General features: G+C 37.3%; 7 protein-coding genes, 1 long non-coding RNA gene and 1 other non-coding gene across 9 annotated transcripts; 8 read left to right on the forward strand and 1 right to left on the reverse strand.

Moving 5' to 3' along the window:
- The first annotated feature begins 9560 nt into the window (after positions 1-9560).
- LOC117317781 (nicotinamide N-methyltransferase-like) lies at positions 9561-13898 on the forward strand. The gene is made up of 3 exons (XM_033872712.1): positions 9561-9697; positions 9944-10145; positions 13377-13898. Exons 1-3 carry the CDS (start codon positions 9577-9579, stop codon positions 13792-13794), a joined length of 741 nt encoding a protein of 246 aa, XP_033728603.1. The 5' UTR covers positions 9561-9576; the 3' UTR covers positions 13795-13898.
- A 1458-nt stretch (positions 13899-15356) lies between these two features.
- On the reverse strand, positions 15357-15444 carry Trnam-cau. Its single transcript is given in 2 exon segments — positions 15357-15392; positions 15408-15444. It is a non-coding gene; the product is annotated as a tRNA-Met (tRNA).
- Positions 15445-19495: 4051 nt separating this feature from the next.
- LOC117317782 lies at positions 19496-20262 on the forward strand. Its single transcript, XR_004530246.1, has 2 exons — positions 19496-19690; positions 20169-20262. It is a non-coding gene; the product is annotated as an uncharacterized LOC117317782 (long non-coding RNA).
- A 1852-nt stretch (positions 20263-22114) lies between these two features.
- LOC117317449 lies at positions 22115-23449 on the forward strand. Its single transcript, XM_033872260.1, has one exon. The coding sequence runs from the start codon at positions 22115-22117 to the stop codon at positions 23447-23449; it is 1335 nt and encodes a 444-aa protein (XP_033728151.1).
- Positions 23450-23516: 67 nt separating this feature from the next.
- Positions 23517-24827, forward strand: LOC117317451. Its single transcript, XM_033872261.1, has one exon. It carries the CDS (start codon positions 23517-23519, stop codon positions 24825-24827), a length of 1311 nt encoding a protein of 436 aa, XP_033728152.1.
- A 291-nt stretch (positions 24828-25118) lies between these two features.
- On the forward strand, positions 25119-26351 carry LOC117317452. The gene has a single exon (XM_033872262.1). The coding sequence runs from the start codon at positions 25119-25121 to the stop codon at positions 26349-26351; it is 1233 nt and encodes a 410-aa protein (XP_033728153.1).
- Positions 26352-29897: 3546 nt separating this feature from the next.
- On the forward strand, positions 29898-31349 carry LOC117317453. Its single transcript, XM_033872263.1, has one exon. It carries the CDS (start codon positions 29898-29900, stop codon positions 31347-31349), a length of 1452 nt encoding a protein of 483 aa, XP_033728154.1.
- A 77-nt stretch (positions 31350-31426) lies between these two features.
- Positions 31427-33907, forward strand: LOC117317454. Its single transcript, XM_033872265.1, has one exon. The coding sequence runs from the start codon at positions 31427-31429 to the stop codon at positions 33905-33907; it is 2481 nt and encodes an 826-aa protein (XP_033728156.1).
- Positions 33908-45241: 11334 nt separating this feature from the next.
- Positions 45242-47646, forward strand: LOC117317783 (nicotinamide N-methyltransferase-like). Its single transcript, XM_033872713.1, has 3 exons — positions 45242-45380; positions 45567-45768; positions 47150-47646. Exons 1-3 carry the CDS (start codon positions 45260-45262, stop codon positions 47565-47567), a joined length of 741 nt encoding a protein of 246 aa, XP_033728604.1. The 5' UTR covers positions 45242-45259; the 3' UTR covers positions 47568-47646.
- Positions 47647-72089: the final 24443 nt, after the last annotated feature.

Consider the following 72089-nt stretch of genomic DNA (forward strand, 5'->3'; position numbering starts at 1 on the left):
TAACGCGTAAAGCTTTAACGCGTTAAAGCATAACGCGGTAAATGTAAACATTTAACGCGTTAAATGTAGATGTCATTTAACGCGTTAAAGACAGTATCTTAACGCGTTAAACTTGATCAGATTAACCAATCAGTTGTACCCATGCATCAGCAGGGAAGCGAGAAAATGGAGGCTTCAAGAAGGGAGGTTCGCTCGGTGGTACAAGAATGCCTTGGGGCTGTGGACGATGTTATCAGTGGACAAGTATAAACTATTTGACAATGGTTATTTGTCCAAAAAATGAAGAGTCAACGTATGACTACGCATGAATCCCAATGTCGGCGTTGGGTTTGTTTTGGTCTGAAGATGTTTTTTATTATTATTAAAGAATGAAGTGTAGTAAGGGGCGATAACGGAGTTATCGTTCCTTACGGAACGTAATGTATTACGAGCTAATTCGCCTATTTTGCCGGATATAATAGCGATTTGAGGACAGAAAAATTGGCTCATACAATTCGGTTGATACTTTGAACGATTGTAAAACTCGGCTCGATCTAGGTCTGGATGTATCTGGTATTCCTGTGGGAAATCGTATTTATGAGATATTTTGGGTCAAACATGCCAAAATCGTCATTTTGACCGGTAGCTTCTGTTTAACCGGTCCTTAAAAATCAGCGCTTTAATGAAAAATTCTGAAACTCAAAACATAACAAGTAGAGAGGATTCTAAAGAAAATGGAATCTTTAGTTTTTCTATATCTTTAATAGAACGGCCACAATAGGGTTTTGAAAAAGGGTCGTATTTTATCGAGAGTTGGCGGATGTTACGTCACCAGTGACGTAACCAAGTATGTGTGGAATGTAGTGTATTGAAGGACGGAACGTTATGTACATGCGGCTAATTCAGACCACTTTGCCGGAGCTAACTGAAAAGCGACTCTATACATTTTGATAAAACTTTCCACACTTATAAAACTCGGTGTGATCTACATGTATGTCCAGGCATATCCCGTATATCTGGGAATAATCTAGTTATGGAGATATTTTGGGTACAAACACGCCAAAATCGACACTTTGACTGCTGGTTTAAGTTATTTTTCTCTGTCGTGTCCGTGATGCAACAGTTTCCGCTTAGGTCACACGGGTACTGCACTGGGGAACCCCCGCCTGGGGAATTCCCGCCTTTTTACACCAGAATCCTACGTCATTCTATTTTCAGTAACAGTGTGTATTTGTGATTTTCTAAATCTCAACACACTACTATTTATCCTCGTATCATATATAAAGTACCCGTTTCATGTGTTACATGTATTTACTCGGGGAAAGCAGCTACAAACCAGAGAAACGCATTCTCCAAAGGGACTTGGATCAGGTGAAACACAAGCTGATTGGCCGGTCGTGTTGCGCAAGTCGTTAACACACTTTTGGGTGTAGATTTGACCTCTACCCCTGACCCGGATGTATACAATCGGTATTTGTTGACATATGTTGACAGATATCTCCTGATAATGTCCAACATTCTGTGTTGAACTTTTATATTTTGTTTCTCAGATGTTGGTCTTGACCAGGTGAAATAGAAAGTTGTAAATGCAATTTTGGGAATTTATTATGAATTTTAATATTACAATGAAACATATAGCGAAGCTAATTGTGAACTCGGTCCCAATATATGATGTTATAACCAGAAGTGATGTTTAGGATTTTGTGTACACTTGTGGAATTGTTTTTTTAGTATTAATACTCAAGAGGTATTTTAAACTTAGTAATAGAAATACTTTATTAATTTTAAAATATAATGAATGGCAGTATAAGCAACGAAATTCATTAATTATTTAATATTCTACCATGTTTGCTATGCAACAACAGTTTTGATTGGTTAAAAACCATGATTATTTTCCAGTAATACACGCACGTGTCAATAATAGACATTTGTGAGTCACGGCTGTTACAATGTTATGTATCTAATATTCACCCAATAAGTAATACGGTTACTGTAGCCGAGTGGACTAATGGTTAGACTTCTTCAATTTTTTATCAAGACGCGAGTTCGAATCCTACGAAGGCCTATTTTTTTTTATCCTTTTTTTTTTAATTTTCAAAATCAATGCCATATGATAGATGTTTTTGATTGTAGTACTGTAGTGCCTGTAAAGAAATACAAATGTATATATTTTATCAACAAAATAATGCAATACTCAAGAAATAAATTACAAGGTTTTTCCGGGGTTTCTTTGCCGTTTTTCTATATAGATCTCAGAACTAAACAGTACATGGTAGGGGTTTCTTTACCGTTTTTCTATATAGATCTCAGAACTAAACAGTACATGGTAGAATAGAAATAATCAACTTTGACCTGCGGCCTTCGTTATTAATTTAATTGCAAAATATCCTCGTCCTCGTTGTATATCCTGCAACAATACACGAATCATCGTTAATTATTTCTTAACTATCGTGGTAATGAGATCTCAGGATTCCGATGGATAAATTGACGATAGAATATTATAAAGAATGAAGTGTGGTAACGGAACGTATTCATTTTCGAAGATTTTAGTTATTGTCCAATTGCAATGAAATTTAAATTTGGTATGTAGGTACATCATGGGACACTGGTTACTCTTGTATAACCTCACTTAACAATAATCATATTTTACCGAAAAGGTCGCCATTTTCTAGCCTCTGATTGGTCCAAATCCTTTAGATATTGTTTGATTTCAATGAAATAGGGGTATTATGGGACAGCAAATTAAACTTAATGGGTTTCATTTTCTTGGCAACAACACAGTTTTACTTATTTTTTTAACGTCCTATAAAATGCCAGGATTATTTAAGGACGTGCTTGGTTTTCGTGGTGGAGGAAAGCTGGAGTACCCGGAGAAAAACCACCGACCTAGAGTCAGAACAAGGTATCTGCCCCTTGTTTGTTTCGAACTCACAACCCAGAGGTGAAGGGCTAGTGATAAAGTGTCGGGACACCTTAACCACTCGGCTACGGCGGCCCACAACACAAGGTCTTATCTTATTGGTCGAAATGTAGATAGAGAGCGATTTTGATGAAAACTGCTGGAACAGAGTTATCGCCCCTCACTACACTTCATTCTTTCTGTGACATCCTTCAGGTGTCGCCCCACTAGTATTGCAAACAGTTTAATGACAGAATATTACAGTACGCGTTGACAGAATATCAACACGTCAAAAAGAACGTTGATATCTCTGAAAACCGATTTAAACAGAGACCGTATCAAAATAATCAATTGTGCAATGAATCAACATTTTCTTTTCCCTATTTCACTGTGCTTCATTCTTTTGGTCATTTGTGTATTCATGAAGGTCTGTAAGATACATTGTTGTACATTACTGTAACTGGTACATTCTGATGACGTCACATTGTTTACTGACGTTCCGAGTTGTGTCTTCACTCGCCGACACGAAGGTGGCATAATGTTCAGTGATATGGTAGTTTTTTCATCTTTGAACATTGATGAGATAATACAGAACATCTCACAATATACCATGTTATAAATGCAGTTTACAGAAAACGAGATGTAGAGACTGTATTTATCACTCCAACATCCATCAGCCTACTACAAGTATTTGTCGATAGTTCGTCTATCTGGTCGGCTGCCATGGCTACATTTATGACAGTCAATAAATATTCCTACAACTGGCAAATATAAACACACGATTAGAATTTAAATATAAAAGTAAACAGTAGTAAATTATTTAAAAAAATAACAACAATAATTACGATAGCAATAGCTGACGGTAGAGTCAATTCTCTCCAGAAAGCTGGCTCTGGCAGCAATACTGTTAGTCCTTTAAATACATAGAAGATATATATGAAACAGGGAATTCGATTGGTCTGTTATTTAAATCATTTTAATGCGTTAAAACAAAAGCTACGACTTTTAACGCGTTAAACGAATGAAGCCGTTTATCACGTTAAATGCTAGCTAAGTAACAAATTTAACGCGTTAAAATTCCATGAAAACATTTAACTCGTTAAAGCTTTACGCGTTAAGTTAACGCGTTAAATGTTATGTTTAACGCGTTAAATGTGTTTAACGCGTTAAAGCTTAACGCGTTAAATGTATCTCGTTTTTGACATGAACGGCCTTTCATAGAATACAAACGTAAACCAGCAATGAAGTTTCACCTAACTCTCGTTGGAATGGTAAGTGATAGAAACACGTAATTTGTTCGTATTAATCTATCACATTTTATCATTTTTCGGATAGAATTAAATACTTTTGTTTGAAAATAAGGGAAAGGTTTTTATGGTATCTTTTATTATCCAGTGTTCTCCATATAGTAACGCAGTAACGTAATTTTCGGAATGAGCGATATCGTTTTATCTGGCTTACCATGTGAAATATTGTGGCATTGTTACCAAGCTGACACGAAATACATGTAACTGGAGTAAAACGATGATTCCTACCTCTATAGACAGTGTAGTCGACCAACAGTAACATGCCTTAGAATCCTTATTCAATGCGACATAACTATAACATTACATAATATAAATATGGACGCTGACTTATTTTTCTTGTAAAACTTATTAATACTAGTAGTAATTCAGCGGACATGCCTCTGCATTAGGGTATAATGAACAAGGTAAATTAAATTAACAACAAATATTCACATAATGTCAATATAGAAATTTTATCAAAAACAGTCCAAGCCATCCCAAAACAGAATGCAGTTCAATATTTAGATACCATGTTTTTGATTAAATCGATTTCATCTAATGATAACATTAACACAGAAATAATTTTCCTACCAGTTATTTCGAACCAATTGAAGTAATATGACCTAATGGTTATCAAGCTGTCGTGTCGAGGTAAATTTCAGTGATACCACATGTACACTATACAAGCGTATGCCTGTGACCCATAATTACCGCCTTCATATGACTTGAGCTGGTCGACATAATCAGACGCGATTTTGTTTCGATGACACGGCAGCAGAATATGTACTAAAATAAAACTAATTTTATCATGACAAACCCGTTATAGATACATTGTTTTATTTTTCTTCTTCACTTTGTAATATACAATACTAGACAATGTTGCAAGTCCTTTTTACAGCTTAACGGTGAGCTACACACACTGTGTAAACAATAGTTATAGTAAACAGGAATACCATTTAAGAAACAAAAGTAATGCTTGATGTTGTGTTGCCATCGCCTGCTCCAATTCGTATCAAGTGGGCGGGGCTTGTTTTGTTTTCATCGTAAAATGAAAGACAGACGAACCAGAATGCAGGTTATAATCGGGTTGGTGTTGTTTGTATTCTTCTATTTATAGAATGGTATGTCAGTGTTTTCCAAGTGATGGCTTGAAAGTCAAGCCGACTTTATAGTGTATCTCAAAGCATACTGCAGAAGTCGCCGAGACAGCCTTATCTTCACTCTCCCAAAATAATGAGAATAATGTTAAGTAGGAGTAGCCATTGTTATTGTGACAGACTCCTTTATGTGTTTTGAGAGACTGCAGTAGGTTCGTTAAATGATCTTATCCGTTCATTAGGTCGTTACACAATATCAATCCAAATCAATCGTACTGATAAGTGCTAGTATATGTGAATAATACATTTAATGATGAGGCTGTCTTTTAATGTGTAATGAATGTGAGCATCAGCGATAGCAAGTGCTGATTGTTATTTACGACAAAAACAAAAAAGGAATGTCGCCAGTTCAATGTTAACGAAATCTCAATTTTGTTAATTAATGTTCTGTTTGATAAGTATATAAAAAGCAAACCAAGCATACACTGCATGAAAAATTGAAAATGCACACGTATGAAAACTGGAGTAGACATAACGGGAAATATTATATAGCAAAATATTCATTTGGTCGCGACAATACAATTACATCCCTTCGCATCCCAATATTCATTACTAATGCTCGAGTTTTCAATACACATTTTGATGTCGTAACCGACTTTTGCCATTAGAGTTTTTACTTCCGTTATAGTAAATGACTCTGCAGTAATTTCCTACCTGACAATATGTTGATCCCAAGTCGCCTACAATAATAATGAAACCACCCTCATTAAGTAGACTGGATACATTCTCAACGTACTGTTTGTACCCAGCAACATCAGATGCCACAGCGTCGAAGCAATAGCTCGCAATTATGATATCAAATTTACCGCAATCATAATCACATCCGAGAGGCTGTTCTAACATCACATTTATGGGTAAAATTCCTTTAACGCTTCCTCTCACTTCGTTTTCCCTCTGCTCAGTTGTGATCCTCGAAAAAGAAAATTACGAATTTTCAAAATAAAAAAAAAAAGCAAAAAAAGCTAGCAAACAAATAAATAAAAAGCAAAATAATACAGAGAGAGAAACATCAAGATCGTTTTAGAAAATAGCTATGGATAAAAAGAACAGACTGGTAAAAAATTCAATTCCCATTTTTGATATTGCAATTAGTAATTGTAATTACTGAAGAGTAAAGTGTTCGGTCAAATCTAATACGATATATATTATTTGAGAATGTATACATACTTGCGGCCTTCTAGACTAATGACGTAGTCAATGCTCATCTTTGGGTGACCAATTTCGCCCTTTCGCCATTTTTCTAGGTATTCGAGGTTCTGTGGAACATAATCGGACAAGAAGATTTCTTCCACGTGAATACTGGCTGTGATCACAGAGTGGACAGTCGAACCTGTACCAACATCCAGGAGGCGTTTATAACGGATATTGTCTGGGGATAATAAAGTAGCTTATATAATAACAGTTCTTTTCAAGTCGATCAATAAACATAGAACATCAAAACCATGTATAGAGTACACTTTAATACTTATTCTTATAACTAAATGGGAACACATTTGATGGTATAGGTCCGGCAGCAAAGTTATTTTTCATATAACATTTAGTAACATGCCTTCGCCACATATCCCATTGAATTAGGACGAGCATGTTTGATTAATTTGATTTAAATATGTATTCCCGAACAATTATTTAGTATTACTAGTGTTTTAAATAATTCAACCTCAACATTAGTTGGTTTTTTAAACAAAATATATTATAAACATAGAAATATTAAATATTCCATTGAACTAGGACGAGCATATCTGATTAATTCGATTTCAAGATTGTTTGTTTTATTATTACTAGTCTCAGATTTTTTTACTCTCCACGAGCTGCTCCTACGGCCAGTTTTTATTATTATTTTCAAATATCACTTAAAAATAATATTGCTAATTATTACTAGTTCTTGTGCATCTATAGAACATTTGAGTATACATCCCTGTGAGGAATGTTTTTTTAGTTCTGTTCCGTGATTGAGACATACCAGAGTCTAAAATGGCAGTTGGCACTCCTGCTTAGCGTTCAGTTATGTATCACTATCTTAAGTCGACTTCAAATTCGCGCTATCACAAAACACATACACTACATGCATGTATCTCGCACACAAGGAAGCCACCTTAAATGACTTACGCTGTTGACAAGACCTTACATACCAAACTAAAGCAATCAGGATATTTACGATTCCCTGAATAACAAAACAGCTTATAATGTAGATTCTCATTCGGCGTTTTCTGTTTTATACAGTTCTGTGTACAATATGTGGATGTTGGAATTTAAACTTACTTACAAAGTAAGAAATAAACAGATGTTTCGAATGATTATATATACTCCCCATACTGGAAAAGTAGAATACACTAAAATAGAGGGATGAGGGATGTTGCCATGCCTTTAATTTTTTTCTTTTTTTTCTTTCTTTTTTTCACTGTTGTTGAATTTCGTTAGTGATACGATTGATATGTGACAGATGTGTTTTTATTTCCGTAATTAACGATATATACCAAAGAACAAGCTGTTAAAATTCAAATTGATTTTAATATAATGACTAATGGTACATTGTTTTCTTTATATACATAATCGATGAATATCTTTATTTCAAAATGAATATTTCTGCATTTGATTATTATATCGTAAATTATAGATAAATAAAGAGTAACATGCAGAAAAAAAAGTCTATAGTGATGCCGAAGGGCTTTTGATTATCCTAACTTAAATCGCTACGGCCATCTGTGAATCCGTATATAACGGTTGAACGACGAATCCTTGTGGAGCTGGCATCCGTACTTCGATAAGAGCAAGCAGAACCAAGGTAAATATAACATCAGTCTTGAAAAATGACGTAAATTGGGATTCTGAAGGTGTTGATAGAGGGATCGTAAGGTCAGAGGAGAAAGTGGCTCCCCGGCTTTGATAGGATTTCAGGATTTGCTTTTTTTCCTAGTCATTACTGCAAACTCTGTTTGTTTGTTGTTTTTTATCTAACTTGTTTTTAATTGATTAATATAACGTTATCTCTTTGCTGTTTCCGACCTTTTTCATTTTTATGCAATATTATTTCTGTATAAAATAATGCTTTTTCATCCTTCCTAAGATGTTTTTCAAGCTAAGGGTACCATTTGTCCGTAATAGAAGCTAGATGGAAGTAAATTCAATATGATTTGAAGGAACAGGGATATTCCTTGAATAAGGGTAATATATTGTCTTATCTGGCTGACTAGAACAAGATCTCTATTCGAAGAGTGTTTCAGCTTGTCACCATGATAGCGTGCTCAATCGCCCGTCATCTTGCTTGAGGTTTTGCTTGCCACACTACATGCATCACTGCCGAGTCCTAGAAGAACGAAACGGCTGTATGATGCAGTTTAATACATTCTGACTCTTCTAATTCACCTTAATTTGTTTTGTAATGTGATAATAGCTTTGTGCTTTGTTTACTATGTTTTAATATCGTCATATCAACAGACAGGGTCATTTTGAAGCGAGGTAACCTTGTAGTAGTTGCTGACTAGGCCGACCTCACTAAAAAAAACATTGAGGTCCGTCGCATACCATCCAGAGCAATGATAATATTGTTAATGCTTAACGTTTTTGTTTGATGTCAATTTACTTTGTTAGGCCCTATATGACCAAAGATGGGCCGTTAAACCTCTTATCAATCAATCAATTGTACAATCTTTCAAGGTTGCAGGTGGTTGATACCGTGGTGTACTTTTCAGTTCTCGACGTTTATCGTAAGCTGCTTGTTACGCATTAATTCAATTGAATAGTGGCACAGTCCAGAATATGCACATGTACTCTCAACGTTCTAATTAAATCAATATTGAAAAGTATTTTGTCACCCCATCCACCGTTTGTCATTTCTTTTGGTTGCCTTCGATGATCAACACTTTAACGTTACTGACGGGTCCCAGAACGTCGAAACAGCTGTAGGATACCAGTTTTACTCATTTTACTCATCTGGCTCTTAATTCGTTTGGAAATATAGTGAAAGCTTCCGTCGTGTGCGTCTTTCGTACCACTCTTAAATATACAGTTATATACATGTATAACAGAGCACGTAGTGTGTCTTTTACATCCTCTGATTACGTTACACCCCACGAACGTGTAACGTCGTAATCAGAAGCTCTTACATTGGAAAGGGAAGCGTTTATAGAGTATGTTCTTAAGGGAAACTAATATCAGAATAAAATATCTGAGAGAAAGAATAGTTCGACAGTAAAGTTCATAATCTAATCTGAATGCATTTCTCCATTATTGCAGCTGCAGTACAATTTTATTATCTATGGCGAGTGTGATGGAAACTGAAGACTACGCAAATTTTGATCCCTACTGGTACATTGAAAACACCGTAAATGATGACATGAAAAAGGACCTCGACAGTTTCCATAGAATTTTTGAAGAGTGTAAGTTTGTATTTCATATAACTTCATGAATCTTTTTTCAACCTCCGATGGACTAGATTTCTTAAACTATCCTCAAGTTGATAAACGATGACTGGATTATTTTTCGTCAATTCGAAATTTAAGATGTTTTGATTGGTATAGTTTAACTTCCTATCAAACGCAATGATTAAGATGCTCTTTGTTTATCTTTTGTTAATTGAACTGACAATACCAATTTATTAATATTGTTTATTGTTTTACTGATAGGCAAGATCCAAGGTAAACGCCTCCTAGATGTAGGTACTGGTCCGACCATCCACTCTGTGATCACTGCCAGTAATCACGTGGATGAAATCTTCCTGTCCGATTATGCACCGCAGAACCTTCAATATCTAGAGAAATGGCGAAAAGGAGAGATAGCTTATTCAAAGGTGTTGTTTGACTACGTCATCAACCTAGAGGGCCGTTCGTAAGTGAAGCTCCATATTTAATGATGTTTTACCTAAATTTATACCATGCCAGACACACACTAGACTCAACTCTTCATTATCAAAAAACTAATACTCACATACATGTATTTTATAAGTAATCTTCTATCTTAAGTCGATTGAATTGATATCAAAGAAAACGTTCTCGATAAAATACTGAAACTTTACAATAATATTATATGTTAAACCTTCTATGTTCGATTTAGTCAGACACTTGTTTCTTTGGGTGGGGCTATAAACGCCACAAAATTAGCAATAAGAGGCAACTACAAATAAAATAATCATTTTTTGCGACATAATATTTTTCACACCACTCTCGGCATAAAAACGTTAAAAAGAATTTAAGAATGGTGCCCAATCATGTAAAATACATATATTAATACATACGTGATTTGCAACATTCGCCTAGTAAGATATACATGTAAATGCAATCAAATTGATTGAATTTGGCTTCCAAATATATTTTTCGATAATATAGATTACGCATTACATTTTATAGTAAAAGTATGTATACATGTAAGCCAGTTGATAGTACAACTAATTTGATTCAAAACACCAAAGGAATATACAAATTGGTCGCACAAATTTTAAATTAAAATTTTAAATAATAAAGGATTCTTTAATATGGAGTACTCAACATTGATATTATGACAACACTCATAGGATAAAATTAACGTATAATGTGGAAAGATACCAAGGTGACCCTCACAGTTTGCTGCCAGTATAATATGTTAATAGTACTTCAGTCTTGCGAAACAGGTAAAATATAACGGATGCATTGCAGTATTAGTATCAACAGCAGGTCAAGTAAAGTCAAACCAGAATGACCTGTCGCTTTCGCATTCTCGTGGAATATTCAAAGTGGGTAGTTCCATTTGTGCACAGGTGTGTTAACAAAACATATTGATTAGGAATACTACTGTGTCCAGCAGGGTGCTGTTTTGGACCATTCGTTTTTTGTTACAATTTTATATTGAAAACACAGCATGGTTTACACATATTCAAGTAACTATGTGATTAATTGTTCACATGTTAACAGTTTTGTCGCTAAATCTAGACCAGCATAAATACGAATGATGCAGCTGATGATAAGGTTTGTTACATTATAAACAACAAACAGATATACATATATATATACAAAAAACCTAATTCCTCTAATTGACTATAGACTCGTCTGTAATCAATATGCTAATCAAGTTCAACACGACAGGTCATTCTGGTTGGACGATATCAACGGCAAAACCTTTAGATACATGTAGATGTATGTGCTTTACCTCTTTAAAATTCGATTACCTATAATGTTGCATTAAAACGTAACATATGTATTGATATGATGCCATAGCAATAAAACATAAATACATATAAAGCAAATAACTCCGTAACAACCTCTAACATTGTAAACAAGGCAACGTGTATATCACAAACTACAGTTTAAGTCCAATATTGAACCAGATAGGTCGCAATTAGTAAATAACAGCCAGTTTGGACATGTAGCGTGTCGATATTGTCTTGTTCATCCAACACAAGTTTAAATAGTCTTTTCGACTACCAAGATGCCAAGGGAGGCGTTATTTAAGATCAGACATTACGCCTACTGATCCAGATATGATCCCGTTTCTGCTGGAAAATGTTTTTGCGCGTGTCATGAAATTTACCTCAATTCTAAATGTTTTCACTATCAATGTCAACAATCTGACCAACATTCCAACTTTCGTCGTATTCTGTCGCAGCATAATTTTCATTTTCGAATTTCCCTATGTTTGGAAAAGAATGATCACTTTCATTGAGAATATCAGATATTGCATCCGTTGATTTGACAAGTTCCCTTCCGTGCTATGCAGAATTTTTAGTTTCTGGATTAGCTTCCATTTCAACACTGTATTCAAACAACTGTACTAAGAACTGCAAAACTCGCCACGAAGACATTTGTTACAATAGCACGATGTTTCTCTCGCCATCAACGTATGCGAGTTTGCTGTCATAGCGATTGCATGCCATTTCAATGTACCTTTGAATGGTTTTTCTTTGATTTTGTCGATACTTTAATTCCTGTTTGGCTTTAGTGTCAACTTTGGAAACATCCATGGACCTCACGCCGTTTTGGCTCGACTGTACTGTTCAGTTGTAAAATTCTGCAGCATCCTGTATCGCAACATGACTTAGCTTGATCGGTTCATCTGTCATGCTCTTTTCAGTTCCTCCTAAGTCATTATAGGGGCCCTTGTTATGACCAACCTCAAAGTAATCAAGATGGTTTCATCGCCATATAGATTCACGTAGTTGGCAACGATGTAAAATCTATACCGATTGCGGTATTGGCTTGAAGGAGAATCAGTACAGTAATGAACCTTCATCAGAGTAGGTTTGATCAGCTCAAGTTCCGGCATTGCTTTGTATAAAAATGCACAAATACTGCTAGCAGTATGTAACATTTCATCGCTCACAACTACAAACTCTTAAAGTTACCCTACATCTTTGTAGAAGGCTATACTAGGATGCAGAGTAACTATTGATTGATTCCGGTAAGCGGTAAGAACGTCATCTAGAGACCGACAACCTAGGACTATTTAGTTGTCATGTTTTGAGAAATTGAAATATATGCGACTCGTAAGGCATTTTTAGAGCAGTATGGTCATGTTAACAGTTTTTACATAACATGTTATATATTAACGTCTTGAAAGGTGACGTCATAAAAACAAGAGCCGGTATGAATTGAAACGTAGATGACCGTTAAGAATAGAATGGGTTAATCCGTAATTTTTGATGAATAAGAATAATATAATATGAATAGTTTTTAATATGCTTTCTAAAAAAACCTACATTACAGGAATCCGTAATTATATATTTGAATTCGACAAAAGGAAGACATTTGAACAGAAAATATATATTCGTATGAACATCTGTTGATAGGGCGTTAAACATACTAAAACCTTGTTCTTTATGTATCCCTCCCACCGTCATACATTTGTATTTACCTTAGCGCACGCCCATGTGATAAGGCCTTTTTGGTGTTAATGCACTATATATGAAAGGAACCGCTAGTAACCCAATAATTCATGGACACCGTCCCTTGAATGTTCCTATAGTTAACAAAGATAATATAATGCATAGAAGCGTAGTATTCCTTGGATTCCAATTCATCTGATTTTTGTATCAATATTTTTCATTATAAACATTTTTATAATCCCAACTGTATTTTTCGTTTTAAAAAGGATGACTACTGAGCAGAGAGAAAACGAAGTCAGAGAAAAAGTCAAAGGAATTTTACCCATAGATGTGACGTTAGAAAAGCCTCTGGGATGTGATTATGATGGCGCCAAATTTGATGTCATTGTATCGACCCATTGCTTGGATGAAGCGGTGGATCATGTTGCTGAACTAGTACAGACCATGAAAAACGTATCAGGCTTGCTAAATGAGGGTGGGTTTATCATAATTTCATGCGACTTTGGAGCAACTTTTTATCGGGTAGGGGAGTACAAATATACTGGAGTGTCATTCACAATCGAAGAAGTAAAATCAGCAGTGGTACAAGCCGGCTTTGACATCAAATTATATATTGAAATCCCTTATAATGCTAATGAAAACTGGGATGCTGAGGGTTATTATTATCTTGTCGCGACAAAATGATGCTTTTTACTGAAATATATTATGATTTGTTCCAGGTTACATTCCTCTCAATCAAATAATCATTTTCACCTATTAAGAATGAGGTTATTAAAGAGTTAATTATATTGATTGTTTGCGTTATGAAGTAGTTAAACAATCGATAAATTATTACTACCAATAGCAAGATGCTGACTAGTCTTAATCCTTGATTGCCAACTTCTTGACATTTTCAAAGGGGAGTTTTCAGATCTCCCCATTTCAATCCTCAAAACAGTATATTTGAAAATCGTTAGACCAACTAAAACGTTAAAACTATAAACTCGACACTATAGCTACGCTCTATCAAACGGAGGTTTGGTTTGGTTTATTTTGTTTAACGTCCTATTAACAGCTAAGGTAATTTAAGGACGGCCTCCCGTGCGTGCGACATGCATGCGTGTGGTGAGTGCGTATGTGTGTTTTGGGAGGCTGCGGTATTTTCGTGTTAAGTCTCCTTGTGATAGGCCGGAACTTTTGCCGATTTATAGTGCTACCTCACTGAAGCATACTGCCGAAGACACCCAGCAGCACACCACACCCGGTCACATTATACTGACAACGGGCGAACCAGTCGTCCCACTCCAAATATGCTGAGCGCTAAGCAGGAGTAGCAACTACCATTTTTAAAGACTCTGGTATGTCTCGGCTAGGGGACAGAACCCAAAGCCTTCCTCACAGTGGCGAACGCTCAACTAAAGGCCAAAAGTGAGGCATTGTCAAGGGTGACATTAGGAAGAAGAAAGTTGTTCAGAAAGAAGAGAAAAGATAAGATCCCAAATTTAGTCGCCTCTTACGATCATGCAATGGGGTCAGCAGGTACAATTCTTACGCCCTACCTGCAGGGCAGATCAAACGGAGGCCAACACGAGCAAACCGCCAATGACCACAACGGTAATCATTACCAAACCAAGCAACCTTTTTATTTTGACGTAGATTCATTGCTTCATTATCGAGGTCATGATAATTAATCCTGAAATGCTATCAATTTATAGTTGATACAAAACATTTGATGCGTTTATTGAAGCAATCACACAATGTATGTTCAATCAAGTTAGATGTGATTATAATTTGCAATTATATCAACATCACTGGTCAGTCGAGAATTCAGGTAGAGCGAGTCGGGGACTCGGGTATTTCCTCAGAAAGTCCAGGGAAATCCTGTAAAACGACACCGCCTTTTGGGGTGTCCTATTTGGCTTCCTCTAGCAAATATGATAAAAAAAATCTTTAAAATTAAAAATAGATCTTGCATTACATATCCATAAATGTAAGGTGCCTAGTACGTTAAACATTAAATGGTTTGGCATGTTTCCTACATTTGATTTTCTGGGATAAAAACCCACATTTATTAAAATTGCTGCACTTTTTTTAGATTCGACCAACGGAAGATATCATTAACAATATCTCAGAAATATTCAGTAAACTGCATTGATCAAATTCTCGAATTGGAAGTGTATAATTTCTTTGTCGGCTTAAAAGGCTATAAGGTAAGTTTTAATTTGGGGAAAAGAATGAGAAATATTTGAAATTGCCTTAAAAAGAAATGCCCCGGGTGAGGATCGAACTCACGACCTTCAGATCGCTCTGTCTATGATTATGAGACTGACGCGCTACCTACTGCGCTACCGAGGCACATGAAATGTGTTTTTGTTTCCATGGTGATAATATATGCTTTCTTGTTTTAGAATAATCATATTTAAGATTGATTTTTTTTTCAACAAACATTTTTAAAACATTTTTTTTCTTTTATTTTGCGGAACTACTTTCATATTTACAAAACAACCCTGTTATGTAGTTTATCCCATCATGCCTTTCGCTGCGCCCCTACCGTGACGTGATCATCAAACAAAAAAACCCACAATGATATGTTAGGTGATATACTGCAATGATGTAAAACATGTTATATGACAACTAACACATTTCCTTGGACACTCCAGTCTTGATACCAGGTTAACCAGTCGGAGTTGACTTTATAGTTTAATGACCTCTTCACCACAGCATACATGTATTAGCTTTAGAAGAATGATTCATGCTTGGCTAATAAATAAAAACAGGTTTTTTTTTTACTTATTCAATACAAGATGGTAATTATTATTTGACATATTTCCTTAAATTTGACCTGATAGCTTTTATTTTACAATGACATATTATCCCTTTATTTTGCATCGTGAAGCAGCATTCTGTTAAGCCCCACCTTGCTTGACATTATCAGCAGATACGGAAATCTTACACATGGACACACGTTTTTGTGCACAAAAAAATGTTTATACAGCAGAGTGCAGAAGATGATCAATTTCCAACTTTAAGAACCATGTATATAACTCCTTGGCTGTTGAATTCATCTCATTGGAATCGCTTCCTTCACGAGATTATTAAATCCGACACTAAATCGGAAACGTTTCGGTCGTATTTTTTTTTAAATTGCAGTTAAAGTACAAGGAAGTTCAATTGTTCTCTACTGACGGATCAAAGGACGATCACGGGATAGCTACAGCCATGGTAACAAAAGATGCTGCTTTGGATTTTGGCTTCCAAATGGTGTGCATTTTTTTTTCTGTAGAAGCCCTTCAAAACTTATTAAACCTAAAATACGTAAGAACTAGGAAACTGCCAAAATCAAGTATCATTTCTGACTCATTATCTTTCCTACAAAGCTTAAACAACCGGTAGTTCAATTATTCAGTACATATTTTAAGAATTAAAACAAAAAATAAATGCCACAGAGGCAAAGTAATTAATCAAACAATTGCAAACAAAACAAACAATACGATATCAAACCTACCATCGGGTGTCATTGTTGTTATTAGACAAAAACGCCGAGACGAGGTGGTCCTCGCCTGTCTTTAAATGGATCATTTTTATATTACACATTCTTTATCTACTGAAGCGGGGGTATCAGCGTCGGTGCACAGCATTTGACAAATCTTTTACAATGAACCACATTTCACATGACTACATCGGCCTACAACTAACAAGAGATATTTTTACCAGAACATACCAAATACAAGATCTCTGTTACTGTCAGTCTAACCAAAATTTTAGATTTCCTGAAACCTGTTGGCCTATTCAAGAAGATTAAGCGAACCATTGTCATTTGCTTTTGACAGTGTGTGAGCTTGCTAATATCCTGGTCATTGTAGTGTCTTTATTTGGGACCAACCCATAAACAAAACACATCATTCTTTAGAAACAATGCGTAAAAATATCGTTTTCTATTGTATTTTGTTTTTACTTTTTTTGTAAATATTATAGGGCTAAGAGTGTAAATACCATATTGCCTAAAAACGGATCTTTCTGACAATTAAGATGAACATTACAATGATTTGGTCATACAATATGAACAAAATCTAACGGCGAATCAGGCATAGATGCCGAGTTTTACAGTTCGCCCAACTTTACGAAGGATCCACAGTTATTTATGAAACAAACAATCCGATAAATGTTGTAATATTTTAACTATTTTTGAGTTAGTCTTTGTACTTTTTTTTAGTCCATGCAGATTATTCTTATAAATAAAAGTGATTTGGTAGCTGCAAACTGGCTAGCCATCTTCAAAAGACTACTCCCTAACGGGTACACGACAATGTTGGTAAAAACAACCAAATTCATACAAGTATGGCTAGTTTTCATTCTGTAGCGGGCGCGGGAGCTATTAACGATTAACACATCAAAGTCTTTTTTTCGATATAATATGCTAAAAGACGACCCTGTTTGTGTTCGTTTTAATGTGTCATAAGAATATCACCAAATTGATTGTATTGTTTGGATAAAAGAGAGTGAAAGAAATAGTGCTACAGTCAGTAATCTTTCTTTGTATTTTTCTTTTCATTCATTTCTTTTTTCTTCTTCGTTTTTTAATTAACGGCCTATCAACAATATAGATATTAGCGAGATTATAAGAAATGAAATAAAGTAATCGGTAAATAAGCTATCATTACAGACATTTATGACACACGGGATGTAGAAGGTCATTAACCATTGTCAGGACATGGAGTCACTTTTAACTCATAGTAATCAAGGTTATTTATTTCAGCATAGATGGGTATTTTTAGTCATTGGAGTATGACAACAAAATTGATTCTTACAAAAGTTTGTAAACACACATTTGTTCATACCCCTACGAAACTAAAAAAATAATTGACATCGACGCTTATAATTTATTTTTGTTATTGATTTTCAAAATCGAAGAATGTTTTATGTACAATTAAACTGATCTTATAAGGGATTCTTTTTCACAAATTTATACGCAACGTCAATGGCCGTATTGTGACGTCACATTTTTCGCGCCATTTGTGGATCTCAAACAATTAGATAGCCGCATTCCGCGTACAAACAATGGAAAATTAATTATAAACGGGGGAAGGGTTGAGCATTCACAGACAATTCAAATTCTACAACAACTAACATAGTTTTATGCATAATCGGTTTCTTCAAAATAAGAAGTATATATTGGAATATTATCTCTTAGTTTGAAATTGTCTGGGTAGCTTGTGGTAAAACTTGTGGTGAATCCCATATAAACGAATCATAGTCCAGTTTTTTAATTGAATTAGTTGTATTTATTTTAGACGTTTAATAACAGTGAAGTTTTAAAACGAATTATATCTTAATATGTATTTAAAGCATAGCCTAATGCTTGGTTTGTATGGCTTACACATTAATTACAACAAACCGACAAGAAATGTTTAAAATATTTTGTACAAATAATTCACGGATCTCGTTAAGATATAAATACATTGTAAATTTCCAATCGATAGCACCGAACCGATGCAGTCTTTATATTGTTATCTCACAGAAGTATACTGCCAAAAACACCCAGCAGGTGGGTGTTAAGCAGAAGTATCAACTACCGAAACGCTGTAATGTCTAGGCAAGGGGGCCGAACCAAAAGCAGGACGAAAGAGGAATTTTGTCCTTGAGGCAAGGACAAACTTTGTTTTCAAATCCGGACTTATTTGAGGTCATTTAAGAACGCCCTATACCTCAAATAAGGGACTTTAGTGTTGATGATAGGAGGAGACCAGAGACAGAATTCGAAATAGAAAATAAAACGTATGATCAAAAGAACCGCGTAACTTGTTAGTAAGAAATGGGGGTTTTACGGTTTTAACGTATTTAGCTGTAATTAAACTTCTTACATTCTTAACGGCTCATCACAACTGAATAGGATATTGGTGGGAAAATGGGGATTTGAATTGGTATGAAACGAAACATAACATCAAACAAACGAAAGATGGAAAAAAATTATTCGCTTCAAGACAAGGAAACGTTTCGTAACGTGGTGGCTTTTAATTATTTTATGATTTGAGACATGGAAACCGCTCATTCCTCTTAATCATCTCGACGTTTAAAATACTTATCTCTATTTCTGTAATTGAATAATTTAAGTTCACAGTGTGATGGATTAAGACTAACAAAATTTTGATAATGGTTTATATATGCAATGAAAATAGACGTTTATATTTATGTATTCATATCTAACTACACTTATCAATAAGTAACTTAATTAGTAAGCTATGGAGCATGTTTCTAAATTTGTCAAAGCAGTCATTACTATAAAGTCTTTCGTGCCACATCTTACTTTACTGCAAACTTGTAATATTCAAACGGTATTTGTTTTACTTTGTTTTGCTTTAAGGATTAAACGTCCAAGAAATAGCCAGGGTCGTATGAGGACGGGTGTTACGGCCTAAATGTTAGTTTTATGTTGAATTTATTGTTTAGTTTCATTTGTGGTAGTTTTGTTAAGATTCCGGAAAATACGGTTATCCGGTTTCCGGTTTTAGTATAGACGAATATTATGGGATAGCGTTATCCAAGCGCAGCACATGTTTTGAGTATGAGAAGATTCGTTCGGACTATCGTAGGATACGATACGGTAACTAATTACTGTTGAATGATTTGAATATGATTTATGCTTGTTTAGGAATCCATGTCATCATGTTATAATGTCATTTTGGATAATTCGGCCAATATATAAATATGTCAGTGAACCGTGGACAGACGACAAGTCCCTCGTGCATTCTAGTCTATCACTTGATTTCTGCTGTATTTGTATGCTATGATATGATTGATACATTGCTGTTTCATTGCTGTTTAACTCGCTTAAATGTGTAAGAGTAATAGTATCGTAATAGTATTGTATTTTGCTATATTTATCAGGTTCGGTTAAATTCATTCTGGGCCGAAACGTCCTAGTCTTGTCAAGTCATGTGTATTGTATACTGAATAGTAGAGGGCGAGTTGTCTCGATCTCATCTATAGATCAAACTCGTCATGTGTTATAGATAATAAGGCATAATAGTAACTGTTGCTTAGTTAATTAGTCTAATAAGTACTGTTTCTTTTCGTTACAGTCAATCTATCTACGTAGAACTATCACTGAGTCAATACACCTGTACTATACTTGTATGTAGTTGATGTCAAAGATAATAAACACAGATGAAGCCATGAAGATGGAATTGACCTCATTTATTATTTACGATAGCCAGAGCGATTTCGAGGCGTATTCGACGCCTACATTCATTGACGTATCATCCCAGATGTAAGAGGTATGATCTTCAAGCTTTTAAGTGATACAGATCTGGAACAAGATGGCTACTAGAGACAGAGAAGCTGTAGAAGGTTACATGTATGACTTAAATTCAGATTCTGGACGGGCCAGAAAATTTAGTGAGAAAGGCATGCAGTACAATATGGAACAGCTTGACAAAAAATACAAGTCTCTATGTAGGTCAGAAAGATATTTAAAAGAAATAGCCACTGAAGATGACGAACCTTTGGATATTGTGCGTAAAAAATACAGTATGTGGATGAGTGAGTTCGAAAAATATTTGGAACTATATGACATTTTACTGCCCCAAATCTCTTTCCAAGAGCATGATGAGTTTGTTAAAAGGTTCAATGAGAATTATGATTCTGCGAAACAATTCAAAGGTTGGATTGAGGACTACATTTCTTCGCGGAGTGCTATGACATTGAGTAAGAACACTTTATCTGTAGCCGAAGAGTTGAGTGTGGCTGGCGAGAAAATAGACCAAGGCATTATAAAGAAAACTGATCCAGAAGCCGAGGATAATGTATCCGTTTCCAGTACTGCCAGTTCATACGCGTCTCTGAAACGTATCAAAGAAGAACAGGTTAGGGTAGAATTAGAGACAAGGAAACTAGCGTTATCAAAGAAACATGAAATTGAGTTAGCTAAGTTGTCGCTAAAGCTCAAAGAGGAAGAGCTGGAACTTGATACCGGTATAGCTGTCGCTCAAGCGAGAAGCGGAGTACTCGACAAGTACGACTCAAATGAAAATCTTAATGCTTCAGTTGACCAGGCTCTTGCGTTCGAGCAACCGCGATTTACCTCCCCTAAGCCGCGACCATTGCCTGTACGATTTACAGATGAAAGTGTTTGTGCAAGTCCCCCTCCAGTCCTATATGATAGACCTAGACCGCATACGACTGGTGTAGCAGAAGTGTCATCGAGAACACTACCTGAACAATATGTTGATTCGTCCCATTCACAAACCGTAGTTCAGTCGGTAGTTCAACATTTAAGAAAACCTGTGGCAGAGGTAAAGAAGTTTAGTGGAGATCCTCTAGAATATCGCAGATTTATTCGTCAATTTAACTCGAAGGTTGTAATCAACACTGATGATGACGATGAAAGGATGAACTACCTTGAACAACTTACATTCGGAGATGCACATAAAGTGGTGTCGGGATTCAGCCATCTTAATGGCGACAAGGCTTATAAGGCAGCCATGAGTCAGCTGGAGGATCGCTATGGCGATGAGGAAGTTATAGCGACAGCTTTCATCAAGAAAGCATTAGACTGGCCCACCATTCGTCCTGGAGACCCGAAGGCACTCGATGACTTCTCTTTGTTTCTTGTAGAGTGTGATAATGCAGTTGGCACAGAATCAAATGGCGTTCTTGACTACTCGGACAATATTAAGAAATTAATGCTCAAACTACCCTTCTATCTGCATGATAAATGGAGGAACCAAGTATACAAGTACAAGGAAGCAAAGAGGAAGGTTCGGTTCCAAGACTTGATGAAGTTTGTGAAGGCAGAGGCTAAGAAAGTCAACGACCCTACTATGGAAGTAATGCCACTGGGACTTCAAGACCAAAGACTCAGACAAAGATTGCACGTTCCAGCAATGCAGTTCCCGAGATTGTTACAGATTCTATACCCAAGAGCACCAGTGAAACCGTACCTCCTCCAGCCCCGAATTATAAGTGTTTCTTCTGTGACTCTACTTCCCATTCTCTGGATTCTTGCAAAAAGATAACTGCCAAACCTATGAACGAAAGAGTCAACTTCATTAAAGAAAAGGGATTATGCTTTGGCTGTCTCAAGAAAGGCCACTTGTCGAAGAGATGCCGTAATCGTTCCAAGTGCGGCATATGCAAAAAAAGTCATCCATCTATCTTACACAACGAAGAAAGCTCGTCAGTTGTTAGTGTATCGAATGCCAGTACTGGTTATGCTATCGCAAAAGAAGATCAAAAGGGGGATGTGTCTTGTGCCATGGCGATAGTCCCAGTTAGAATTCGCTTGCGTGATAAACCTCATAGTATAGAGACATACGCATTCTTGGATACAGGTAGTAGCGCTTCGTTTTGCACCGAGACAGTTATGAAACAGCTTGGAGCTAGAGGTAAGAAGACACAGCTTACACTGAGTACAATGGGTGAGCCATTTATCATGAACACATTTTCCATCAGTGGACTGCAAGTAAGTGACATTAACTCGGAAAATGCTATTGATCTTCCGCGAGTGTTCACGAAGGAAAAAATGCCTGTGTCTAGGAAGCACATCCCAACACAAGCAGAGGTGTCAAGGTGGGAACACTTAGCAAAGGTTTCACTAGCTGAGCCTAACTGTGAGATAGGTTTGATGATTGGCAGCAACGTACCAGATGCCTACTCGCCTATTGAGATACTTGCAGGCCCTTGTGGATCACCACATGCCACAAGAACTAAGCTTGGATGGGTGGTCTGGAATGTTCTTCGAGAAAGCGGTACTATACAAGTCAACAGAGTTCACATTCAGGATGAGTCTGGAGAAGACATCGAAGACATGGTTAAGAGATCTATGAACCCTGATTTCCCTGAGCGTCTTATTGACGATAGAAAAGAAAACTCGAGGGAGGACAAACAATTTTTGGATATGGCTGAAAACTCTATTTATAAGGATGGAGAACATTACTGCGTTTCGTTGCCATTTCGTAACAAGGTCACTATTTTGCCTGATAACTCGGTAATGGCTAAACGGAGATTACGCAGCATTGAGAACAGGTTCAAGGCAGATCCCAAGTTCAAAGAAGATTACACTACCTTCATGGAAAAACTGTTGGAGAAAGGTCATGCGGAACCAGCACCTGTGGGATTTGACAAAGGAAAGGTCTGGTACATTCCTCATCATGGTGTATACCACAAGAAAAAGAACAAGATTCGAGTGGTGTTTGATTGCTCTGCGCGATATCAAGGTGTCTCCCTTAACGACAACTTACTCCAGGGACCTGACCTTACAAACAATCTTCTTGGTGTGTTGATGCGATTCCGGGAGGAACCAGTGGCTGTCATTGGAGACATTGAAGCGATGTTCTATCAGGTGAAAGGTCCCAGTAAATGAAAGAGACTATCTGCGATTTTACTGGTGGCCCAACGGGAATACTGCGAATGAGCCAAGGAGCTACAGGATGACGGTTCACCTGTTTGGAGCCTCATCATCTCCCAGTGTTTGCAACTTTGCTCTTCAGAAAACTGCAGAGGACAGTCAAAAACGGTTTCCCCAAGAAGTTCAGGACACACTGAAAAGAAATATGTATGTCGATGACTGTCTGACCTCCGTTGCTACAGAGAAGAAGGCGATTAGTCTTATACATGATGTGACTCAAATGTGTAAATCCGGAGGATTCCGACTTACCAAATGGACGAGTAACAGTGATGTGGTTGTGGAATCTATTCCAGAGGGTGATCGTGCCCAAGAAGTCAAGTTGTGGAGTCTGGATAGTAAGCCACCTATCGAAAGAGCTCTCGGAGTTTATTGGTTCATGGAGAATGACTCCCTTGGATTCCAAATTCAGATGAAAGACAAGCCCGTTACTAGAAGAGGTATTCTATCAGTAACCAGCTCAGTGTACGATCCTTTAGGAATTGCATCCCCGTTTGTTCTTAAGGCCAAGTCAATTCTGCAAAGACTTTGTAGGGATGGTAAGGGATGGGATGAGGAGATCACAGGAAAAGATCTGAAGGACTGGACCGATTGGCTGCTTCAGCTACCTGAACTAGAGCATGTTACCATTGATCGGTGTTACAAAGGGAAAAACCTCGGCAAGGTAACCTCCTGTCAACTTCATGGTTTCGCAGATGCAAGTGACATTGGATATGGAATGGTATTCTATCTTCGACTCGTTGATGTCACTGGAAAGATCCACTGCTCGTTCTTGTTCGGGAAGGCGAGAGTCGCACCACTGAAGGCAGTGACTATACCCCGGATGGAACTTACAGCTGCCTCTTCTCTAGTGAAGTTGGTCAGGATGGTGACAGAACAGCTGAATTACAACATAGATCGATTCTTCTTTTGGACTGACAGCACTTCAGTCTTAAGGTATATCGCAAACAAGAATTTGCGCTTCCACACGTTCGTAGCTAACCGCATTGCTCTTATCCACGAAGCTACGTCGGAAGATGACTGGTATTACATCAACACTAAGGAGAATCCAGCTGATGTTGCATCAAGAGGAACGAGCATTTCGAAGTTGCCTGACTCGTGGACTCGTGGACCAATGTTCCTCTGGAAATCCGAACGTGAATGGCCCGTTGTGGAAAAGGATGTTAAGATCACGGATAAAGAGAATGATCCTGAAATAAGGACGACTGCGTGCGCTACATCAGTTGTTTTAGACACAAACAGTGGTGTCGAAAATCTTTTCGACTATTACTCCAACTTTAATAAGCTTAGGAGAGCTACTGGATGGCTTATGAGAGCTATGGACAACCTGCAGTGAGCTGTTGAGAGGAGCCGGCAGATAAAACAGGACATCAGCAGTTCAGAATCTGATCCTGTGAAACGCGACCAGAAAATAAAGTTAGCATTGTCGAAAGAGAGACAGGATAGACTTCTCAAAGGACAGAAAAACCTTCGTACAGCGTGCCTGTCTGTGGATATTCTGGAACGGGCTGAAGCCGCGTTGATTAAGTATGAGCAACGAAAGTACTTCGCAGCCGAAAGCAAGATCCTTCACAAGGACAATGGTGTTCAGTCGCGAAAACTCAAGAAGACTTCGAAATTATTCAAGATGGACCCCTTTGTTAAAGATGGTGTCATTCACGTAGGAGGTCGTCTTGAAAGAGCTGAAATTTCGTATGATGCAAAACACCCCGTGGTGTTGCCTAGGGAATCTGTCGTATCGAGACTCGTTGTGGATGATGCCCACAGATCATGTGGTCACTTAGGAAAAAACACTGTTCTTGCATTCATTCGAGAAAACTATTGGATTGTTGGTGCTCGCACTCTGGTGAAATCTATTCTTTCCAAATGTGTGACTTGTAGGAAATACAGAGCTCCATGTGTTGAGCAAAAGATGGCAAACTTACCCGCAGAGCGACTCGCAGCTGATCAGCCTCCTTTCAGCAGAACTGGGATGGACTTCTTCGGACCCTTTGAACTGAAACGTGGAAGGAGTGTGGTAAAGCGATATGGGGTATTGTTTACCTGTCTTGTGACTCGTGCGGTCCATTTAGAAGTTGCTGCGTCGCTCGATACAGATTCTTGCATCAACTCCATTCGACGATTTATCGCTCGCAGAGGAAAACCTGTATTTATTAGATCGGATAACGGAACCAACCTTGTCGGTGCTCAACGAGAAATGAAGGAAAATATTCAGAAATGGAACACAGACAAAATTCGTGATAACATGTTGCAGAGTAGCATTCAGTGGGAATTCAATCCTCCCTCTGGTTCTCACTTCGGCGGAGTCTGGGAAAGACTCATTAGGTCTGTGAGACAGGTGTTGTACTCTGTTATGCATGAGCAGAATGCGAAACTGGATGACGAAGGACTTCAGACACTCTTTTGTGAGGTAGAGGCTATCTTAAATGGACGCCCGTTAACTGAAGCATCGGATAACGTAACTGACCTACGGGTTTTGACCCCAAACCATCTGCTATTGCTTCAGCCTGGAGAGTATTTCCCACCTGGAACATTCGTCGCCACGGATAACTATGCCAGAAGGAGGTGGAGACAGATACAGTACCTTTCAGATATTTTCTGGAATAGGTGGACCAAGGAATACTTACCGCTTCTGCAAGGACGCCAGAAATGGATGAAGAAACGACGCAATATGCAGACTGGAGATCTTGTGCTGATCGCTGATAGTACACCTAGGCATGCGTGGATAACCGGTAGGATTCAGGAAGTTGTGAAAGACAAACATGACTTAGTGCGATTCGTGAAAGTTAAGATCCCTTCCAATGTGTTAACGCGTCCAGTAACAAAACTTGTGCTCTTGCTCGAGTCAGACATTGAGTAATGGATACGGTGAACGCTCGAGTGAAAGGACAATTCGAACTAAAATATCAGATGTACTTTTGTAATTGTGATTATTTTATGATTAAGCATAATGATTTAATTGATGTGTTTGATGGTTATTAGGCCGTTTTTGCGAATTGATAATCTCGGTTGAAGCCTCGATTAAGGGGCCGGTATGTTACGGCCTAAATGTTAGTTTTATGTTGAATTTATTGTTTAGTTTCATTTGTGGTAATTTTGTTAAGATTCCGGAAAATACGGTTATCCGGTTTCCGGTTTTAGTATAGACGAATATTATGGGATAGCGTTATCCAAGCGCAGCACATGTTTTGAGTATGAGAAGATTCGTTCGGACTATCGTAGGATACGATACGGTAACTAATTACTGTTGAATGATTTGAATATGATTTATGCTTGTTTAGGAATTCATGTCATCATGCTATAATGTCATTTTGGATAATTCGGCCAATATATAAATATGTCAGTGAACCGTGGACAGACGACAAGTCCCTCGTGCATTCTAGTCTATCACTTGATTTCTGCTGTATTTGTATGCTATGATATGATTGATACATTGCTGTTTCATTGCTGTTTAACTCGCTATAAATGTGTAAGAGTAATAGTATCGTAATAGTATTGTATTTTGCTATATTTATCGGGTTCGGTTAAATTCATTCTGGGCCGAAACGTCCTTGTTACGGCCTAAATGTTAGTTTTATGTTGAATTTATTGTTTAGTTTCGTTTGTGGTAATTTTGTTAAGATTCCGGAAAATACGGTTATCCGGTTTCCGGTTTTAGTATAGACGAATATTATGGGATAGCGTTATCCAAGCGCAGCACATGTTTTGAGTATGAGAAGATTCGTTCGGACTATCGTAGGATACGATACGGTAACTAATTACTGTTGAATGATTTGAATAAGATTTATGCTTGTTTAGTAATTCATGTCATCATGTTATAATGTCATTTTGGATAATTCGGCCAATATATAAATATGTCGGTGAACCGTGGACAGACGACAAGTCCCTCGTGCATTCTAGTCTATCACTTGATTTCTGCTGTATTTGTATGCTATCATATGATTGATACATTGCTGTTTCATTGCTGTTTAACTCGCTATAAATGTGTAAGAGTAATAGTATCGTAATAGTATTGTATTTTGCTATATTTATCAGGTTCGGTTAAATTCAATCTGGGCCGAAACGTCCTAGTCTTGTCAAGTCATGTGTATTGTATACTGAATAGTAGAGGGCGAGTTGTCTCGATCTCATCTACAGATCAAACTCGTCATGTGTTATAGATGATAAGGCATAATAGTAACTGTTGCTTAGTTAATTAGTCTAATAAGTACTGTTTCTTTTCGTTACAGTCAAGCTATCTACGTAGAACTATCACTGAGTCAATACACCTGTACTATACTTGTATGTAGTTGATGTCAAAGATAATAAACACAGATGAAGCCAGGAAGATGGAATTGACCTCATTCATTATTACGATAGCCAGAACGATTTCGAGGCGTATTCGACGCCTACATTCATTGACGTATCGTCCCAGATGTAAGAGGTATGATCTTCAAGCTTTTAAGTGATACAGATCTGGAACAAGATGGCTACTAGAGACAGAGAAGCTGTAGAAGGTTACATGTATGACTTAAATTCAGATTCTGGACGGGCCAGAAAATTTAGTGAGAAAGGCATGCAGTACAATATGGAACAGCTTGACAAAAAATACAAGTCTCTATGTAGGTCAGAAAGATATTTAAAAGAAATAGCCACTGAAGATGACGAACCTTTGGATATTGTGCGTAAAAAATACAGTATGTGGATGAGTGAGTTCGAAAAATATTTGGAACTGTATGACATTTTGCTGCCCCAAGTCTCTTCCCATGAGCATGATGAGTTTGTTCAAAGGTTCAATGAGAATTATGATTCTGCGAAACAATTCAAAGGTTGGATTGAGGACTACATTTCTTCGCGGAGTGCTATGACATTGAGTAAGAACACTTTATCTGTAGCCGAAGAGTTGAGTGTGTCTGGTGAGAAAATAGGCCAAGGCATTTTAAAGAAAACTGATCCAGAAGCCGATGATAATGTATCCGTTTCCAGTACTGCCAGTTCTTACGCGTCTTTGAAACGTATCAAAGAAGAACAGGTTAGGGTAGAATTAGAGACAAGGAAACTAGCATTATCAAAGAAACATGAACTTGAGTTAGCTAAGTTGTCGCTAAAGCTCAAAGAGGAAGAACTGGAACTTGATACCGGTATAGCTGTCGCTCAAGCGAGAAGTGGAGTACTCGACAAGTACGACTCAAATGAAAATCTGAATGCTTCAGTTGACCAGGCTCTTGCGTTCGAGCAACCTCGATTTACCTCCCCTAAGCCGCGACCATTGCCTGTACGATTTACAGATGAAAGTGTTTGTGCAAGTCCCCCTCCAGTCCTATATGATAGACCTAGACCGCATATGACTGGTGTAGCAGAAGTGTCATCGAGAACACTACCTGAACAATATGTTGATTCGTCCCATTCACAAACCGTAGTTCAGTCGGTAGTTCAACATTTAAGAAAACCTGTGGCAGAGGTAAAGAAGTTTAGTGGAGATCCTCTAGAATATCGCAGATTTATTCGTCAATTTCACGCGAAAGTTGTAATCAACACTGATGATGACGATGAAAGGATGAACTACCTTGAACAACTTACATTCGGAGATGCACATAAAGTGGTGTCAGGATTCAGCCATCTGAACGGCGACAAGGCTTATAAGGCAGCCATGAGTCAGCTGGAGGATCGCTATGGCGATGAGGAAGTTATAGCGACAGCTTTCATCAAGAAAGCATTAGACTGGCCCACCATTCGTCCTGGAGACCCGAAGGCACTCGATGACTTCTCTTTGTTTCTTGTAGAGTGTGATAATGCAGTTGGCACAGAATCAAATGGCGTTCTTGACTACTCGGACAATATTAAGAAATTAATGCTCAAACTACCCTTCTATCTGCATGATAAATGGAGGAACCAAGTATATAAGTACAAGGAAGCAAAGAGGAAGGTTCGGTTCAAGGACTTAGTGAAGTTTGTGAAGGACAGAGGCTAAGAAAATCAACGACCCTACGTATGGAAGTATTGCCACTGGGACTTCAAGACCAAAGACTCCGCAAAAGATTGCACGTTCCAGCAATGCAGTTCCAGAGATTGTTACAGATTCTATACCTAAGAGCACCAGTGACACCGTACCTCCTCCAGCCCCGAATTATAAGTGTTTCTTCTGTGACTCTACTTCCCATTCTCTGGATTACTTGCAAAAAGATAACTACCAAACCTATGAACGAAAGAGTCAACTTCATTAAAGAAAAGGGATTATGCTTTGGCTGTCTCAAGAAAGGCCACATTGTCGAAGAGATGCCGTAATCGTTCCAAGTGCGGCATATGCAAAAAAAGTCATCCATCTATCTTACACAACGAAGAAAGCTCGTCATTTGTTAGTGTATCGAATGCCAGTACTGGTTATGCTATCGCAAAAGAAGATCAAAAGGGGGATGTGTCTTGTGCCATGGCGATAGTCCCAGTTAGAATTCGCTTGCGTGATAAACCTCATAGTATAGAGACATACGCATTCTTGGATACAGGTAGTAGCGCTTCGTTTTGCACCGAGACAGTTATGAAACAGCTTGGAGCTAGAGGTAAGAAGACACAGCTTACACTGAGTACAATGGGTGAGCCATTTATCATGAACACATTTTCCATCAGTGGACTGCAAGTAAGTGACATTGACTCGGAAAATGCTATTGATCTTCCGCGAGTGTTCACGAAGGAGAAAATGCCCGTGTCTAAGAAGCACATCCCAACACAAGCAGAGGTGTCAAGGTGGGAACACTTAGCAAAGGTTTCACTAGCTGAGCCTAACTGTGAGATAGGTTTGATGATTGGCAGCAACGTACCAGATGCCTACTCGCCTATTGAGATACTTGCAGGCCCTAGTGGATCACCACATGCTACAAGAACTAAGCTTGGATGGGTGGTCTGGAATGTTCTTCGAGAAAGCGGTACTATACAAGTCAACAGAGTTCACATTCAGGATGAGTCTGGAGAAGACATCGAAGACATGGTTAAGAGATCTATGAACCCCGATTTCCCTGAGCGTCTTATTGACGATAGAAAAGAAAACTCCAGGGAGGACAAACAATTTTTGGATATGGCTGAAAACTCTATTTATAAGGATGGAGAACATTACTGCGTTTCGTTGCCATTTCGTAACAAGGTCACTATTTTGCCTGATAACTCGGTAATGGCTAAACGGAGATTACGCAGCATTGAGAACAGGTTCAAGGCAGATCCCAAGTTCAAAGAAGATTACACTGCCTTCATGGAAAAACTGTTGGAGAAAGGTCATGCTGAACCAGCACCTGTGGGATTTGACAAAGGAAAGGTCTGGTACATTCCTCATCATGGTGTATACCACAAGAAAAAGAACAAGATTCGAGTGGTGTTTGATTGCTCTGCGCGATATCAAGGTGTCTCCCTTAACGACAACTTACTCCAGGGACCTGACCTTACAAACAATCTTCTTGGTGTGTTGATGCGATTCCGGGAGGAACCAGTGGCTGTCATTGGAGACATTGAAGCGATGTTCTATCAGGTGAAAGTCCCAGTAAATGAAAGAGACTATCTGCGATTTTACTGGTGGCCCAACGGGAATACTGCGAATGAGCCAAGGAGCTACAGGATGACGGTTCACCTGTTTGGAGCCTCATCATCTCCCAGTGTTTGCAACTTTGCTCTTCAGAAAACTGCAGAGGACAGTCAAAAACGGTTTCCCCAAGAAGTTCAGGACACACTGAAAAGAAATATGTATGTCGATGACTGTCTGACCTCCGTTGCTACAGAGAAGAAGGCGATTAGTCTTATACATGATGTGACTCAAATGTGTAAATCCGGAGGATTCCGACTTACCAAATGGACGAGTAACAGTGATGATGGTTGTGGAATCTATTCCAGAGGGTGATCGTGCCCTAAGAAGTCAAGTTGTGGAGTCTGGATAGTAAGCCACCTATCGAAAGAGCTCTCGGAGTTTATTGGTTCATGGAGAATGACTCCCTTGGATTCCAAATTCAGATGAAAGACAAGCCCGTTACTAGAAGAGGTATTCTATCAGTAACCAGCTCAGTGTACGATCCTTTAGGAATTGCATCCCCGTTTGTTCTTAAGGCCAAGTCAATTCTGCAAAGACTTTGTAGGGATGGTAAGGGATGGGATGAGGAGATCACAGGAAAAGATCTGAAGGACTGGACCGATTGGCTGCTCCAGCTACCTGAACTAGAGCATGTTACCATTGATCGGTGTTACAAAGGGAAAAACCTCGGCAAGGTAACCTCCTGTCAACTTCATGGTTTCGCAGATGCAAGTGACATTGGATATGGAATGGTATTCTATCTTCGACTCGTTGATGTCACTGGAAAGATCCACTGCTCGTTCTTGTTCGGGAAGGCGAGAGTCGCACCACTGAAGGCAGTGACTATACCCCGGATGGAACTTACAGCTGCCTCTTCTCTAGTGAAGTTGGTCAGGATGGTGACAGAACAGCTGAATTACAACATAGATCGATTCTTCTTTTGGACTGACAGCACTTCAGTCTTAAGGTATATCGCAAACAAGAATTTGCGCTTCCACACGTTCGTAGCTAACCGCATTGCTCTTATCCACGAAGCTACGTCGGAAGATGACTGGTATTACATCAACACTAAGGAGAATCCAGCTGATGTTGCATCAAGAGGAACGAGCATTTCGAAGTTGCCTGACTCGTGGACTCGTGGACCAATGTTCCTCTGGAAATCCGAACGTGAATGGCCCGTTGTGGAAAAGGATGTTAAGATCACGGATAAAGAGAATGATCCTGAAATAAGGACGACTGCGTGCGCTACATCAGTTGTTTTAGACACAAACAGTGGTGTCGAAAATCTTTTCGACTATTACTCCAACTTTAATAAGCTTAGGAGAGCTACTGGATGGCTTATGAGAGCTATGGACAACCTGCAGGGAGCTGTTGAGAGGAGCCGGCAGATAAAACAGGACATCAGCAGTTCAGAATCTGATCCTGTGAAACGCGACCAGAAAATAAAGTTAACATTGTCGAAAGAGAGACAGGATAGACTTCTCAAAGGAAAGAAAAACCTTCGTACAGCGTGCCTGTCTGTGGATATTCTGGAACGAGCTGAAGCCGCGTTGATTAAGTATGAGCAACGAAAGTACTTCGCAGCCGAAAGCAAGGTCCTTCACCAGGGCAATGGTGTTCAGTCGCGAAAACTCAAGAAGACTTCGAAATTATTCAAGATGGACCCCTTTGTTAAAGATGGTGTCATTCGCGTAGGAGGTCGTCTTGAAAGAGCTGAAATTTCGTATGATGCAAAACACCCCGTGGTGTTGCCTAGGGAATCTGTCGTATCGAGACTCGTTGTGGATAATGCCCACAGATCATGTGGTCACTTAGGAAAGAACACTGTGCTTGCATTCATTCGAGAAAAATATTGGATTGTTGGTGCTCGCACTCTGGTGAAATCTATTCTTTCCAAATGTGTGACTTGTAGGAAATACAGAGCTCCATGTGTTGAGCAAAAGATGGCAAACTTACCCGCAGAGCGACTCGCAGCTGATCAGCCTCCTTTCAGCAGAACTGGGATGGATTTCTTCGGACCCTTTGAACTGAAACGTGGAAGGAGTGTGGTAAAGCGATATGGGGTATTGTTTACCTGTCTTGTGACTCGTGCGGTCCATTTAGAAGTTGCTGCGTCGCTCGATACAGATTCTTGCATCAACTCCATTCGACGATTTATCGCTCGCAGAGGAAAACCTGTATTTATTAGATCGGATAACGGAACCAACCTTGTCGGTGCTCAACGAGAAATGAAGGAAAATATTCAGAAATGGAACACAGACAAAATTCGTGATAACATGTTGCAGAGTAGCATTCAGTGGGAATTCAATCCTCCCTCCGGTTCTCACTTCGGCGGAGTCTGGGAAAGACTCATTAGGTCTGTGAGACAGGTGTTGTACTCTGTTATGCATGAGCAGAATGCGAAACTGGATGACGAAGGACTTCAGACACTCTTTTGTGAGGTAGAGGCTATCTTAAATGGACGCCCGTTAACTGAAGCATCGGATAACGTAACTGACCTACGGGTTTTGACCCCAAACCATCTGCTATTGCTTCAGCCTGGAGAGTATTTCCCACCTGGAACATTCGTCGCCACGGATAACTATGCCAGAAGGAGGTGGAGACAGATACAGTACCTTTCAGATATTTTCTGGAATAGGTGGACCAAGGAATACTTGCCGCTTCTGCAAGGCCGCCAGAAATGGATGAAGAAACGACGCAATATGCAGACTGGAGATCTTGTGCTGATCGCTGATAGTGCACCTAGGCATGCGTGGATAACCGGTAGGATTCAGGAAGTTGTGAAAGACAAACATGACATTGTGCGATTCGTGAAGGTTAAGACCCCTTCCAATGTGTTAACGCGTCCAGTGACCAAACTCGTGCTCTTGCTCGAGTCAGACATTGAGTAATGGATATGGTGAACGCTTGAGTGAAAGGACAATTCGAACTAAAATATCAGATGTACTTTTGTAATTGTAATTATTGTATGATTAAGCATAATGATTTAATTGATGTGTTTGATGGTTATTAGGCCGTTTTTGCGAATTGATAATCTCGGTTGAAGCCTCGATTAAGGGGCCGGTATGTTACGGCCTAAATGTTAGTTTTATGTTGAATTTATTGTTTAGTTTCATTTGTGGTAGTTTTGTTAAGATTCCGGAAAATACGGTTATCCGGTTTCCGGTTTTAGTATAGACGAATATTATGGGATAGCGTTATCCAAGCGCAGCACATGTTTTGAGTATGAGAAGATTCGTTCGGACTATCGTAGGATACAATACGGTAACTAATTACTGTTGAATGATTTGAATATGATTTATGCTTGTTTAGGAATCCATGTCATCATGTTATAATGTCATTTTGGATAATTCGGCCAATATATAAATATGTCAGTGAACCGTGGACAGACGACAAGTCCCTCGTGCATTCTAGTCTATCACTTGATTTCTGCTGTATTTGTATGCTATGATATGATTGATACATTGCTGTTTCATTGCTGTTTAACTCGCTTAAATGTGTAAGAGTAATAGTATCGTAATAGTATTGTATTTTGCTATATTTATCAGGTTCGGTTAAATTCATTCTGGGCCGAAACGTCCTAGTCTTGTCAAGTCATGTGTATTGTATACTGAATAGTAGAGGGCGAGTTGTCTCGATCTCATCTATAGATCAAACTCGTCATGTGTTATAGATAATAAGGCATAATAGTAACTGTTGCTTAGTTAATTAGTCTAATAAGTACTGTTTCTTTTCGTTACAGTCAATCTATCTACGTAGAACTATCACTGAGTCAATACACCTGTACTATACTTGTATGTAGTTGATGTCAAAGATAATAAACACAGATGAAGCCATGAAGATGGAATTGACCTCATTTATTATTTACGATAGCCAGAGCGATTTCGAGGCGTATTCGACGCCTACAACGGGTGTACATCCATAACGAAAAACAAAGGCACCGAAAGACAGAGCATTGAGGAAAGAAAAGAACAATTTAAGATCCCAAGTATTGTAATGCGGCGGCAGAAGATCTATATTTTGTCTATTTAATGTCTACTCAATTTGTGCATGACGAAAAATGAAATAAAAGATACGAAAGACAGAAAATCCCCAGCATTAGTTCCATTCTATGTCAATCAGACAAACAAGAACATACCGCAGACTCAAAAAACACTCATTAACCACAGGCAGTCCGTACAGGAGCGAGGAACCATATGTCTGCATTTTATATCATTGCATGTCGTAAAAGGTGACTTACCTTACTAAAGTATGCTTCCAACGGGCGAACTCCTTCAATGCCGAACAGTTAAGGTCATTTAAGGACGGCTTTCCATGGGTGCGAAATGCATGCGTGGTTTTGGAGGTTACGGTATGCTTGTATTATGACATCTGCCTGAAGCGTACCGCCAGACTTCCAGCAGGACATTCATCCTGTCACGTTATGCTGACAACGAGCGAACCAGTCGTCAAACTTATAACATTGCCGAATGCTCAGCAAGAGAAGCGGCTACCATTTCTATAGTTCTGATATGCCTTGGCCATTCGGCAAACTTAAACCTGTTCTCACAGAGGCGGAACGCTCAACTGAAGGCCAGAAATAGGATAATTTCAAGGGAGACATAAGGAAGAAGAAAATACATAGATAAGAAATTTCGACACTATTTAAACATCGTGAAAGTAGTGAGAGTGGTCAAAATCAGTTACGGCACATATATCCAGTGCATCCATTGAAGTATGATATACCAGAGTCATGCAATGAGGTTATCCTTACCTTATATCAAATCTGTAGGCCCATAACATGTAAACCACATGGTATACCAGTTACAGTCGAAAGTAAAATGGAAGCCATTTTAAGGCAAAAAGGTCAAGTGGATAAATCAGAAAATTTTGTTTATCCTGTTTTACAGTATCATCAAATATTTGGTAAAACTTTTACCATTTCTTTATTTTTTCCGTCTGCGTGCATGTCATTTACACATATAAATCATTCAATATGTGTTGTAGTGAATCTGAAATACCTACATTAAACCTTCTTCTGATGTAACTTGTTAATTTTCACTCAACAAGTGGCTTATTATATATAATGCGCCCAAATATCCTTTTTGGATTTTATTTTGATGTAATATGCGCCAAATTCTCAACATAAAAAAGTGGATAACGAATTGTCATTTAGGTCAAATTTATGTGAAAAATAAGATTTTATTGATAGATTGGGAATGGTCTAAAATTCGAGAGGATATGCGATAATAAAAATTGTATTAATATATGCAACATCAAACTATTTCCTTGTATGTATGCATGTTGATATATTAGGATGGCGCAGATTTTGAAACATATCTCTAAATTCGTCCGATTAATTATCGAAATTAATTGCATATGCTATCAATATTGCATAACTTAAAGTAATTAATTTAAACTTAAGGAAAAAAAAATTAAAACTTGGGGAAGTGATTAAGAAATCCAAAATTGATTACTTTAAGTACACAGACGACTTTGGTATATCTTTGATGTTGATTTATTCGTAGGTTGCATAAAAAGGACAGAAAACACCTATTCACTTACATCATTGCAATGACACACGGATATCTGAATGAAATGAAGTATTCACATAATTCCCCTTGTAAACCTTTGCCGTCCTATTAGTAAGTAGGGAAAATTGCGAACAAAATGACTCTGTTTTTTTAAAAGTATAATAATTGATTTTCCATTGTTTTTACGCAGAATGCGGCTTTCCGATTGGTTGAGATTATGAAAACAAATCCGAGAATGGCGCGAAAAATGTGACGTCACAATACGACATTTGACGTTGCGTATTGATTTGAGAATAAGAATCACATATAAAACCAGTAAAATTGTACATAAAACATGTTTTAACTAAGAAAATTATTTTCAAAAATTAATTAAAGCGTTGATGTCAATTATTTTTGAGTTTCATAGGGGTATGAAAAAAAATTGTTTGCAAACTTCTGTAAGAATCCGCTACGCGGATTCATTCATTTTGCAAACAAAATTTTTTTCATACCCCTATGAAACTAAAAAGAATGACATCAATGCTTAAATGATAAAATGAGATACAAGATTTCCAAGGTATAAGACCCGTTTTTGATTGGGGATACAAAACGAAAACTGGGCACTTAGTCGCCTCTTTCGACTTTCGATCAACCTGCAATGGAGTCAGGGAGATTATTCTTGGTTTGGTTCTGTTCTGTTTAGCATCCTTTTTAATAGCTAGGTCAAGGAACCTTGATATTACACATGAGAAAGTGCCACTTACTTCTAACTAACTAAATACTTTCTGAGATATAGCGGAAGAAAACAACAGGAACGTATTATGCAAAAAAAAAAGATAACAAACGTTACTTACAGGAGAAATCTGAGTAAGATCCATGCAAATCTTACAGAATAATAGCGATAAAAATAACTGATTGAGGACGAATGGACGCCGGACGAAAAGCGATTTGATCTGATGATGGTGGTCGAAAAATATACCGCTGTTGACCAATGTTAATTTTTCCAAATTTGGAGGTGACCGAAATTCGTTATTTGAAAGAAAAATGTTTTTAACTGATGTTTTTTTTTGAATGTGCATGTTAATAATATCTCCCATTTAAGAAATTTTAAACCGTAGGAGTGACTGCGCCCAAATAAAAAAAAAAAAGCGCGAAATTCTAAAAATCTTTGCATATTGTCGACAATGAATCGTCTTTAATGTCAAATTTCAATGGATTAAGAACATTACATTGATGGTATGGTCTAACGTTTGAGTAGATATGGGATACATTTTGAAATAAATGTCTAATATAGGCAACATCAAACCATTTCCTTGTATGTGTGCCGATTAATATATTAGGGTGGCGTATATTTTGAAATATAACTCTATATTTGCTCGATTAGTTAACAAAATTAATTCCATTGAATATATAATCAATATTGCATAACTTAAAGGGATTGAAATATTTTTTTGAAACTTGAGGAAGTGATTAAGGAAATTGTTTGATTGGTATCAAGGATTAATGCTAAAAACTCCTGTCTCCAGGTTATCGGCTTTCTCCACCACCCAAACCTGGCACGTCGTTAAATGACCATGGCTCTTAATATGACGTTAAATAAAATAAAACCTAAAAATCGAAAGATGTTCCTGACAAAATGAAGGGGTCTTCCTCTCGTTAAATGTAACCGGGCGATGGTCAGTGTGCGAGAGAACAATTCCATCTCAACGATTTACTTTGAAGATCGCGCTGTTTTTTCCTTGTTTGTGACCAGTAGCCTTGCTAGTTCAGCTAAGTTAGGCTTGCTGTGGATAGTTTAAAATTGGAACGTTTTCAGCTGTGAAAATTGGGACATTATAAGGAAGACGTCACTAAGAGGATGAATCAACAGCAACATATGCTCAGGCTAATTTCTCCTCTGCTTTAGAGTTATCGGTATATATGAGGAGGATGGAGAGATATTGTTGCATAAGGTGGAGATAATTTTTCATTTCTTCATCAAGTTCGGTGTAGTTGGACTTTGAAACTATCTGAAAAGCTGAATTTTCTGATTTCTGTTTTAGCTGAAGGGTAAAATGGGCGGATAATTTTACTCTTGGAAAAGAGATGGCTTCAAATCGGTTACGGAAGTGATATGCCGCTATTGTGGCGCAATCTGTTTTTTTGTTGCTTTTTTTTCATTTCCAGTTATTTCTTTTTGTTCAAGATCCCAGCAAAATACAACAGTACAGTTTGAGGTAAGATTATGTAGTGATATTAGTATTTTTCGTATAGAGATACTGTCCAGGTTTTTGTGGCTAAGATTCTGCAAGACAGAAAGAGAGTCAGAGTAGACAATGTGTACAATAGTAAGGTAGAGGGCATGATCTTCTACATGTAAAATTGAAACATCATTATCAGGTATCAACATAATAAAGTTAATAATGGCAGGCTATCTTGGTTTGGTTAGATATGAATGGTTAAAGTCTTAGGAACAGCCATTAAAGGACAGCCTTTTCTTCACAGGGTTATCCGGCGGTTGCTAGGGAAAAGATAAATCGATCTTACACAGGGTGGGTAAAGACAGCCGGCACGCGCTATATGACGCTGCTAACAATAACGTAACGTCATCATTTTACGTTGAGTAACCAAGTCGTAAATGATGACGTCATACATTTTTGCGCACATTCCAAGGAGCATTGAAAATGGCGCGATGAAAAACTCTCATAAAAACTTACGTTTGGTTGCAAGTATGTGAGAAAAATAATCAATCACGGGTCTGTTTCGCGAACAAGGATATCTCAACCCTCGGAAAGCCTCGTGCTGACTGGCCAAACTCTTACACTCGGGTTGAGATATCCCTGTCCACGGAACAGAACCGTGATAGATTATATTAATCTATGTGCAACATAAATGCGTGTAGTGCACGTGTGCCTGTTTTTGGAGGCTGAGTTTTGTTCGTTTTTGTGACCTTGTCATTATACAAAACTAATGTCGACATTATGGCGCTACTTCACTGAGGCATTTACAGACTAAGGCCATGGAAGTGCAATTTTGTCACTGAAATGTCATATTGAAGAAAGCAGATCCCTCCATTAATGGGTGGTAATACATCATTATATGATGTTCCGTTATCAATAAAAGGAGAAAACATCAAAACAAACAAAATATTTAAAAACAGACAAAAACAAAAAAAAAACAAAAAGTGTATTGGTACATTCACGTATGTAATTTAAATTGTTAATGTTGGACATGTTTCTGATATCCTGTGGTGCACACTGACAGTTTTCAGAAAATTCAAAATGTTGTATCGATTAACAGTGTCAGAAAGAAGTTTTCACCTTATGGATATTATAAAAGTTTGTTTAATGAAGAGGCCACATGCAATGACCTCAATATCCAGATTAGCATTTTGACATTTTTAAAGACATCATTAGAGTAATTTCCGTCGCTTCTGACTAATTGATGAAATAAATCCTTCTCTATCATATTTAATTGATACTGCATAACTTAAAGTAATGATTATTTGAACGAGGAAGTGATTAAAAAAAGTGAATTTTGATCGGTATGATGAATAGGGCGTCAGTTTACAATCTTAACTGGTACATTTACTCATTCTATTCTGTGATGTTTTCAGTAAAACTTTGAAAAATTGATTTTTACACTCATAAATACACTATTGGTTATAATTTGTTGGTTGACAATGGCAAATTATTCGTTCCTAGAATAGACCAAAATTCACATAAATGAATTTCCTTGCCACAATGACACAAACTTTTATGAATAGGTAATTAATCCACATCGCTTTTATTTTTTATATAGTAAGCCACTTACGCAGATCGGAAAACGAGAAAAATATTCAAATATAACCTACTGTATGTACTTAAGAAACGTCAGGGAGGCTTTTAACTAAGATGTATGACGATGAATACTTACTGGAATATCCGGGTGATCGATACTGACACGATGAACAAGAATTGGCCTGCGTGCGAGATGTATGCGTGTAATGTATATGCGTGTCTGTTTTGGGAGGCTGCAGTATACTCAGTATGTTAATGGTTGTTTCCTTCCGATAGCGCGGAACTGATGCCTTTATAGTGCTACCTCACTGAAACATACTGCCGACGACACCCAGCAGGACACCATAACCTTGTATATTATACTGAGAACGAAAGAATAAGTTGTCTCAGTAAAAAATGTTGAGCGATAAGCAGGAGTAGTTTGTCTCGGCAAGGGGAAAGGACCAAACGCCTTCAGCACGGGCGAATGTTAAACTTAAGGACAAACGTGAGGCAGTGTTTTAACAGAGATATAAAGGAAGTTAAGAAAGAAGAGAAGAGAATATCCTGGAGTTAGTCGCCTCTTACGAAGCACTGCTTGCGAGCGGCCCTTCCTTCAAGAGAAAGTGACCACCATAACTGCAGAGGAAATAAATAACCCCGAGCAGAAATCGAACGATCACCCCTGATCCTACTTTTAGGTCATTTCTCAAACTACCGTGGAAACTATGAGTGTATTCCCCTCCTGTAGATACGAGATACATGCGTGTGGTGAATGTGTGTGTGTTTTGAGAGACCGCGGTATGTTCATGTTTGTCTCCTTGTAACAGCGCGGAAATGAATCCGGCAGTGAAGTTAGCTGTGTTTAATGCTAGTTTATATACCTGTTGGGGAATGCCGCTCTAGTTAAACGCTCTTTTAAAAGATGGGTTGCAAGAACAATAGAAACAGACTTGGCTGAACGCCAGTGGTCAGGTAGCTGAAATAGAGCGTCCGATGTAGTGTTCAAATGTCCCTGGTTCGAGTCTCAGTGTGGTCGCTGAAGTGTTCAGAGGCCCCTGGTTCGAGTCTCGCTGTGGTCGCTGAATTAATCTCTCCTCTTATAGTTTGTGCCCAACTAAATACCCACGTAGGTCTCGTGTGTTTTTACAGGGTCAAGACTTTGTTGAAGGAAAACGCAATTGTAGCCAAATGAGACTGGACAGAACGCCAATGGTCAGATATATTGTTGTGATACATGTTGTGTTATCCTTAGAAGACCCAAGATGCAATAGAAGACAAGTTGGTATAGACTGCAGGTCTCTCATTTCTACATATATAATATTGATGTGTCCAGGCATTACACCCATATTTTATGTTCTCACCGTGCACGAGTCAAGATTTCAAGATTTTATTCACTCAGGACACACTATAAATGTGTAACAAGAGGTCAATATGACAAAACGATGTACAAAGCTTACAGGGTAATAACACAGGCGCTTGCATAGAAAATGCGATTTTCAAAAAAAAAAAAATTGATATGACAGTGGTATGTGTAATCTGTTAAGCTCAAGGTTGGTAACTCCGCCACGAGCGAAACGGCACCCCATCTCACTTCAATCGACTAAAAAACACATTTATTCAAACTGACACGGTGCATACTATATACTACCGTCATCAGGAAACATTCATCTTTAACCTACCGTGTCACTCAATACGAATTGTTACATCCAAAACACAATAATCCGTGAAAACATCGCCGAATTCCTCGCTCTGAACGCCATTTTTCAAACGGCTCCCTCAGCCTGTCCAGATTCTTCATTTACATACGAAGTTGAAAGGTCATGTGATTGTATAATCGGCTGCCGCCAGGTGCACTTTTTGGGGTCATTCCAACAGAGAAAGATATTTTTCTAGTTAGGAAAAATAGTTCGGGGACAATTTACAAGATCTACGATAGCATTTGTCCACGGATATTGATATTGTAACGAATGTGCATGAAAAATCGGTGTACAGTGCAAGCTTGAGCGATCAGCTGTTGTTGTTTACACCTGTTTGTGTTTGAAGATCTGTACAAATAAAACCTTTGTGAATTGTGAACCAGGAGTGATATATCTATAAATATGTACATATGGAATGATATTTACTTGCAAATCGTGTTACCAGATGTATATTTTACAGAATTTCTGATTTTATGTGAATTTTTATAGTTAGCAAGTAGTGTATCACCAGCCGTGACCTGCGCCATCTTTGATTATCGTTCAAATCTTAAACCTATAATTCTTCTGTGTAAGTTGATTTTATATATGATTAAAATAGTCAATGATCTTTATAAATAACGTGCATCACATACGTGGTACGTACTTGCCGCTTAAAAGGGTTTTCGTGTCATTTTTACTCTCCACGGTCGAGCTGCTACTACGGTCAAACCGTTCAGGATGACGTTTCGGCCGGTTTTTATTATTTTTTCAAATATGACTTAAAAATAATATTGCTAATTATTACTAGTTCTTGTGCATCTATAGAACATTTGAGTATACATCCCTGTGAGAAATGTTTTTTTAGTTCTGTTCCGTGATTGAGACATACCAGAGTCTAAAATGGCAGTTGCCACTCCTGCTTATCGTTTACCTTTTTTTGGGAGTGGAACTGGTTCGACCGTTGTCAGTATAATGTGACCATGAAAGATGTCTTGCTGGGTGTCTTCGGCTGTAAGCTTCAGTTATGTGTAACTATTTTAAGTCGACATCAAATTCGCGCTATCACAAGGAGACTAACACTAACATACCGCAGCTTCCCAAAACACATACACTACATGCATGTATCTCGCACACAAGGAAGCCACCTTAAATGACTTACGCTGTTGACAAGACCTTACATACCAAACTAAAGCAATCAGGATTTTTACGATTCCCTGAATAACAAAACAGCTTATAATGTAGATTCTCATTCGGCGTTTTCTGTTTTATACAGTTGTGTGTACAATATGTGAATGTTGGAATTTAAACTTACTTACAATGTAAGAAATAAACAGATGTTTCGAATGATTATATATACTCCCCATACTGGAAAAGTAGAATACACTAAAATAGAGGGATGAGGGATGTTGCCATGCCTTTCATTTTTGTTATTTTCTTCTTTTTTTTCTGTCTTTCTTTTTTTACTCTTATTGAATTTCGTTAGTGATACGATTGATATGTGACAGATGTGTTTTTATTTCCGTTATTAACCATAAATACAAAAGAACAAGCTGTTAAAATTCAAATTGATTTTAATATAATGACTTATGGTACATTGTTTTCTTTATATACATAATCGATTAATATCTTTATTTCAAAATGAATATTTCTGCATTTGATTATTATATCGTAAATTATAGATAAATAAAGAGTAACATGCAGAAAAAAGTCTATAGTGATGCCGAAGGGCTTTTAATTAACCTAACTTAAATCGCTACGGCCATCTGTGAATCCGTATATAACGGTTGAACGACGAATCCTTGTGGAGCTGGCATCCGTACTTCGATAAGAGAAAGCAGAACCAAGGTAAATATAACATCAGTCTTGAAAAATAACGTAAATTGGGATTCTGAAGGTGTTGATAGAGGAGTCGTAAGGTCAGAGGAGAAACTGGCTCCCCTGCTTTGACAGGATTTCAGGATTTGCTTTTTTTCCTAGTCATTACTGCAAACTCTGTTTGTTTGGGGTTTTTATCTAACTTGTTTTTAATTGATTAATATAACGTTATCTCTTTGCTGTTTCCGACCTTTTTCATGTTTATGCAATATTATTTCTGTATAAAAAAATGCTTTTTCATCCTTCCTAAGATGTTTTTCAAGCTAATGGTACCATTTGTCCGTAATAGAAGCTAGATGGAAGTAAATTCAATATAATTTGAAGGAACAGGGATATTCCTTGAATAAGGGTAATATATTGTCTTATCTGGCTGACTAGAACAAGATCTCTATTCGAAGAGTGTTTCAGCTTGTCACCATGATAGCTGGCTCAATCGCCCGTCATCTTGCTTGAGGTTTTGCTTGCCACACTACATGCATCACTGCCGAGTCCTAGAAGAACGAAACGGCTGTATGATGCAGTTTAATACATTCTGACTCTTCTAATTCACCTTAATTTGTTTTGGAATGTGATAATATCTTTGTGCTTTGTTTACTATGTTTTAATATCGTCATATGAACAGACAGGGTCATTTTGAAGCGAGGTAACCTTGTAGTAGTTGCTGACTAGGCCGACCTCACTGACAAAACATTGAGGTCCGTCGCATACCATCCAGAGCAATGATAATATTGTTAAGACTTAACGTTTTTGTTAGATGTCAATTTACTTTGTTAGGCCCTATATGACCAAAGATGGACCGTTAAACCTCTTATCAATCAATCAATTGTACAATCTTTCAAGGTTGCAGGTGGTTAATACCGTGGTGTACTTTTCAGTTCTCGACATTTATCGTAAGCTGCTTGTTACGTATTAATTCAGTTGAATAGTGGCACAGTCCAGAATATGCACATGTACTCTCAACGTTCTAATTAAATCAATATTGAAAAGTGTTTTGTCTCCCCATCCATCGTTTGTCATTTCTTTTGGTTGCCTTCGATGATCAACACTTTAACGTTACTGACGGGTCCCAGAACGTCGAAACAGCTGTAGGATACCAGTTTAACTCATTTTACTCATCTGGCTCTTAATTCGTTTGGAAATATAGTGAAAGCTTCCGTCGTGTGCGTCTTTCGTACCACTCTTAAATATACAGTTATATACATGTATAACAGAGCACGTAGTGTGTCTTTTACATCCTCTTCGCTAGTCAAGGCTTCTGATTACGTTACACCCCACGAACGTGTAACGTCGTAATCAGAAGCTCTTACATTGGAAAGGGAAGCGTTTATAGAGTATGTTCTTAAGGGAAACTAATATCAGAATGAAATATCTGAGAGAAAGAATTAGTTCGACAGTAAAGTTCATAATCTAATCTGAATGCATTTCTCCATTATTGCAGCTGCAGTACAATTTTATTATCTATGGCGAGTGTGATGGAAACTAGAGACTACGCAAATTTTGACCCCTACTGGTACATAGAAAACACCGTAGATGATGACGTGATCGAGGACCTCGACAGTTTACATAGAATTTTTGAAGAGTGTAAGTTTGTATTTCATATAACTTCATGATAAACGATGACTGAATTATTTTTCGTCAATTCGATACTTAAGATGTTTTGATTGGTATAGTTTAACTTCCGATCAACGCAAGATGTTCTTTGTTTATCTTTTGTTAATTGAACTGACAATACCAATATATTAATATTGTTTATTGTTTTACTGATAGGCAAGATCCAAGGTAAACGTCTCCTAGATATAGGTACTGGTCCGACCATCTACTCTGTGATCACTGCCAGTAATCACGTAGATGAAATCTTCTTGTCTGATTATGCACCGCAGAACCTTCAATATCTAGAGAAATGGCGAAAAGGAGAGATAGCTTCTTCAAAGATGTTGTTTGACCACGTCATCAACCTAGAGGGCCGCCCGTAAGTGAAGCTCCATATTTAATGATGTTTTACCTAAATTTATGCCATGCCAGACACACACTGGACTCAACTCTTCATTATCAAAAAAGTAATACTCACATACATGTATTGTATTAGTAATCTTCTATCTTAAGTCAATTGAATTGATATCAATGAAAACGTTGTCGATAAAATGCTGAAAATTTACAATTATATCATAGTCAGACACTTGTTTCTCTGGGGGCATGGGGGTGTTATGAACGCAACAATGATAACAATAAGAGGCATCTACAAATAAGAAAAAAATCATTTTTGCTACATACTATCTTTCACACCACTCTCGGCATAAAAACGCCACATAGAATTTAAGAATGGTGCCCCATCGTGTAAAATACATGGATTAATACATACGTGATTCGCAACATTCGCCTAGTTAGATATACATGTAAATGCAATCACATTGATTGAATTGGGCTTCCAAATATATTTTTCGATAATATAGATTACGCATTACATTTTATAGAAAAAGCATGTATACATGTAAGCCAGTTGATTCAAAACATCAAAGGAATATACAAATTGGTCGCAAAAATTTAAAATTAATTTTTTAAATAATAAAGGATTCTTTGATATGGAGTACTCAACATTGATATTATGACAACACCCATAGGATAAAATTAACGTATAATGTGTCCAGCAGGGTGCTGTTTTGGACCATTCGTTTTTGTTACAATTTTATATTGAAAACACAGCATGGTTTACACATATTCAAGTAACTATGTGATTAATTGTTCACATGTTAACAGTTTTGTCGCTAAATCTAGACCAGCATAAATACGAATGATGCAGCTGATGATAAGGTTTGTTACATTATACACAACAAACAGATATATATATATACAACGAACCTAATTCCTCTAAGTGACTATAGACTCGTCTGTAATCAATATTCGTAAGGCATTTTTAGAGCAGTATGGTGATGTTAACAGTTTTTACATAACATGTTATGTCTTGCATATGCTTTCTAAAAATCCTACATTTGAAAATTGAATATTTGATTTAGACAAAAGGAAGACATTTGAACAGAAAATTGTTGATAGGGCGTTAAACATACTAAAACCTTGTTCTTTATGTATCCCTCGCACCGTCATACATTTGTATTTACCTTAGCGTGCGCCCATGTGATAATGCCGTTTTGGTGTTAATGCACTATATATGAAAGGAACCGCTAGTAACCCAATAATTCATGGACACCGTCCTTTGAATGTTCCTATAGTTAACAAAGATAATATAATGCATAGAAGCGTAGTATTCCTTGGATTCCAATTCATTTGATTTTTGTATCAGTATTTTCCATTATAAACATTTTTATAATCCCAACTGTATTTTTCGTTTTAAAAAGGATGACTCCTGAGCAGAGAGAAAACGAAGTCAGAGAAAAAGTTAAAGGAATTTTACCCATAGATGTGACGCTAGAAAAGCCTCTGGGATGTGATTATGATGGTGCCAAATTTGATGTCATTGTGTCGACCCTTTGCTTGGATGAAGCGGTGCAGCATGTTGCTGAACTAGAACAGACCATGAAAAACGTATCAGGCTTGCTAAATGAGGGTGGGTTTATCATAATTTCCTGCGACTTTGGAGCAACTTTTTATCGGGTAGGGGAGTACAAATATACTGGAGTGTCATTCACAATCGAAGAAGTAAAATCAGCAGTGGTACAAGCCGGCTTTGACGTCAAATTATATATTGAAATCCCGAATAATGCTGATGAAAACTGGGATGCTGAGGGTTATTATTATCTTGTCGCGACAAAATGATGCTTTTTATTGAAATATATTATGATTTGTTCCAGGTTACATTTCCTCTCAATCAAATAATCATTTTCACCTATTAAGAATGAGGTTATTAAAGAGTTAATTTTATTGATTGTTTGTGTTATTAAGTAGTTAAACAATCGATAAATTATTACTACCAATTGCAAGATGCTGACTAGTCTTAATTCTTGATTGCCAACTTCTTGACATTTTCAAAGGGGAGTTTTCAGATCTCCCCATTTCAATCCTCAAAACAGTATATTTGAAAATCGTTAGACCAACTAAAACCTTAAAACAATATACATGTATATGAGTCTTTCAGGTAGGACACAAGAATTGTATGTAATTATATGGTTATAAGAGGTACTAGAGTAACATCCCTTTACTTCACTCTTATCTACTAGAGTAACATCCCTTCACTTCACTCTTATCTACTAGAGTAACAACCCTTCACTTCACTCTGATCTACTAGAGTAACATCCCTTCACTTCACTCTTATCTACTAGAGTAACATTCCTTCACTTCACTCTTATCTACTAGAGTAACATCCCTTCACTTCACTCTTATCTACTAGAGTAACATTCCTTCACTTCACTCTTATCTACTAGAGTAACATTCCTTCACTTCACTCTTATCTACTAGAGTAACATCCCTTCACTTCACTCTTATCTACTAGAGTAACATTCCTTCACTTCACTCTTATCTACTAGAGTAACATTCCTTCATTTCACTCTGATCTACTAGAGTAACATTCCTTCACTTCACTCTTATCTACTAGAGTAACATTCCTTCACTTCACTCTTATCTACTAGAGTAACATTCCTTCACTCTGATCTACTAGAGTAACATTCCTTCACTTCACTCTTATCTACTAGAGTAACATTCCTTCACTTCACTCTTATCTTCTAGAGTAACATTCCTTCACTTCGCTCTTATCTACTAGAGTAACAACCCTTCACTTCACTCTTATCTACTAGAGTAACATTCCTTTACTTCACTCTGATCTACTAGAGTAACATCCCTTCACTTCACTCTTATCTACTAGAGTAACAACCCTTCACTTCACTCTTATCTACTAGAGTAACATTCCTTCACTCTGATCTACTAGAGTAACATTCCTTCACTTCACTCTGATCTACCAGAGTAACATTCCTTCACTCTTATCTACTAGAGTAACATTCCTTCATTCTTATCTACTAGAGTAACAACCCTTCACTCCACTCTTATCTACTAGAGTAACATCCCTTCACTTCATTCTTATCTACTAGAGTAACAACCCTTCACTCCACTCTTATCTACTAGAGTAACAACCCTTCACTCCACTCTTATCTACTAGAGTAACATTCCTTCACTTCACTCTTATCTACTAGAGTAACATTCCTTCACTTCGCTCTTATCTACTAGAGTAACATCCCTTCACTCCACTCTTATCTACTAGAGTAACATTCCTTTACTTCACTCTTATCTACTAGAGTAACATTCCTTTACTTCACTCTTATCTACTAGAGTAACATCCCTTCACTCCACTCTTATCTACTAGAGTAACATTCCTTCACTTCACTCTTATCTACTAGAGTAACATTCCTTCACTTCGCTCTTATCTACTAGAGTAACATCCCTTCACTCCACTCTTATCTACTAGAGTAACATTCCTTTACTTCACTCTTATCTACTAGAGTAACATCCCTTCACTTCACTCTGATCTACTAGAGTAACATCCCTTCACTCCACTCTGATCTACTAGAGTAACATCCCTTCACTCCACTCTTATCTACTAGAGTAACATCCCTTCACTTCACTCTGATCTACTAGAGTAACATCCCTTCACTCCACTCTTATCTACTAGAGTAACATCCCTTCACTTCACTCTTATCTACTAGAGTAACATTCCTTTACTTCACTCTTATCTACTAGAGTAATATTCCTTCACTCTGATCTACTAGAGTAACATCCCTTCACTTGACTGTTATCTACTAGAGTAACATTCCTTTACTTCACTCTAATCTACTAGAGTAACATCCCTTCACTTCACTCTTATCTACTAGAGTAACATCCCTTCACTTCACTCTTATCTACTAGAGTAACATTCCTTCACTTCACTCTTATCTACTAGAGTAACATTCCTTCACTTCACTCTTATCTACCAGAGTAACATCCCTTCACTTCACTCTTATCTACTGGAGTAACATCCCTTCACTCTGATCTACTAGAGTAACATTCCTTTACTTCACTCTTATCTACTAGAGTAACATCCCTTCACTTCACTCTGATCTACTAGAGTAACATTCCTTCACTCCACTCTGATCTACTAGAGAAACATCCCTTCACTTCACTCTTATCTACTAGAGTAACATTCCTTCACTCCACTCTTATCTTCTAGAGTAACATTCCTTCACTCCACTCTGATCTACTAGAGTAACATTCCTTCACTTCACTCTTATCTTCTAGAGTAACATTCCTTCACTCCACTCTGATCTACTAGAGTAACATTCCTTCACTTCACTCTTATCTTCTAGAGTAACATTCCTTCACTCCACTCTGATCTACTAGAGTAACATCCCTTCACTTCACTCTTATCTTCTAGAGTAACATTCCTTCACTCCACTCTGATCTACTAGAGTAACATTCCTTCACTCCACTCTGATCTACTAGAGTAACATTCCTTCACTTCACTCTTATCTACTAGAGTAACATTCCTTCATTTCACTCTTATCTACTAGAGTAACATTCCTTCACTTCACTCTGATCTACTAGAGTAACATCCCTTCACTTCACTCTTATCTACTAGAGTAACATCCCTTCACTCACTCTAATCTACTAGAGTAACATTCCTTCACTTCACTCTTATCTACTAGAGTAACATTCCTTCACTTCACTCTTATCTACTAGAGTAACATTCCTTCACTTCACTCTTATCTACTAGAGTAACATTCCTTCACTTCACTCTTATCTACTAGAGTAACATTCCTTCACTTCACTCTTATCTACTAGAGTAACATTCCTTCACTTCACTCTTATCTACTAGAGTAACATCCTTCACTTCACTCTTATCTACTAGAGTAACATTCCTTCACTTCACTCTTATCTACTAGAGTAACATTCCTTCACTCTTATCTACTAGAGTAACATTCCTTCACTTCACTCTTATCTACTAGAGTAACATTCCTTCACTTCACTCTGATCTACTAGAGTAACATTCCTTCACTTCACTCTTATCTACTAGAGTAACATTCCTTCACTTTACTCTGATCTACTAGAGTAACATTCCTTCACTTCACTCTGATCTACTAGAGTAACATTCCTTCACTTCACTCTGATCTACTGGAGTAACATTCCTTCACTTTACTCTGATCTACTGGAGTAACATTCCTTTACTTCACTCTGATCTACTAGAGTAACATTCCTTCACTTCATTCTTATCTACTAGAGTAACATTCCTTCACTTTACTCTGATCTACTGGAGTAACATTCCTTTACTTCACTCTGATCTACTAGAGTTACAGCCCTTCACTTTACTCTGATCTACTAGAGTTACAGCCCTTCACTTTACTCTGATCTACTAGAGTTACAGCCCTTCACTTTACTCTGATCTACTAGAGTTACAGCCCTTCACTTTACTCTGATCTACTGGAGTAACATTCCTTTACTTCACTCTGATCTACTAGAGTTACAGCCCTTCACTTTACTCTGATCTACTGGAGTAACATTCCTTCACTTTACTCTGATCTACTGGAGTAACATTCCTTTACTTCACTCTGATCTACTAGAGTTACAGCCCTTCACTTTACTCTGATCTACTGGAGTAACATTCCTTCACTTCACTCTGATCTACTAGAGTTACAGCCCTTCACTTTACTCTGATCTACTAGAGTTACAGCCCTTCACTTTACTCTGATCTACTAGAGTTACAGCCCTTCACTTTACTCTGATCTACTAGAGTTACAGCCCTTCACTTTACTCTGATCTACTAGAGTTACTTTTCTTCATTCACCGACCTATTGGAGTTACTTTCCTACATTCACGATGATCTATCGCAGTTACTTCCCTTCATATCACTCTGCTAGATCCTATAGAATCTAGCAATAAGCTTCACATCAGAATGTGTGTGGGCGGGGGGGGGGGGGGGGGGGGGGGGGGGGGGGGGGGGAGCAAATATAAAGCCTGGGTTTGAAAAACACTTACATTTATGTGAGAAAATGTTAATTTTAATAGAGATATTCCACTGCTTGTCAGAGAATTGAGTGCGTGATCCGAAAATGCTAGGTGGATGATCTTTGTACTCGTAGAATATACATTTACGTTACATCTAAACACAAGATATTTACACATTGAACTATTTTGAGCTCTTGCACAATATGTTTGTTTCTCATTTTGCCATTCTGATGGTTAACAAAAAGACATGGAAGCAGGATATTTTGCTGGTAGGTTCTTAATATAACAAAGGAAAAAGTTAAAACAAATTTTAATTAATTAGTAAATAATAATCAACACATGTAAGTAGACACAGTCCTCTGATGTCTGTTTCGCGTTTTAAATATCATCGATCGGCATTGTCTCTGAGAATTTGATCAATTCCTTATATGACAGGTAGTTTTTTCACATCGGTCATTTCCTCTGTGGGTTCCGACATCTTGGTTTTTGTCAGTTGACGATCTGCCGCTGTTAAAACCACTGTCCACGAAAGTGTATGTCAATATTTGATTATTTAATGAGCAAACCTTCAGTTTTCGCCAATCCTTCGTCAAACAGATTCTCAATATTTTATGAGATTGGAAGACCAAAGTTTCAATTGCAGGTTTTAAAGTCGAATGTCCAGAAGATGAGAAATATATCTAATTAGTTTGAAGACGGCCTGGCTCTAGCAGATGCAGACTTGATAGGCGAAAGCAGAGGATACAAAGGTCTGTTTTGAGGAGGAAGTGATGACAACGCGGGGAGCTTTGGATTGGCTTTGGTCGGAAGTGGAGACGGCGGTGGTGGCGGCGGACACGGGTAAATTGGATCATTGTCTCGAATCCAGAAAATGCCTCTTTTGCCTCGTGTGAGGATCGGGAATGTGAATGATATCTTCAGGCCACGTGGTGACGGAGCAAGTCCCCGGCGGAAATATTCCTTGTCACATGGTTTCTGTGGTGGCACGCCTTCCATTTCGTCTTCCGTCATATAAGGATGTATTTTTGGCTTTCTGTGACGCCTCAGACATTTAAAGAAATCAAAACAGCCCATTCTTTTCTGAGGATATATATCGTGTCACTGTTAATTGATGTTCAGGATATCAATTATGACGTCATGCGTATCTATGCATAGTCTATTGTGACGTCATCAGCTAACTGTAATCTCGTCTTGGCGTGATTTGATGTAATGACAAGTTACATGACTGTTTTCTTCTTTTTTTTACCAAATGGAAGAAATGAAGAAATTATTTAAGAAAGATACGGTCGAAATTCATCATTTTATGATTCACTTTTTAAGATTTTGATTTGGTCCTTTTAACATAATATATGTGACTGACAAAAAAACAAAACAAAATCCAAATCAAATGAATAAATAGATAAATAAATAAATAAATAAATAACCGTTCGTTCAGTATATCGAACTTTTAAAGTTACCGCACACTCGGGACCCCAGAGAGGAATTGATTCTAAATAGGGTTTTAAACATATTTCATTGCCTTATTCCGTAAAAATGGAATTGGGCATACGTTTTACAACTTACATAACACCAAGGGCGTTCCCAATACAATTATGTTTTAAGCCAAATTACATTGCTGTTTCTAAAGTTCTAAGTTCTAAGTTCTCGAAGTTGTAGGAGACGGCTGACCACCTAATTCTCACCTTTTGTTAGGTCAGACATCTAAGATAAGTGATAAGTTAAGTCTGACATTTAAGATAAGATAACGCAGACATTTAAGATCAGTCAGACATTTAAGATCAGTCAGACATTTAAGATAAGATAACGCAGACATTTAAGATCAGTCAGACATTTAAGATCAGTCAGACATTTAAGATCAGTCAGACATTTAAGATTACGCTTTGTACATACTTTTTACTGTACAATGAACGATAACTCAAATATCTCACGTCAAAAAATGAAGAAGAAACAAGAAATATCTTTAAACAAGAAATATCTTTAAAAAAAAACGATAAACGGCATAGTTTAAATGCTGGTGTTTATAATATAAAACTGCTGGTGAAATAAATGAACGAACTAATGTGTTTCAGCACAGATAACAAAATGATATCAGTTTGAATCATTTTGATGATAATACCATGCGCGTAGCCAAGTTATTTTGCATGTGTATGCAGAGAAATGAAATGAGGGGTGAATGAGTTAAGTTAAGTGTTTGGACAATTTAAGTCCGTCATTTAACGATGTCCGAATAGTTACGTTGTCCTGTTTTCTTGAAACGACGAGCCTTGTACAGCAGGGGCCGGGGTGACCGAGTGGTTAAGGTGTCCCGACACTTTATCACTAGCCCTCCACCTCTGGGTTGCGAGTTCGAAACCTACGTGGGGCATTTGCCAGGTACTGACCGGGTACTCCGGCTTTCCTCCACCTCCAAAACCTGGCACGTCCGTAAATGACCCTGGCTGTTAATAGGACGTTAAACAAAAACAAACCAAACAAACCAAGTACAGCATTTAGAATGATAATTTGTGTTGACTTTACCTTATTTTGCACGCTTGGAACACGTTTACATAATGTCCGAATATGTGTTCAATAACCATACGTACATAACCATAGTCCATTGGGCAAAGTAATACCTTTCCTGTGGGAAGGGCTGAAAAAGAAGGAAATCAAGACTAAAACCTGAGATCAACCTTGTATTTAAGTCGCGTTACCGTAACACGACGTTTTGGGATGATCATTGCGACAATGGGTGATGTTTTCATGACGATATGTGTAGGTAAAATACATTTATATATAGAAATACAGTTGTGGTTATAAAAGTTCGATTCCAGTAAAGTCGAATTGAACTTAATATAAATGAAACTTTCAACTGTACCGGTGGTCATAACATAGCACGATATTTGTTCTAGAGTTAAGTTAAAAGTTGGAATTATAACGATCATCATTATACTCAGATAGGGGTTGATTGACGAGGATTAATGTCCTTGTTCCGGTTATAGCCGAGCCTAGAACACTCTCTCAGATAGGGGTCAGAGTTCAGAAGCTTAACTACCAGGGAACTGTGTTCATGTGACAACCCAGGCTTTTTAAGTTTGATAAAACGTTTATTTACATATTTACAAGTAATATTAAATTACAAACAGAAAACCAGTTTAACTTAAAATAACATCAAAAATAGTGAATGCTTAAGTAAAAACGTATTACAAGAAAGTACAATATTATAGGATTAAACATGACATTACAAAGGAAGTTTATTTACAAGTTTATTCCCCTGGATAGAGCATAAAACACTTGTAGTACACCAATACTCGGAAAAAATGTTCTGGGGGAAACGGGTAAAATCAGACTGCATACGCATAGTTACATTATTAAGAAAGTGGCAGACACGTGAATCAGAAGTAAGAGACTTTTTGTATAATTTCCTGGAGCAACGGGTATACCAAATAGACGATAGGGATTCTGCCACCAAATACAGGACAAAAGATTTTACTTTTAGAGTAAGACTAACAGGAGCATGGAAACGCCAAAGTTCCGAATCAGTAGGGACCTTTTTATCCGAGATAGTGTGTATCCAAGAGTTCACTAAAGATACTAAAGGTTGAATGAAAGAACATTCATAAAACAGGTGTGGAATGGTTTCAATACCATCACAAAACGTACATTTTTTTGAAGAATCAATTCCAAATTTATGCATCCGGTAATTAACCGGTAAAATATCATGAACAATTTTAAACACAACATCCCTAGAGCGGGTATCTAAAAACTTGTTGGAAACATTAAGGAAAACTCGACCGAAGTCTACTAATGGAAAAAATCTGACAACACGTGGTGTCTTTGTTACAGAGGACAATAGCTTCGAGTAAAATTCTTTAGTGGTTGACACCTCAAAATTACCATCTGAAAAATCATGTTTATATTTCTTAAACAGTTCAAAAATACAAGTATAAAAAGGAGGACACCATTCACTATGAGGAAAGTTATTATCAAATGTAAAAAAATCACGAAATTTCATGGACAGCCAATACATTGTAAAATACCTCCACTTAGCTTCAGACTGCTCACAGACAAACCTTTGACAAGGTTTTAAATAAATAGATTGTAGTTTAACCTTTATATTTACAATAGCAAGTCCACCACTGGTAGGTGAGGCATATAGGCTACGGAGCGCGCAAGTGGCTCCATCTTGGAATTCCACAGGAATCTAAACAGAGCTCTTTGAAAAAGTACCAAATAATGCCTCGGCATTGTGAGAATAGTACCAACATACCAAATTTTGCTGCAAGCAAGGACCTTTATAATAACCGATTTCTGTGTCAAAGATAAATTTCGTGTTTTCCATAAATCCAAGGTCCTTGAGAATTTCTTAAAAATCGGCTGCCAAATATCGTCAGGAGTGATATTATTCCCAACCCAAATCCCACAAATTTTATGTTTCTCTATCCAGCTAATACCAAAAGGATGATCAGAACGAGATTTCCACTTCCCCAGCCAAATACCCTTAGATTTTTGCCTATTCAATTTAGCCCCTGACGCTCTGCCGTATAAATCACACAATAAGAAAAGCTAGATGGATCAGTGCAGCAGACTATCATCAGCATATAGGGAAATTTTTGCAGACTTAGAGGAACCTGGAAGTTTTAAACCAATAATATTAGGATCATCACGAACTTTTTTAGCAAAAGGTTCCAATACCAAAACGTACAAAAGGGGAGAAAGACTACAACCTTGCCTTACACCACGAGTGATGGAAAAGGGGTCAGAGATAAACCCATTTACTATAACAGACGAGAAAACATTTTTGTATAAAATACTGACCCATTTAACAAAATCAGGGCCAAAGTTGAACGAGTTTAACACTTTGAATAAAAACTTATAATTAACTCTATCAAAGGCTTTCTCCTGGTCAAGAGATATAAATGCACATTTCAAATCTTTTTTATTAACATAATCAACAATATTGCGAAGCAGATGACAATTCTCAAAAATTGATCTACCCTTTATAGCGCAAGTCTGATCAATACCAACAAGTTTGTCTATAACTTTATTCAATCTGTTTGTGATAACTTTGGATAAAATCTTATAATCAATATTTAGGAGTGAAATAGGCCTCCAGTTTTTCATATTAGACGAATTATTTTTATCTTTACATAATAAGGAAATATACGACAGCTTCTGCGTATCACTCAGTTCGCCCCTTTCAAAAATGTCATTGTACAATGAAACTAGCTGATCACTAAGTATATCAAAAAAAGTAAAATAAAATTCCTTAGTGAGACCATCACAACCAGGTGACTTATTGTTTTGCATATGCCTAATAGCAACCAAAATTTCATCCTTCCTGATAGGTCCCTCACATATTAACACATCGGGTTTGGTTAATTTAGGAAGGTCTTCACAAAAACTATCAGCCAAATCAACATCAATTTCTTCTTCGGTAAAAAGATTAGAATAAAAACTACGAAAAGCATCTAAAATACCTTTAGAATATGATACAGAAGAAGATGAATTAGGTAAATCGATGGTTTAATAAACTTTTTCTTACCTTTATCACTTTCCATTTTTAAAAAGTAACGTGAGGGTTTCTCAGAAAAATCTAAAAAATTTGCCCTAGACCTAATCATGGATCCTCTAAAACTCTCAGAGAGAAAGGCAAAAATTTGTTTCTTAATAGACTGAACTTGATCAAAAAAATCTCCGGGCGATTGCTTCTCTAAATTACATAAATGGTTATATTTGTCCTGTAAAGATTTTAAAACAGTACGCCTAACTTTAGCCTTGCGCTTACAGTATTCAACAATAAAAAATTTGACAACAGGGGACTTACATTGATCCCACTCTTCTAACGAAACAGATTTATTGCCCACTAAATCAAGCCAAAATGCTTTAAATGCAATCTGAAAAGCCCTATCTTTTAAAATACTGTTATTTAGTTTCCAGTAAAAAGGCCCATACTTTGCCTCCGAAAATAGTTTAATTTTCAAAAATAAAAAATCGTGGTCTGAACCACCAGAAGGAAAAACCTTGTTTTCCATAATATGATTTTTCAAAACTGAAGAAATATAAAAGCGATCTAATCGACATGATACACCATTACCATGCCAAGTTGTAGAAATAAGACTAGGAAAAGTACCAAATAAAATCAAAACAAACAGCGAGGCACAACGAGCATTCACAAACCCGAATAGGAATGAAAACAATAACGCTTCGAATATAGCACACTGTATGACAATGGTGACTACTGAGCCGGAACACAGGTAAGGTAAAATGTGTATGAGAGATACTCTCCGTGCACGCGCCCCAAACCCATTGGCTCAGCAAACATTTACCAGATGTCAGCTTTACATAGCATATTGAAATGATAACATGTATTAAATTGAATATGAATAAAACAATTAATTTGGAGATTTCAGCAAGAATATAAAATAAGTACAAATCAATAGCGGCATATTCCAAACAATAGTAATATAGAAAACATATCAACAAAAACTTACACATAAGTATATCAAAAGTTGACAATGCATTGCCAACACAATAAATTTCGAACCACGGTATAATTATAAAATGACAAGCTAACAAGGCATAGCACACACAAAACAAGCAAAGTTGACTACTAGACAAAACATAGTACAGGTAAAAATTGGAAAGGTAAAAAAGATAACAATGCGAAACGAAGTCACAAACGAAATAATCGAGATAACTGAAAATATACACTAGAACTAATGACAAATAACTTCCTGAAAACACCTTACAGGTGAAAATAGAATCATTGTCCAGGGACGCGCACAAGTCAAACAGGAATCGCATTACCGCCATCATTGTCCAATATATGAATGTCAATGTCCGTTACCGAATAAACCTATACAGGAACACCCTCATCGATGACTAACCTGTCCAACGAATCATCCTCCTCGTCATCATCATCCATCATGTTCACTTCAGGGCTCGGCTGTCCGGGAACTAAATCCCCGTTACTCATGACAACAGGGGAATGGTGGCCGTGTCTCCCCTTCTTTGATAACTGGAAACCGTCGTCGTCACCGGCACGTTTCTGAGGTTGTACGGGTTCTGGCACACCGCTCCCCCCGGACGAGGGGCTCGCGGTCAAAACTACTGCATCCTCCTCCGCCACTGTCTCCTGAGGCGGCGACGGCGGCGGTGGTGGTGGTGGTGACCCAGACTGAGCGACCTTAGCTGCGTACGATATCCGGGTTGTCTGTTCCATCCTCCCTGGACACTGGGACCTGACATGTCCCACCTGCTGACACCTGAGACATATAGGTGGGCGGCTCGGGACCATGATCAAGGCCGTCTTCCCGAACATACGTGCCTTGTGTGGGATAGAATCCTGGTCCCCCTCACGGATGAGAAGCGTGATCTCACGCGTACCGGTCTACAGTGTCACACCGTTGACATCTGTGGTCTCTCTGGTTATGCTGATCACCTTCCCGTGATACTCAAAGTATTCGGCGATACCCTCATCGTCAATCCAAGTGGGAAGCCACTGGACTCTTACAGTCAAGCGCCGCTGGTCACATGGCTCCGGGTGAAGAGCGAACTGCTCCTTCCTGATGACGCCGTTCTCCACAATCCCATCGACAGCACCCCGACTGGACAGCGTCGCAAACCAGGTATTCGGGGCCTCGCACCGGAAAACAGATGATATCTCGGCACCTGGAAGTCCACGGTCCAATAACGCCTTGACAACCTCGAATCGTGTAACGGAGCTCCTCCTAGGACCGGATACATGCAGTCTTACGGATCTCTTCAAAATGTCAAGGTCTACATGTGATCCCATCATGAACGCCAGGAAAATCAACCCAGGTTTTTTTTAAGTTTCATAAAATTTTATTCAATATTTACAGATAAAAACGTCATTCAATAATTGGAAAGTAATATGGAATCAACATTGTAATTATTATCAATACATAACTCCTTTAAAAAAAACCATTTTAAATAAATAAATAAAGCACAAAACCATCGATGTAATTATAAAAGAAACAGATCGGATACCAGTTTACCCTCTTGGATGGAGCAAAATATATTTGTAGTACACCAGTACTCAAAGAAAATCATCTGGGGAAAACGGGAAAAATCAGATTGCCTACGCATACAGATGTTGTTAAGAAAATGGCAGACAAGAGAATTGGAAGTAGGTGACTTTTGGTACAATTTCTTGGAACAACGGATAAACCAAATCGATGATAGGGATTCTGCCATTAAATACAGAACAAGAGACTTTACTTTTAGAGTGAGACCCACAGGGGCATGAAAACGCCAAAGCTCTGAATCAGTAGGGACCTTTCCATCTGAAATCTGGTGTACCCAAGAATTAACTTCTTTTTTTTTTTTTTTTTTTTTATAAAATGGTTTTATTTACAGATTACAAATAAAAACGTCATGAGACACGCCCTATGACGCCAGTGTACTATGGACAACCGGTAACCCCGGTAAGGTGCAATTATCCCTACACTGAAGATGGACAATACATATACCTGGATTAACTGTAATACGGGAAAAGACATACTTTTTATATGCTAAAATATCCATGACTCTGTAGTGATATCAGATTACAGGCAGATATCATCACAACATATTAGATCATGTGAAAGATCGTTGCAAAATCATGAAAAACTCAGATATAAAAACTTACTTCAAAAACTTAATATACACAAAAAGTAAAACTCATAAGGGAAGATTGATAATTATTTCAACATCTCGTACAGCACAAAAAATATCTGTAGTACACCAGTACTCAGAGAAGATGTTTATAGGGAAGCGAGCGAAATCGGACCTGATACGGAGAATTATACTGCTCAGAAAGTGGCAGACAAGAGAATCAGAAGTGGGAGACTTTCTGTCGTATTTTTTAACGCAACGGATATGCCAAATGGAAGATAATGATTCTGCCACTAGAAATAAAACGAGAGTCTTTACTTTTAGAGTGAGACTTACTGGGGAGTGAAAACGCCAAAGTGCCGAATCAGTGGGAATTTTGTTCTCTGAGATCTGGTGAATCCATGAATTAACTAATGATACTAAAGGCTGAATAAAAGGACACTCAAAAAATAAATGTGAAATTGTTTCAAAACCATTACAAAATGTACAATACTTAGACGACTCAATACCAAACCTATACATTCTGAAATTTACAGGTAGAATTTCATGTACGATTTTAAACACTACATCCCGAGAGCGGGTATCTAAAAACTTATTGGAAATATTGAGAAAAACAGGTGCAAAATCTATAGTAGGAAAAATCCTGACAATTCGTGGTGTAGTGATGACACCAGATAATAACGTACCATACAACTCCTTAGTTGTCACTGATTGAATGTTGGACTTTGGAAAATCCTCTTTATATTTCTTAAAAATTCTATAAATACGAGTATAAAACGTAGGACACCACTTGCTATGAGGAGAATTATTATCAACAGATGAAAAATATTCACGCAAATCTAATGAAAGCCAGTACATGGTAAAATACCTCCATTTGGCCTGTGTATCTTTAAAAATAAAATTCTGCAAATGTTTCAAGTAAATAGCTTGAAGTTTAACTTTTATATTAACTATAGCAAGTCCACCACTAGTAGGAGAAGCATAGGCTACGGAGCGCGCAAGTTGCTCCGACTTAGAATTCCATAAAAATCTAAACAACATTCTCTGAAAGAGTTCCAAATAATGCCTTGGCATTATGACAACAGTACCAATATACCATATTTTGCTGCAAGCAAGGACCTTTATAACAATAGATTTTTGTGTGAATGATAAATTTCGAAGTTTCCATAAATCTAAGGTCCTTGATAATTTTTTAAAAACTGGCTGCCAAATGTCGTCAGGGGTGATGTTATTACCAACTAGAACCCCACAAATTTTATGTTTTTCCACCCAACTAATGCCAAAAGGATGATCTGAACGCGATTTCCATTTCCCAAGCCAAATTCCCTTACTTTTCTGCTTATTTAATTTAGCCCCTGACGCTCTGCCATACAAATCACACCATGAAAACAATTTTGAAATAGACGAGACTGTGCAGCATATACCAGTACTATCATCAGCATAAAGGGAAATTTTGGCCGACTGAGAGGAACCCGGTAACTTTAAACCAATTATTTCAGGATCGTCACGGACCTTTTTTGCAAAGGGTTCCAATACCAAAACGTATAAAAGGGGAGATAAGCTACAGCCTTGTCTTACACCATGAGTGATGGGGAAAGGGTCAGAAATAAACCCATTAACAATGACGGACGAAAGGACATTTTTGTATAAAACACTGACCCACCTGATAAAATCGGGTCCAAAGTTGAAAGCGGTAAGTACCTTAAATAAAAACTCATAATTCACTCTATCAAACGCTTTCTCTTGGTCTAGAGATATGAATGCACATTTTAAGTCTTTTTGATCAACATAGTCAACAATATTACGAAGTAAATGACAATTTTCAAAAATAGATCGCTCTTTTATCGCACATGTCTGGTCAGTGCCAACAAGTTTATCAATTACTTTACCTAATCTATTAGTAATCACCTTAGATAAAATCTTATAGTCTATATTAAGAAGGGAAATAGGCCTCCAGTTTTTCATATTACAAGAGTTATTTGGGTCTTTACACAATAAAGAGATATAAGATAATTTTTGGGTGTCACACAGCTCACCCCTCTGAAAAACGGCATTATATAACAATACGAGCTGATCACCTAACAAATCAAAAAACGTAAGATAAAATTCTTTAGTTAAACCATCACTACCAGGGGACTTATTGTTTCTCATGTGTCTTAACGCAACGAGAATTTCCTGTTTCTCTATAGGACCCTCACACATTGACATATCAAGTGCGTTAAGTCTTGGAAGATTTTCACAAAAGGAATCAGCCAATTCAAAATTGATAGCTTCCTCAGTAAAAAGTTTCACATAAAAATCCCGAAAAGCAGCCAAAATGTCACTAGAATTAGAAACAGAAGAAGAAGTATCAGGTAAGTCAATTTTCTCTATGAATTTCTTCTTACCTCTATCACTTTCAATTTAAGGGAATTTCTTGAATGTTTTTCAGAAAAATCCAAAAAATTGGCTCTGGATCTAATCATAGACCCTTTAAAACTCTCTGAGTGAAAATCACGTAATTGTCTCTTAATAGACTGAACCTGGTCAATAAACTCACCAGGGGACTGCTTTTCTAAACAATACAACTTATTGTATTTATCCTGTAAAGCTTTAACAACAGAACGCTTGACCTTAGTCTTACGTTTACAATATTCGACAATAAAATATTTAATTATAGCCTTACAATCGTCCCAATCTTCCAAAGAAACAGGCTGATCTTAAGAATTAACTAATGCAACTAAAGGTTGAATAAAGGAGCATTGAAACGTTAATCCCACTATTTAGCAACCTTCATATATAAGGCAAAACATTCGTGACAGCGCTGGTGTGCAAACCTAATGATTTAAAAATACATTAATTTACTAATTTCATTGAACATCAGACAAAGGGTACATATATAATATCAAAATCTGTACATTTGAAAATTATATTTCTGTGTCTATCTGCGTTCAGAAAGCTGTGTTTCATTATATTCAATAACATTCTTAAGCATACGTATAGTAACGTTCACATAACGTTTGAAAGCAAACGATTTCCTTAAAAGTATTAATTCATTTCTGCATCTTACCAACTGTCATGTAGTGAGGAAAATTCCAATAGTGAATTTTGTACTCTATGCGCATATATAACTCCGGACCTGTTCTTTTGGTTAATGTTTTATAATTCATTTTAAGATTAACAGTAACACATATGTAAATCAGGCTTCGCCATGGTTTCCGGTTGTAAGTATTCCGTTATAGGAATGGCACCAAAGGGAGCATGGTGGGCTAGATCAGACCCCAGAAAAATTTTAAATGTTACTATGCCCAAATTTTTAAATATGTAAATGAGATATTATCTCCAATTTTCACTATTCGCTCATTCACTACATGTATACGTTTAACATCTTTTTTATTTGACAGCTAATTTAGAAATTATTTGGATTTATTTTCATTTTTCCCATGTTTTGTGTAAACCGTTGGATATCAAAACTAAGTTTTGTGTGCTATTTAGAATTTGCTTCAACCTCTCACATATACATATATCTTGCAAATTTTGTATATAAAATGCATAAATTTGGCATTGATCTTTAATGTCCTGAATGCTCTAAAATGTTAGCGTAAGCATTTTGCAATTCTGACAACCACCAGGGAGCTTTGTTACATCAGGTGTACCATTTTGACTTGTTTCTGATGCCGATGGTTCCTGCGGGGCGAGTTGAAATTTCTTCCAAAGAAACAGGTCTTCGGATTTTTCTTTGTCCCTACTTTAACCGACCGATTGATTGCGTTCCCTACCAATGACTAGTTATATCAATTAGTGGGTTTGACTAGATTTGTTTTGGTTTGTTTTTGTTTAACGTCCTATTAACAGCCAGGGTCATTTAGGGACGTGCCAGGTTTTAAAGGTGGAGAAGAGCCGGAGTACCCGGAGAAAAACCACAGGCCTACACAGTCAGTACATGGCAACTGCCCCACGTAGGTTTCGAACTCGCAACCCAGAGGTGGAGGGCTAGTGATAAAGTGTCGGGACACCTTAACCACTCGGCCACCGCGGCCCCCGTTTGACTAGAACCATCACCTAGGGACAGCATTCATAGTTTGTGTATAGATAAGCTAATATAAATATTAGAGTTTTTTCTTTCTTTGTTTTGTTTTGTTTGTTTGTTTATTTGTTTGTTTGTGTTGTTTTGTTTATTTTTGTTGTTGTTGAAAACTGATGTGTCCACAACGCGCCTGAATACGACTGCATTTCAATCAGGAATATAATTTTATTAATGTGTCATTTGAAAAGGTGCATGCACTTATTCAGCTTGCATTTAATCTTATCTGCATTTTGCCATTACCGCTACATTGACCAATCACATACTTCATCTTGACCAGTAACGCCACCTGTCGCGTCATTTCCAGGGACAATAGAATATCATACGGCTATGCCGAAGAATTATTTTAACGTTGGAACACAACTGTATTTGATAAATATATCAATACCATTTTAAGTACATATTATTTTTTGTAATTAATTGCTTGGTGTACGTAAAAGTACAAGTAACGATGTGGTTTATCTTGAAGTAGGTAGGTATCCGTTAAGAGTGCTACGAAAAATTAGAATTATGAAATATTGGATGAAACTGAGAAACTCCCGAAATTATATTTCACAGTCTTGCTATGACGACATATGTTAGAAAATAATGATAGATGGATGTTGAATATCAAGGAAGAATTATATAGAATAGGTTTCGGATATAAATGGGAATCACAAAAGGTTGACATTAATGATCTTCAAATGACAAAGGAAAGACGTTTTGATTTATATGAAAGAGTGTGTAGAAAAAAATATATTGTCCTCTAAAGGAATTTTACATCAACATGTTTACAACAGTTATAGTTTACAGAATTCCATATCAGTTGAATACTTGAGAGAAATAACTAAAATTCGACTATCGTCACACACTCTAAATATTGAAAAGGGTAGATATCATAGCATTGAGCGACACCAAAGAGTTTGTCATTTATGTGACATGAATGATATTGAAGACGAGTTCCTTTTTGTATTAGTGTGGCCTTGTTTTGCATTTAAGAAATACATTCTCCAAAAGTTATTTTGTAACAAATCCAAGTGTGTACAAATGAGAGGAATTGCTTTATACAAATAGCCCTAAAGAATTGACAAGTTTTGATAAATGTATAAAGCTTGCTAATAACCTTTGACCTTCCAGTTACGCGGATACTGATTACATACCATATAGACAATCACTTAATTAACCTGACAGTTTTAGGTTTTATACAAAACATTTTAAACGAATGCGGTTTAATGTACATGTATATATGGAATTCACAGTTTCAAGGCAATTTGAATCCTAAATGAGTAAAAGTTAAAGTAAAGCAAACGGAGGTTGGAGATGTCGTCCATTTTCCGCACCAGGATCTTGCTGGACTGGATATGCAGTATTTTTATAGAAAATCCTTCCGTTATTTGTAGGTATGATTATGCCTTGTTTAATATGGTGATAATTATGCCATACTGTTTCTGTATACTATGACTATATTGTCTGAAATATCAAATTATTTAGAAAGTTTTGGCGTCAATTATATTGTATATAGATGTAGTACCTCTTGTTACACGAGTTGAAAATAAGAAATCTTATAAAACGAACAGCGACTGTTTCACACTCTTATCCTCATCCTTTCCTTACAGGACATCTCCAATGAATGAAAACACCCACTTAAAAGTTAAGTAGGAAGTCCAATGGCTGCCTTCATACAGTGTACTAATACTGCATCACAGTGTTAGTACACTGTATCACCTTACATTTGCATCACGTCAAGCCTAGGAAAGGCCAATAGGGGCTTAGGGGACCTTTGATTACTTTTTAAGTTTCATAAAATTTTATTCAATATTTACAGATAAAAACGTCATTCAATAATTGGAAAGTAATATGGAATCAACATTGTAATTATTATCAATACATAACTCCTTTAAAAAAAACATTTTAAATAAATAAATAAAGCACAAAACCATATAAAAGAAACAGATCGGATACCAGTTTACCCTCTTGGACCTTTGATTACACAGCGGTACATATTCGCACCTGTGCTTGAAAATAAAAGTGCAGTTGTTCATACAAAAACCTACACATTTATATTTAAGGAAATCGATTTTCCTATATGTACATATATTTTCGATATATTTTTATATCGCTGCAGCCGTTTCATGTTCAACAAATTTGTTTAAATACGTTTCAGAGTATTCTAAACATTCACATATTAATTTTGTTTCAAGAAATAAAAGTGAAGTACTGGGATGAATTGAATTTTACTTCATTCCCTGACAAAAATGTAGGAGATAACTCTTGTTTTGTCCCCTCAGGTAGACTAAGTACAGTTCACCCCTCCCCAGTACTAATCCCTACCCAAAAAAATGCAAGTCAGTACCTCTATATACTAATCCCGACAATTATCTCCGCCGGACACTCCAACCGCCCCGGTAAACGGTGACGAACTACAGTTACCGAGCACTCAATGTATGTAGTATTGATTATTTCTATTCTTTTTACATTTTATTTGAATTTTCACGTTAACTGCAACTAGTCAAAAAAGAAAAACAGGGCATCATCTTAAAATCACCGAAACCATATTCAAAACAATACCTTGATGTACATCGTACAAACCCTTCACCGACACAATATCTCTTCTTTTGCAGAATTATTTCGTTGGCATTTCCCATTTATATAGATATCAGTCAGGTTTCCAATCAGGGAATATTACTGTTAATCTGTAACAGAATGTGGGAAACCGCCACTGTCTAGTTTTCTGTGACATTTACAAGACATTCAACAGAGTGTCAACTGTGGCATGGGGGATTGGAAGTGAAAATGTCTGCAAATATTTGTATCCCATTGTCTTTGCTACCTCCCGTAACTACGACTTTTTCAGGTCAAGTAAATTGATTCTCTCTGGAATAAAGTCTCTTAAAATTTTCTCTGTGTATGTCCCTTTTAAGATAGTGACATCATTTTCTCTATGTATGTCCCCGTTATAAGATAGTTACATCATTTTCTCTTAACACTATAAATGGTATAATACTATTGAATCAACATTTTCAGTACTTTTTCGTCCCTTCCGTTCCCATTTTAGAACTAATTAATTACTCGAGTTTCTGATCATTTGTTCGATTCCCCATCACCTATTGACACTATGAATGTTTAAAAAAAATAATTATTTAAAAGTTTCATTATGTATTCTACCTTTCAATTCCTTAATCAGAACTCTTTATGTTTTAGATTTCCTCATTTTTTATTCGATTAATTAACTATCGGTTTTCCCGTTGCTTATGAAAACTAAAAATGATATAAAAACTAATGAATAAACATTGCCATAACTTATTCGACAATTCCATGAATTTATTCTGAGCTAATTCGTTATTCGATTCCCTCATTACTTACTCAAGTCCTTCATTATTTATTCCATTACTTATTCGAACTTTCCATTCTTTTATCAGAACTCTTTCATTTTTAAAACCCCTCATTACTTATTGGATTCTTTCATTATCTATTCGATTACCTCATTACATGTTCTTTTCCCCTGTAAATGGTATTAAACTAATGAAAAAAAAAAAAACACTTAATCAACCATTTGATGATTTCATTAAGAGCTCATATCTTATTCGTTTACCCATTTCTTATTGACACTAAATGATCAAAAACTAATGGTTACACTTTTCCATTACGTATTCAATTCCCTCTTTATGCGATCTTTTCTACCTCTCGACTCATCTAGGCGCCGACCCGGAGAGAATACAGATCAAAAGGAATATATAGAGATACAATGTGGATATATATGGTAGGTACGTTCAAGGCGTTCTTCCTCGGGCAGATTCTTTGGAACGGTATGTATGTGCTCGTTATAAGTATGAGCAGATATTAGCAGTAGAGTGAAGAAACAACAGGTTATTAGTTTCATCACGACCGAACTCTCTGAAACACACCGTATCTATGCAAGACTTGCTTCAACAATGTGATTTATACTTTAATGAGCAAAATAATCATGTGAACAAAACATATCTAGGTACATGCAAGTATGGCTTTAAATTGTATAAAAAAAACCCAAAGATTAGCAGTTACATTCCTTATAACACTCAACTGACATTGATGTGAAAACACTAAGTTGTACGTACACGTCCTTATTTAGTCAGGTACATAGATTGTACGTACACGTCCTGGTTTAGTCAGGATATAGATTGTACGTACACGTCCTGATTTAGTCAGGTACATAGATTGTACGTACACGTCCTGGTTAAGTCAGGATATAGATTGTACGTACACGTCCTGATTTAGTCAGGTACATAGATTGTACGTACACGTCCTGATTTAGTCAGGTACATAGATTGTACGTACACGTCCTGATTTAGTCAGGTACATAGATTATACGTACACGGTCTGATTTAGTCAGGTACATAGATTGTACGTACACGTCCTTATTTAGTCAGGTACATAGATTGTACGTACACGTCCTGATTTAGTCAGGTACATAGATTGTACGTACACGGTCTGATTTATCAGGTACATAGATTGTACGTACACGTCCTTATTTAGTCAGGTACATAGATTGTACGTACACGGTCTGATTTAGTCAGGTACATAGATTGTACGTACACGTCCTGATTTAGTCAGGTACATAGATTGTACGTACACGGTCTGATTTAGTCAGGTACATAGATTGTACGTACACGTCCTTATTTAGTCAGATACATAGATTGTACGTACACGTCCTGATTTAGTCAGGTACATAGATTGTACGTACACGGTCTGCTTTAGTCAGGTACATAGAGTATACGTACACGTCCTGGTTTAGTCAGGATATAGATTGTACGTACACGTCCTGATTTAGTCAGGTACATAGATTGTACGTACACGGTCTGATTTGGTCAGGTACATAGATTGTACGTACACGTCCTGATTTGGTCAGATACATAGATTGTACGTACACGTCCTGATTTGGTCAGGTACATAGATTGTACGTACACGTCCTGATTTAGTCAGGTACATAGATTGTACGTACACGTCCTGATTTAGTCAGGTACATAGATTGTACGTACACGCCCTGGTTTAGTCAGGTACATAGAGTATACGTACACTGACTGCTTTAGCCAGGTACATAGATTGTACGTACACGATCTGGTTTAGTCAGGTACATAGATTGTACGTACACGTCCTGATTTAGTCAGGTACATAGATTGTACGTACACGTCCTGATTTAGTCAGGATATAGATTGTATGTACACGTCCTGATTTGGTCAGGTACATAGATTGTACGTACACGTCCTGATTTAGTCAGGTACATAGATTGTACGTACACGTCCTGATTTGGTCAGGTACATAGATTGTACGTACACGTCCTGGTTTGGTCAGGTACATAGATTGTACGTACACGTCCTGATTTAGCCAGGAATATAGATTGTACGTACACGTCCTGATTTAGTCAGGTACATAGATTGTACGTACACGTCCTGATTTAGCCAGGAACATAGATTGTACGTACACGTCCTGATTTAGTCAGGTACATAGATTGTACGTACACGTCCTGATTTAGTCAGGTACATAGATTGTACGTACACGTCCTGATTTGGTCAGGTACATAGATCGTACGTACACGTCCTGGTTTGGTCAGGTACATAGATTGTACGTACACGTCCTGATTTAGCCAGGAATATAGATTGTACGTACACGTCCTGGTTTAGTCAGGTACACAGATTGTACGTACACGTCCTGATTTAGTCAGGTACATAGATTGTACGTACACGTCCTGATTTAGCCAGGAACATAGATTGTACGTACACGTCCTGATTTAGTCAGGTACATAGATTGTACGTACACGTCCTGATTTAGTCAGGTACATAGATTGTACGTACACGTCCTGATTTAGCCAGGAACACAGATTGTACGTACACGTCCTGATTTAGTCAGGTAGATAGATTGTACGTACACGTCCTGATTTAGTCAGGTACATAGATTGTACGTACACGTCCTGTTTTAGTCAGGATATAGATTGTACGTACACGTCCTGATTTAGCCAGGAACACAGATTGTACGTACACGTCCTGATTTAGTCAGGTAGATAGATTGTACGTACACGTCCTGATTTAGTCAGGTACATAGATTGTACGTACACGCCCTGATTTAGTCAGGTACATAGAGTATACGTACACGTCATGATTTAGTCAGGATATAGATTGTACGTACACGTCCTGGTTTAGTCAGGATATAGATTGTACGTACACGTCCTGATTTAGTAAGGTACATAGATTGTACGTACACGTCATGATTTAGTCAGGTACATAGATTGTACGTACACGTCCTGGTTTAGTCAGGATATAGATTGTACGTACACGTCCTGATTTGGTCAGATACATAGATTGTACGTACACGTCCTGATTTAGTCAGGTACATAGATTGTACGTACACGTCCTGATTTAGTCAGGATATAGATTGTACGTACACGTCCTGATTTAGTCAGGTACATAGATTGTACGTACACGTCATGATTTAGTCAAATACATAGATTGTACGTACACGGTCTGCTTTAGTCAGGTACATGAATTGTCCCAAAATACTGCACGGATTTCATTTTCTGAATCTAGAGCTTTACCAAAGTCGTTAAATAGATTAAGTTATTAATTTATAGTAGAATCACTTAATATGAGCTAGTAAGAAGACTAATTTTATGAAGGGAATTTTACAAATGTTTGAAATGCAACGTTCAAATACGTTTTCCTATGACACTCAATAAGGATATCTGGCGATATTTTCGACGTCATCACGTTTACCTTTTCATATACAGGTGAGATTTTAGCTTTTTTTCCCATGACGACGGAAATTTTAACATGGAAATACTTTTGTTGAAGAAATACAAAGTACACTTGCAGTCTCTGTTACTACTTTGGGACTATGTAAACCGGGCCCAAATTCTTTAGACGGGTCAAAATTAGCCAATACATCTTTGACGTCATTAGGTGTTAACGTAATACGAATGACTAAGCTTGATAGGGGAGATATACGAATTACTATTATACACGAATTATATACAGGAAGTACGGTAGAATAATTTTCAACTCTAGATTGGCTAGAAAAACAAGAGTTAAAATTGTTACCATTTCCCATTAGCTTATTATTATAATTAAAACTAAAAACTGAACAAAGCATTATATACGTGTAAAAGATCATAATTTGCACATTATCACATCGGATATATCGCACAAGTCCAATACTTCACGGATCATCGTGTCAGTTGCGCCATCCAAAACCAGTAACAATGCATTACTAGTTACAATGTAGAACAAATGGATTATAAGAAATCGCACGGTCTGGAATCTTACTCATCATTTTCTTCGATCACGAGGGTTTTGTTTAAAAACTGTAGAGGCGTGTCACTATATCGAAATATCATCTAATATATATGAAAGAATGTATGGGACCACGGAACCAAATGATTTCCCATAGACAATAATGTTAACGTTTACCACTGTCCTGCTTAAATGGAGTTTTCAACACTGGTCCACTAGCCATAATTTTGATGAATGTAATCTACCCAATTTGAATTTTTTTTTATATGGGGCCACCATCTTGTATTGAATTCAGCACCAATCACCTAAATTTACAACAAATTACACACTTAATTAATTAACTCCCCCTGACAAATACAGGCTATAATTTGTTTTTTCTCTATATTTTACATCTACATGTATTGCTCAGTCCACAAATAAAACTTTGGAAACTTCTCTCACCTGAAAAACCAATAGGGGGTCCAATAGGGGAAATTG

The sequence above is a fragment of the Pecten maximus genome, chromosome 19, assembly GCF_902652985.1.
Source record: "Pecten maximus chromosome 19, xPecMax1.1, whole genome shotgun sequence".
Taxonomy (NCBI): Eukaryota; Metazoa; Mollusca; class Bivalvia; order Pectinida; family Pectinidae; genus Pecten; species Pecten maximus.

Coding starts and splice junctions, on each gene's coding strand:
- LOC117317781 (XM_033872712.1), top strand. CDS start 9,577: ATGGCGAGTGTGATGGAAACTGAAGACTACGCAAATTTTGATCCCTAC. Junction 9,698..9,943: donor CCATAGAATTTTTGAAGAGT/GTAAGTTTGTAT, acceptor TTTTACTGATAG/GCAAGATCCAAGGTAAACGC. Junction 10,146..13,376: donor ATCAACCTAGAGGGCCGTTC/GTAAGTGAAGCT, acceptor CGTTTTAAAAAG/GATGACTACTGAGCAGAGAG.
- LOC117317449 (XM_033872260.1), top strand. CDS start 22,115: ATGAACGAAAGAGTCAACTTCATTAAAGAAAAGGGATTATGCTTTGGC.
- LOC117317451 (XM_033872261.1), top strand. CDS start 23,517: ATGACGGTTCACCTGTTTGGAGCCTCATCATCTCCCAGTGTTTGCAAC.
- LOC117317452 (XM_033872262.1), top strand. CDS start 25,119: ATGGACCCCTTTGTTAAAGATGGTGTCATTCACGTAGGAGGTCGTCTT.
- LOC117317453 (XM_033872263.1), top strand. CDS start 29,898: ATGGCGATAGTCCCAGTTAGAATTCGCTTGCGTGATAAACCTCATAGT.
- LOC117317454 (XM_033872265.1), top strand. CDS start 31,427: ATGGAGAATGACTCCCTTGGATTCCAAATTCAGATGAAAGACAAGCCC.
- LOC117317783 (XM_033872713.1), top strand. CDS start 45,260: ATGGCGAGTGTGATGGAAACTAGAGACTACGCAAATTTTGACCCCTAC. Junction 45,381..45,566: donor ACATAGAATTTTTGAAGAGT/GTAAGTTTGTAT, acceptor TTTTACTGATAG/GCAAGATCCAAGGTAAACGT. Junction 45,769..47,149: donor ATCAACCTAGAGGGCCGCCC/GTAAGTGAAGCT, acceptor CGTTTTAAAAAG/GATGACTCCTGAGCAGAGAG.